Genomic DNA, 72,089 nt, shown 5'->3' on the forward strand with positions numbered 1-72,089 from the left:
CAACTGGGACCATATTACAATAAGTGCCCATGGACCCAAGGATTTAGGAGTTCTTATGGTGGCTCTGTGGGCTTTCAGGTCTATAGGCCAACATATCCTGAGGGGTTGCATGGAATCAGTCTGGCACCATCTCAAGTTTTATGTTGTCCAATGAATGGACAGTTCCTACTGAAAAGTGGAAATCGTATGACATGCACCTGCTGTGTGCCGCCCGGGACACTTTGGTATTACAGAAGGGGCCGCTCCACTTAAGTGGCCCCTTCTGTAATACTGATATCACTGGTGAACATGTAGCCCCTGTGCTATCTCGAAAGGGTATTCCTTCATTAGCATGGGGGCATGGCCCCATGTAAATGAGGGAATCTATTTACCTCTATACGCAGATTGTATCTATTTTGTAGGAAGGACCAGACTGAGGAGGGAACTGAACTTTTAAGCTTTAGACAGAATGTCTGCCTGGCCTTATTGGCCTCAACAATGGCATCATGGGCATTAAATTGCTCAGGGTGCCTAGAAGGCTGCACGTTCCTGACAAACATGGAATTTCCAAAATTACTCCAATATCTCCAGCCTAATTAAAATTACTCCAGGCCTCCAATATATATAATAATTTGTAAGTAGATGATCTTCATCTAGTTGATCTTTGTTATTTGTCTGAAGAATAGGCAGCAGTAAGGTGAGTTAAATGCGCACCATTCATCGTTTATCCGCTGCAATAATATCTTAATGAGGTGCAAACATATTGCCATCTATGCACCTTCTAAACATGCTGTAGAACTGGATCGCTAGAAAGGGGAGTTAGAGTGCTGGCAAATGAGACAGACAGAGAGGTTAGCAAAATAAGGGCCTGATCAAGATCTTGGCGGACGGGTTACTCTGTCATAAAGGTTACGGATATCCCATTGGCCAAAATATAAATCCCCTTATATCCTATGTCTCTATGGGATTTATATTTCAGCGGATGGGATATCCGTCACTGTTGTGATGGAGTAACCTGTCCACTAAGATCTAAATCAGGCCCAAAGCTACTTGTTAGAGCAAATTCAAGGGAACAGTACATAGAAGGAAATTGGAGAAAAGAGAGAAGGAAGGAAGAAGTGTCTGTGGTAATGAGCCAGGGAATGAAGGAAACAAGACACATTATTTGTAGGAGCTTAAAATATTTTCTAGGAGCTCAAAAGCACCAACCTCATGGTTTTTTACAGAGCAAAAAAGAGTAAACACTGATAGGCACTATTTTGTACAATTCTTGAAAATATTGGAAAACCCCAATCAAACCCCACAGGAATTCACAACAAAAAGAAAACAAAATAGGAAAGCCTAGACATGCCTTATAAAATGTTGTTCTGAGTCAGGGTATATGTGCCAGATCTTCAGCAAGGGAGAATCAAGATGATTGATCATGTCTTGGTCTGTTACAGGATTTGCAATTTACCTGGAAAAGTCTGAGCGAGGCTGCCGCCACCTGCTGTGATTGGTTGGTTACAAAAGGACAGAGAACTAGTGGCAGAGGGATTGGGAAAGTAGGAAGAGTTTAGGCTTGCCGATTGGGAACCTGTTCCAATACTAGCAACAATGGGAACATGAACACTGTCATCTGGGAAAAGAAAGAAGCAACAGGTTAATTCAGTAACACCATATTATGTGGCTCATCTTGCATAACTGACTAGTGCAAATCTCCCTTTCACAAAGAACAACTATAAAAATTAGTACTGCCATAATCAACATACTGATAAGGATGGTGGTTCCATACTATTACTGAGAATACTGCTTCATTTCCATGTGGAAGAGCAAATCCAAATTTGTTTCCAAATTCCAATATTTTAGACCTTCATCAATGTGTAGGCTTGACCCTGACACTTATTCCTATTTTAAAAAAGTATACAAATCTTACCCTTCTGTTTTTATAGGCTCAAAGGGCCATATTTGCACAGATAAATATTCACATGTATATTTAATTACATATACATTTACTCCTGCACCTAGGTGTAACTGCCCATTTTTGTGCTGTTCACCTGACATCCTCTCTCAAATGAGGAGTAACATTTCAGCTATTAAAGGAGATTTCCCTATGGGAAAGTACGGGAAAATTGTAAAAAGTTAACAATTTGTTTTAAAAAAAATATTCAAAATATGTAATTAAACATGTAAATGTAAAATAGCTACAATTAAGTATTATTAACATGAAGCACATTCACTCATCAAAATACATTTAAATACATATTTATTTAATTTGTAGTAAATATGTTTACATGTTGTTCATTTAATCAATTTGAATATGTTTTAACTTGTTAAAGTTTTTTTATTTAATTGTCTTATAGTTATAATATTATTACATTTAAAATAATATATATTTTTACATAATTAACAATGACACATTTCAATCCGACAAGGGTCTTGGCCATAGACTACATGCTGTAGTAGCCTAAATTGGTCCAAAATCTGTATAATTCATTAATTCTATTTCAAAATGGCAACAAATTTAACCCAACAATAATTTTAAGGAACATGATTTGTAGAGACACCTTCCCATACATAGCTCATATCTTTGATGGACAACACAAGCCTGTGCAGTTCAAAATTCATCAATCCATCAATCTTGTATCTTAAGCCACTCTACAAGTGAATACAAAACAGCAGTTCCTTATGTCTGCTCATGTAGACAACTCTAAAGAGTGGAAGGAAGGATGTAGATCAAAGTTACAGGTGCACAAAAAGTTTCTCAACTCTATTCATACCCTTTGGGGATAAACAGTTCAAATTAATTATGTAACAGGATTAAATTTTTCCTCCTCAGGTTTCTACTGACACATTCAATTCCAAAATATCTAATTGCTATCCTGTCACTAGTATGCATTTTCATGAAATGTTCACCCATTGGGGTCTTTGTTAGTGATTCCCCTTGTATGTTCTAATATTCCTTTCTTAATAGCAAAGATAATGCTGCCAATCAGCGCTTCTTTCATGGACATTCAATCGCATACACAACAAATCCTGTTTTACATATTAGTCACCTTTTGATTTTATGTGGGTAGTAAATCCCCGGTACATCATACTCCATAAGATTCATACTATTTTTACAACTTTTACAGTGGCCACATTTGTAGAATTCTGACAGTGAAATGAGCCATAATGTGATCCTATCATTTTGTAAATGCCTCTGAAACTATTTATTCTAAAGAGATGAACTTTTTCTATATGTGATCAGAGGTCCCAATCCTATTACTGAACAAGAAGTTTCTTTCATTTCTCAAATGTACAAATATTTGGAGAGTATCTTTCTTACTGAGCCAGATTGTGTACTGCGTGTCGTGATTAATCTAATGTTATTTGTTCTGTCAGAATCAGATAAAATTGCATTACTGATTTTGTTTCTATAAAGCATTTTCTTTTGGATTGTTTTTCAGATTTTATCTATGCCTGTTTTAATGCTTTATTTGAATACCATGTTGTTTGAATTGCTCTATCATGTCATCTAAAATCAAGCTACATGTCAATACAGAACTGCAATTCCTTTTTCCACATAAAAACTCACTCTAAGGCATGCTCCATTTAAAGCTAGGAGGAGGACAACTCTGAGCAGTGTTCTTCATTTGTCAATAACTTTAGCAACGTTCGAAGAATCTTCATGACATTTTCATGAAATTTTCCAAACTATCGGGGCAGTCACTTCAGCTGCTGTCTTAAAAATTTCGGGGTGATCCGTCAAGTGGGGGACGAGAAAAAGGGGGGGTCCCAAAATGCTTTTTCTCCATGTTAATTTCCATAGGAAACTTTAGACATGGCTACAGCCCGAACTGCTGAACAGAATTACACCAAATTTGGTAGGAATGCAGCTCTTTATCCAGGAAGTATTCTTTTTGTTAAATGGTGTAAATCCATTCAGTAGTTTCTGAGAAATTTCAAGATTTCTCAGAAATACAGCTAAGGCTGTGGTGGATCCGCGACCCCTCCCGATCTCCTCCACCCGCCATGCCATAGCAAACAGTTTGCTCCACTTTGAGCAAGCAAGAGCATTTTGCTCTCACTTGCTCAAAGTGGAGCACACTTTGCTTTTTACACACAGGGAGCTGCATGTCAGCAGCTCCCTTTGTGTGAAAAGCAATGCCATTTCCCGCAGGAGGCGGGAGCCACCAGGACCGCAGGGGCCTTCCGGCTTTCCCCACGGTCCCCAAAAAGGTGGCCATGGAGGGGGGCCACTTGCCCCAGCATTTAGAAAAAAAATATATATATAAAGGCCAGACCCCGGGAGATGGGGTCCCAGGGGCCAAAATTGGCCTCAAGAGAGGGCTCGCATGGCCCCACTCCTGTGTTAAAAAACATATAAAACAAAGGGCAGGCCCATTCCCCAGGGCAGTAATCAGCCCGGGAGGGGGGAGTCACAGCCCTTCTTTGTCGTTTATTTAATAAAAAAATGAAGGGTAGGCCCTGTGGGATGGGTGCTTGGGGCTAAAATGTGCCTATAGAATGGGGTCACACAGTCCTCCTCACCCCAATAATATTTTTTTTTCCGCATTTGGTGGGAGTCACGATCCCATTGTGGGGCTCAGTGTGGGGCTCACTCCAAAAAAACATTTTTGATGACTATGGTTTAAAAAAAATATACTTTTTTGTGTTGGGTTATAGGGTGGCTCTGAGAAGAGCCCTTGTGTTCATTTTGAGCTTATTGCAGCTACATGTAAGTGCGGATGCACAGTTTGAGGTTGCTTAGAAACACTCTGTTGCCTTCCTCTGTAAAGTGAACTCCATCACTTCTGTAGATTCCATTCATGTCAAAACACAGGTTGTTGTTATAGATTGTGCCCATGTTATGGGCTCTAAGGGATGCAGAAACAGTTTTATTAACATGCTTTCTGACTTTGTCAATCTGTGGACAGAACTGATTTGACCACTTCCATTTCTGTCTTTGGCATATATTAGAGTACAAAAAGACAGTCTGAGCGAAAAGTTAAATCAGTTGTGCAAAGGTATCCTTCAATAAGATTTCCACTCCTACCCCAGTTAGTGTGCCTAGGTCATTGCCATCACAGTGCACAATCATGGAAATTCAAAATGCTTTTAACCATAGGCAGCAGTTGGTGCCACTTTAATCCTCTCTGCACATACCATTTAATATCTACATTATGCAAACCCAAGTCTTTGTCAATGCGTCTGTCTCCAGCATACTTTTTGCCCCAGAAAGCATAGCTGTGACCTACAATCCATACTGTAACCATTTTGAAGGCAGGTGTGCAAGGAATCAAAAGAGACATCTGTAGCTGAGTAGGACAGTTAGTATAATTAAAGGTATCTAAAATGGTGGACAGAATGTGGATTAACAAAAAGCAGATAAGTGATTGGGTGTTCATACACATTGCATACCTAAAAATAGGTTGCATATTAGTTTGCAAAATAAGTATCTTTCTGATTGGTTAAGGAGAAAACTTTGAGAGGTACAATATAATGGATAAGATTAGATTTTGCAGCAGTCAACCACACCTGTTATTGTGGATTTGGAAGCTAGTGTGAGGCATTTAAAAATATGGTGAACTTTCTACTTACTAGTACAGTTGAATGTTGCAGAAACTGTTACTATGGAAACTAAGGTGAAGCACTGTGGGGGAAGGGTTTAAGGTAAAGTGTGCTTTTAAAATATACTATTTATAAAATACTCAATTTTATATGTTTGAAAAATATTTTTTCCAAATCAGTAGTATGTTTAGAAGTGACATATTGTTAAAAATAATAGTACTATTATTGGGAATGGGTTTTTGAACTCCCGTAAGGGTTCACGACTCCATTGAGATTGTGCTGGGCGAAGCGGTGGAATCACGACTCCAGCAAGTTACATAATCTTTTAAAAGACACTAATGAAGGGTTAATATGACTATCCATTTGAAAGTGGTTTTATATTTTGAAAAAAGGAAGGGAGTAGTTTGATTTGTTATTTACATTGATTTCTGTGGAAAATGAGAGTGAATATTTGCCATTACTGGTTTTTCCTTATTGAGAGTGGTGCATCACATGTATTGTATGGAAAAGAAAATAAATTAAGAATTTCAGATATTTTCATAATCTACAGCAGGATTTCACAGGTAAGTTACAAGTGTGTAAAGAGTGTGATGTATGGTTTGGGAGTGCTTCATTGATTTTAATTAATGTTTTAACTGTGAGACGAGGTATTTATAAAAGTTGTTAAGCATTAGAGAAATCTGAGGTTTAAAACGTGATATTTGTGCTTGAAACTTAAAGCGTATTCGCTCAAATTATAATGTGTGAGTGCTACCATGTCTGAAATCTGTTTGTACTTCTCCGTCCCAGAAGTGCAGATCAGTTAGCTAGACAGGTGTCATGGAAGCATTTGAACACACAGCTTCATCTCCGTCTACCAAGTATAGTAAGCAAAAAATGATCAATGCAAATTATTTTACATATATTTACAGAGGATGCGATGTGAAACAGAGGAAGTGTTGTACCTATAGACTACTTTATATGTGTTATCTAACTTCTAAAGGTCACTGACACAGTTATTGAGGTCTCTAGAAAGATAGTGACAGTCACAAAAGTGGTATGATAGAAGTCAACCTTTCATTTTGACTTAGGCCTGGCATTGTGAACTGTGCCTCTGCAATGAAACTGGTAGAGAAAAGTGAGTTTTAAAACATGTTGCCAAGTGTATTAACCTATATTCTACTCCATATAAGTCTCTGCATAGGTACACTGCAAATAGGCTGCAGATATTAAGGTGCGTGCTTTAAACTGAAAGTGTACTGTGTCTGCTGTTGTATGTGTAGTCTGACATATGTGATGCAGCTAATGACTAACTCAAAGACTATACAGTCTATCCTACCCCTGCATAACTCTTGTCATAGGTACTTCAGCATTCAGGCCCAGAAGCCCAGATCTCTGAGCTTGGCACGCCTCATAAAAGCATTTGAATATACAGCTTCATCCCCAGCTATCCTGTATAGTAAGCAAAATGTGATCCATGCAGCTTCTTTTACACATATTTACAGAGGATATGATATGAAATACAAGTAGTGTTGTATCTATAGCTTCCTCTACATGTGTTATCTCATGCCTATAAGGCACTGACACAGTCATTGAGGTCTCTAGAAAAATACTGACACTCGCAAGAGTGGGATAAAAGGAGTTGGCCTTTGATATTGGTTTAGGCCTGGCATTGCAAGTTGTGTCTCTCTAGTGAAACTGGTAGAGAAAAGTGAGCGCTAAAACATGTTGGCAGATGTATTCACCTCTTTCCTAGTCCAGATAAGTCTCTGAAAGGTACACTACAAGCAGACTGTATATAGTTATGTGTGTGCTTTAAACTGAAAATATACCCTGTCAAGTTTGAATGTCTGAAAATGTAGCACAAATGTGTTAGCTAGGTAGGCTTGAAGGAAGCACTTCAACAAATAGCTTTATACCTTGCTGCCCTAATAATGAGCAGAAACTGATCCATGCAGCTTCTTCTACACACATTTAGAGAGCATGATGTGTGGAACAGATGTAGTGTAGTACCTATAGGCTTCTTTACCTGTATCATCTTACCCCTAAAAAGGCACTGGCACACTCATTGAGGTCTATAGAAAGATGTTGACACTCACAAGCATGGCTTGAGAGGAGTCGGCCTTTCATTTTGGCTTAGGCCTCATATTGCAAGCTGTGCCTCTCTAATGAAAGTGGTAGAGAAATGTGGGGTTTAAAACATGATGCCAAATGTATTAACCTCTATTCTAGTTTATATAAGTGTCTCCAAAGGTACACTGCAAGTAGGCCATAGATAGTGAGGTGTGTGCTTTAAACTGAAAGCGTACTCTGTCAAGTTTGAATGTCTGACTGATACCATCTCTTAGGTATTTCTGTATTTCTACTTATAGTCTGACACGTGTGGTGCAGCTGATGACCCTGACTTGAAAACTTTAGAGTCTATCATACCCTGTTGTGTGTAGATTTAGATTCCGTGTATAGGTTTCCCGATTTATGCCCTTATATAGGTACAATTCATTTTGCCCTTATTTAGTCATAGAAAATCCAGCCCTTATTTAGGCATTGTCCATGTTAACAAAATACAGGCATGGTCTCCTACATCCGTCCATCCACGTCACAATGAGTTCTTGGAAAACCAGACTCTTAAGCCTTTAGGAATTTCCCTTGCTTGGATATTGATTTCTCCAAGAACTCATTTAGTATGAATGAACGTCTATTCCTTAGGGGTTCAATCATGACATTCCGATGCCCGACTTTTACGTCAATACAGGCATTCCTAAACACCTTCAAGGTATAAATATACCTGCACTTGCCCTGGCAAACCCCGGTTCCGGTACGGTCCAGTTCGACTGCCTACTTGCTGTTCGCCACAGCAAGTTCGGAAGGAGATCGAGTTCCCGCCTGATGCACTGACCAGAAGCTGTCATCCTCCTCGCAGAGAATCCTGCTCCAGTGTTTCTGACTCCTCTTGCGGGGTGTTAGATATCGAGTCCCGGAAAGTGATTCCAACCTCACACATTCTAAGGTATGGAGCCGACTAGAACTTAGAGAAACTTTTGGCAACTCTTGGCAAAACTAAAACTATAGCTAGCTATACTTTAGAAAACAGCACCTACTTCTTACCTTATACTACACTTAGGTTAGGTACACTGGGGTATTTATGTATGTATGTGTTATTTATGTATGTACTTTATGAATATATGTCGTAGCTACAAACCATGCTATTGCAGTATTATTTCATCTTACTGCTAACCCTGTACGTACTGTACTTCGCATCCTGTCTCACGATTGTAGCAGTTCATACCTCTTGCATGAGAAATAAGACTGTTCAATCAACCCTTTTTATTGAAACGCCCGTCTCTCTATTTCTGTGCAACTCTGTAGAATCGAAGCATGCACGATTGACTGAGTGAAACTGTTATCTATTGTTTCCACGGTTCTGAGATTGTTTCGACTCTAAGGGAAACAAAGTTGTCATGTTTATGCGGTTGTCAGAAACTAATCCCTTCTTGTTTATTCGAGAAGTTTCTAGTGAGCTCTGAGTTAGCTGGCACACACAAGTAATTAAGTTTAATGTACTCGATAGAGATATACTGACATACTGACCTCAGTCCTATGTCAAAACTATAGTGTATATTATTCCAATGCGCAGAGCCTATCAGGGATATAGGAACTACGCTACAACCCCAGGGCAAATATTGTCAGAGCTACTTCGGTATTTAGTCCCAGAAATACAGATCTCTTAGTTAGTCAGACCTCATGAAAGCACTTGAACACACAGTTGCATACCCTGCTGCCCTGTATAATAAGCAGAAAGTCATCCATGCAGCTTATTCTAAACACATTTACAGATGACACAGTCTGAAAGAGAGGTAGTGTCATCTTACCCTTAACTTCATACTCTTTGAGATCTCTGGAGAGATGCTGACCCTAATAATACGAGCATGGCAGGAGTCAGCCTTTCATTTTGGGTTAAGCCTGGTTCTATCATTTCTGTCTCTCTTATCAAAGTGTTAGAGACATGTGAGGTTTAAAACATGTTCAGAAGTGTATTAACCACTATCCGAGTCGATATAAGTCTCCGAAAATGTACACTGAACGTAGTTTGTTGATACTGATGTGTGTGTACTTTAAAATGAAAACTTATTCTGTAAAGTTTCAATGTCTGACCTCTTTCCAATTTAAGCTATGTCTGTACTTGTACATGTAGTCTGAGACTTGTGGTGCAGCTGATGATCCTAATTTGAAAACTAAGCAGTCTACATACCCCTGAGCAAATATTGACGTAGATACTTCACCTTTCAATCCCAGAACCACTCATCTGTTTTCTAAGCAGGCCTCATGAAACCAATAAAACGCAAAGCTTTATACCCTGCTGCCCTGCATAATAAGCAGAAAGTGATCCATGCAGCTTGCTCTGCTCACATTTACTGAGCATGCAGTCTGAAACAGAGGTAGTCTAGTGGTTATAGTGGTTATTGGTTGCTTTACATGTGTCATCTCACCCACATCTCACCCACATAAGGCACTGACACACTCATTGAGATCTCTGGAGAGATGCTCACACTAATAAGAGTGGCATGACAGGAGTTGGTCTTTCATTTTGGGTTAGGCCTGGCACTGTCACCTCTGTCTGTCTCACTATTCAATCTGGTAGGGAAATGTGAGGTTTAAAACATGTTACCAAGTGTATTACCCATTATCCTGTATAAGAAGCAGAAAGTCATCCATGCAGCTTCTTCTACAAACATTACAGAGCATACGGTCTGAAACAGAGATAGTCCAGTGCCTATAAACTACTTGACACATGTTATGTCACGCCTAAAAGACACTGACACACTCTTTAAGATCTCTGGAGAGATGCTGACCCTAATAAGACTAGCATGACAAGAGTCAGCCTTTCATTTTGGGTTAGGCCTGGCACTGTCAGCTCTGTGTGTCTAATAAAACTAGTAGACAAATGTGAGGGTTAAAACATGTTCCGAAGTGTATTAACCACTATCCTAGTCCATATAAGTCTCTGCAAAAGTACACTTCAAGTAGGTTGTTGGTACTGATGTGTGTACTTTAAACTAAAAGCATATTCTGTCAAGTTTCAATATGTGACTTCTTCCATTTTTCAGCCATGTCTGTATTTGTGCATGTAGTCTGACACATGTGGTGCAGCTGATGATCTTAACTTTAAAACACTCATGCCATCAGACAGGCACTACTCAGGCATTGATCTAATTACCCAGGCACTACTCATTCACTCATCTAGTCACCCAGGCAATACTCACGCATTTATATAATCAATCATTTCCTACTCATATACTCATGCATTTGTATAGCACTCTTTATACACTTATCTAATCACTGAGACAGTACTCAACCACTAATCCAACCACACGGGCACTACTCATATACTCACCTGATCTAACAGGCACTACTCATGCACTCATCCTGTGATTCAAGCAGTACTCATGCACTTATTCAATCACTAAGACAATACTTATTAAACTATCCACACACTACTCACACACTCATCTATTCAGTCAGACACTACTCATGCACTCATGCAATCACCCAGGAAATACTCATACACTCATCAAATCACCCAGACACTACCTATCCACACAGGGACTGCATATGCACTCACCCAATCCCCCAGGCAGTACTTATATACTCATCCATACACACACACTACTCATGCGATCACAAGCTACTACTCAGACACTTATCCAATCTCCATGCATTACTCAGGCACTCATACAATCACTCAGGCAGTACCCATACACTCAATCACCAAAGCTGTACTCATGCATTGATCCAATTAGCCACAAACGTTGCATGAGCTCATCCAACCATCCAGATACTATTCATGAACTCATTCAAGCACCCATGCACTACTTTACCACTTATACAATCACCCAGACACTACTCAGGTAGTCATGCAATCTTCCATGCATTACTGTTCCACTCATTTAATCACACAATTACTACTAATGCACACATACATTCACACAGGAACAACCTCTGAACTCATGTAATCATCCAGGTACTAGAAATGCACTCATCCAAATACTACTAAAGCACTTATCCAATCACTACCTATGCACTCTTCTATACACCTAGGCAATAGACACTCACCCATACATATACTAATGAACCCTTTCACACATATATACGCAGAATCATCCACCCATTCAAACACGCATACACAGAACCACCCACCTATACACTCAGTAGAGCATGTAGTCAAGCACTCATTCACTCACCCATACATGCACACATGCACCCATTCACTAACATATACATGCAATCATCCACACCTTCAAACTGAGAAACACAAAATCATCTACTTAACACTTACAGATACATACAGTCACACATCTATTAACTAAGCCATACATACACAGTTACACCCATTCGCTTGTACGTATACACAATGATCCACTAATTCAAACACACATATACACAACAATCCACCCATTCATTTACTTATGCACCAACTCTCAAACAAATACATGCACTGATGCACCTATTCAGTCACACATACATGCAAGTATCCATCCTTTTAAAAACATACATGCAAGCATACATCCATTAACGTAAACATACATACACAAACATATGCACTCTCTCATACATACATGCAATTATACAGCCATCCAGTCTTGTATACATGTACTGAAGCTGTCAATGACTCTCCCATATACACATTCATCCAGTCACTCACTCAACCAAGCATGCACTGATGCACCCACTCACCGATACACAGAATCATATACCCATTCAGAAATCCATACATGCACTTATCCATACGCCCAATTACTTACCTATAATTGCATTCCTCAATCAGTCACTGATACATACCCATACAAACAGCGATGTACCAATTCACTCATACATACATGCACAATGCACAAATCGGTTACCCATACATCCACTATTCCATTTAATCATATACAGAACATATAATTTATTTATTTTTTAAACCAGAATAGGTGGTTCCCTAAGAACCATTTTTAAATCTATTTAAAAAAAATCTAACTAATTTGAAGCTTTTTTGTTTTTTGTTTTTCTTCAGAAATGAAATAAAAAACAAGCACAAAAAAGTGTGCTTTTTATTGAGAAAAAAACAGTGATGAGTATTAATTGTATTCCAACAAAAAAGGGGACACTGTTCCAAAGCAGGGTCAAGAAAGATACCCCAAAGAGCCTAACAGTACTAAGAAAAAAAGAATCATAAAAAGAAGAAGTCCTAAGTAGGGTGGGCCCATAAAATGAGGGAAGGAACATGTCTTGCCTCTTGTTGCCCTCACACACCCCGAGAGGTGTCATGCTTCATCATCGGGCATGTGCTCCTCGTTGGGCCGGCGCTGCAATTCCCAACGGGTCCCCCGAAGGGTCACTTTATCGGAGATCTTTTGAGGCATGCCGGATGGTGCATGAGGGTGTGCGGGGTGGGTCCTATGTAGCGGTAACAAAAATTATTACGTGCAAAGTGAGTTAAAACTGGCAAGGGGTAACCTTCTAGAGGTTAAAATGATTGAATGACCCTCTTGGCAGTATAAAAACTCTAAATAAGAGTATCATCCCAAATGGCATCATATGCCTAAGTATCAAAAAACGGCCAACATGTTTCGCGCCTCTGCGCCGCTAAGGTCATTGGCGCTTCTTCAGGACCAGGATATAGGAAAAATAGTGAAGTGCACGTGATATTAAAAAAATCAAAGATAAATACCCAGAATGCATTTCAGGGCGGGCCTTTGTGCTGCTCCTGATCAATACCTAGGACAAAGAAATGAAAGAAATGATAAAAAGAATACATAGGACGAGCATTAGACTTGCTTAATGCAACGTAGTGTGCCACAATCGTGTGCACAACCTGCCAATGTCAAAAGAAAAGAGGAAATAGAGAGACACAATAAGGAATAGGGAACTACCTCTATACATTCCACCCCAGCAGAGGTATAGTGGCGGATCTACTAATAATAAAAGTTATATTATAGAAAGGTGTAGGACACTCCTATAGGTAAAACTACTACACAACCACGTGTGAGGACACCCTGTACTTACTATAAATCAGAAGGATCAGGGTCCAGCGTGTGCCACGTGATGGTAGAAATCCAGCAAAGTGTTCTTGCCTCCCGTAAAAACGAGAGGAGCTCCAATGGTGATAAATATTAAACGCCCGCACCTTTTCGGGCTAATAATACAAAACAAGGACATTGCCAAAATGAACGCAAGTAAAGGACTGGAAACAGTCATTACAAAATATACAGGAAAAGTCCCATTTCCTGCCACCCAATATCTGTAAAAATGCTCACTTTTAACAAGACAGCTGACAAGGCCATACCGTCCGCCGTGTCCAACTGCCAGGCCAAGACTGAACTCGAGGCAGCGGGACGGCGGCTTAAAAAATGCTGATAGGTGCCAGAGACAATCCTCCATCAAGGGCGTGCCAAAGGATACAATACAAGCGCGCATGCGTGCAAGAAATGGCCGCAAATGCGCAAGCGCCAACAAGGGACAACTGATCCCCAGCGCATGGGCGTCCCGTTTAGAGGTAGAGCCTCATAGAGTGAAACAGAGCCAAATCCCAGATTGGCGTTCACAGTCTACAAAGGGATGACATGTTCTATTGTGAAGACGAGATCGCTGATCTTCGTCAGGAAATCCCGCTGTAACCATCTACACTACAACTACCAATGTCAAGCAACAGAAGCAGCGCATGTGTGACTGTAGAATCACAAAAGAGGTGAGATGCCTCTGTCAGCACGTATATACTGCAATAAGCCTGTGTCAACACCTATATAATGCATTAAAAATTACTATGTTCTAATATACAAACAGACAGAGGGTAGGAAATAAGGGACAAAGGACAGAGGGGCCGCCACCACCTTCGATCCAAGCACAGGGGGAGACAGAGGAAAGAGGAGGTGAATAACCCTGGTATATGTCCCTAAAGAAACTTCCATGATGGATAAGTTCAGGTCTCATGAAAAGGAGAGAAAGAAAGAAAATGAGGAATAGAAGGGATAGGAAAGACTAAGGGTCCCTCGGCTGTGCCGCCGTGCTACTACTATATCAAAAACAGGAGAAAGGGGACCAGAGAGCTGATTAATGGTCCAGTGTCCATGCTCCCAAAATTACATACCAACAAAAAAGGGGACACTGTTCCAAAGCAGGGTCAAGAAAGATACCCAAAAGAGCCTAACAGTACTAAGAAAAAAAGAATCATAAAAAGAAGAAGTCCTAAGTAGGGTGGGCCCATAAAATGAGGGAAGGAACATGTCTTGCCTCTTGTTGCCCTCACACACCCCGAGAGGTGTCATGCTTCATCATCGGGCATGTGCTCCTCGTTGGGCCGGCGCTGCAATTCCCAACGGGTCCCCCGAAGGGTCACTTTATCGGAGATCTTTTGAGGCATGCCGGATGGTGCATGAGGGTGTGCGGGGTGGGTCCTATGTAGGGGTAACAAAAATTATTACGTGCAAAGTGAGTTAAAACTGGCAAGGGGTAACCTTCTAGAGGTTAAAATGATTGAATGACCCTCTTGGCAGTATAAAAACTCTAAATAAGAGTATCATCCCAAATGGCATCATATGCCTAAGTATCAAAAAACGGCCAACATGTTTCGCGCCTCTGTCGCCGCTAAGGTCATTGGCGCTTCTTCAGGACCAGGATATAGGAAAAATAGTGAAGTGCACGTGATATTAAAAAAATCAAAGATAAATACCCAGAATGCATTTCAGGGCGGGCCTTTGTGCTGCTCCTGATCAATACCTAGGACAAAGAAATGAAATAAATGATAAAAAGAATACATAGGACGAGCATTAGACTTGCTTAATGCAACGTAGTGTGCCACAATCGTGTGCACAACCTGCCAATGTCAAAAGAAAAGAGGAAATAGAGAGACACAATAAGGAATAGGGAACTACCTCTATACATTCCACCCCAGCAGAGGTATAGTGGCGGATCTACTAATAATAAAAGTTATATTATAGAAAGGTGTAGGACACTCCTATAGGTAAAACTACTACACAACCACGTGTGAGGACACCCTGTACTTACTATAAATCAGAAGGATCAGGGTCCAGCGTGTGCCACGTGATGGTAGAAATCCAGCAAAGTGTTCTTGCCTCCCGTAAAAACGAGAGGAGCTCCAATGGTGATAAATATTAAACGCCCGCACCTTTTCGGGCTAATAATACAAAACAAGGACATTGCCAAAATGAACGCAAGTAAAGGACTGGAAACAGTCATTACAAAATATACAGGAAAAGTCCCATTTCCTGCCACCCAATATCTGTAAAAATGCTCACTTTTAACAAGACAGCTGACAAGGCCATACCGTCCGCCGTGTCCAACTGCCAGGCCAAGACTGAACTCGAGGCAGCGGGACGGCGGCTTAAAAAATGCTGATAGGTGCCAGAGACAATCCTCCATCAAGGGCGTGCCAAAGGATACAATACAAGCGCGCATGCGTGCAAGAAATGGCCGCAAATATCTCCGATAAAGTGACCCTTCGGGGGACCCGTTGGGAATTGCAGCGCCGGCCCAACGAGGAGCACATGCCCGATGATGAAGCATGACACCTCTCGGGGTGTGTGAGGGCAACAAGAGGCAAGACATGTTCCTTCCCTCATTTTATGGGCCCACCCTACTTAGGACTTCTTCTTTTTATGATTCTTTTTTTCTTAGTACTTTTAGGCTCTTTTGGGTATCTTTCTTGACCCTGCTTTGGAACAGTGTCCCCTTTTTTGTTGGTATGTAATTTTGGGAGCATGGACACTGGACCATTAATCAGCTCTCTGGTCCCCTTTCTCCTGTTTTTGATATAGTAGTAGCACGGCGGCACAGCCGAGGGACCCTTAGTCTTTCCTATCCCTTCTATTCCTCATTTTCTTTCTTTCTCTCCTTTTCATGAGACCTGAACTTATCCATCATGGAAGTTTCTTTAGGGACATATACCAGGGTTATTCACCTCCTCTTTCCTCTGTCTCCCCCTGTGCTTGGATCGAAGGTGGTGGCGGCCCCTCTGTCCTTTGTCCCTTATTTCCTACCCTCTGTCTGTTTGTATATTAGAACATAGTAATTTTTAATGCATTATATAGGTGTTGACACAGGCTTATTGCAGTATATACGTGCTGACAGAGGCATCTCACCTCTTTTGTGATTCTACAGTCACACATGCGCTGCTTCTGTTGCTTGACATTGGTAGTTGTAGTGTAGATGGTTACAGCGGGATTTCCTGACGAAGATCAGCGATCTCGTCTTCACAATAGAACATGTCATCCCTTTGTAGACTGTGAACGCCAATCTGGGCTTTGGCTCTGTTTCACTCTATGAGGCTCCACCTCTAAACGGGACGCCCATGCGCTGGGGATCAGTTGTCCCTTGTTGGCGCTTGCGCATTTGCGGCCATTTCTTGCACGCATGCGCGCTTGTATTGTATCCTTTGGCACGCCCTTGATGGAGGATTGTCTCTGGCACCTATCAGCATTTTTTAAGCCGCCGTCCCGCTGCCTCGAGTTCAGTCTTGGCCTGGCAGTTGGACACGGCGGACGGTATGGCCTTGTCAGCTGTCTTGTTAAAAGTGAGCATTTTTACAGATATTGGGTGGCAGGAAATGGGACTTTTCCTGTATATTTTGTAATGACTGTTTCCAGTCCTTTACTTGCGTTCATTTTGGCAATGTCCTTGTTTTGTATTATTAGCCCGAAAAGGTGGGGGCGTTTAATATTTATCACCATTGGAGCTCCTCTCGTTTTTACGGGAGGCAAGAACACTTTGCTGGATTTCTACCATCACGTGGCACACGCTGGACCCTGATCCTTCTGATTTATAGTAAGTACAGGGTGTCCTCACACGTGGTTGTGTAGTAGTTTTACCTATAGGAGTGTCCTACACCTTTCTATAATATAACTTTTATTATTAGTAGATCCGCCACTATACCTCTGCTGGGGTGGAATGTATAGAGGTAGTTCCCTATTCCTTATTGTGTCTCTCTATTTCCTCTTTTCTTTTGACATTGGCAGGTTGTGCACACGATTGTGGCACACTACGTTGCATTAAGCAAGTCTAATGCTCGTCCTATGTATTCTTTTTATCATTTATTTCATTTCTTTGTCCTAGGTATTGATCAGGAGCAGCACAAAGGCCCGCCCTGAAATGCATTCTGGGTATTTATCTTTGATTTTTTTAATATCACGTGCACTTCACTATTTTTCCTATATCCTGGTCCTGAAGAAGCGCCAATGACCTTAGCGGCGACAGAGGCGCGAAACATGTTGGCCGTTTTTTGATACTTAGGCATATGATGCCATTTGGGATGATACTCTTATTTAGAGTTTTTATACTGCCAAGAGGGTCATTCAATCATTTTAACCTCTAGAAGGTTACCCCTTGCCAGTTTTAACTCACTTTGCACGTAATAATTTTTGTTACCCCTACATAGGACCCACCCCGCACACCCTCATGCACCATCCGGCATGCCTCAAAAGATCTCCGATAAAGTGACCCTTCGGGGGACCCGTTGGGAATTGCAGCGCCGGCCCAACGAGGAGCACATGCCCGATGATGAAGCATGACACCTCTCGGGGTGTGTGAGGGCAACAAGAGGCAAGACATGTTCCTTCCCTCATTTTATGGGCCCACCCTACTTAGGACTTCTTCTTTTTATGATTCTTTTTTTCTTAGTACTGTTAGGCTCTTTTGGGTATCTTTCTTGACCCTGCTTTGGAACAGTGTCCCCTTTTTTGTTGGTATGTAATTTTGGGAGCATGGACACTGGACCATTAATCAGCTCTCTGGTCCCCTTTCTCCTGTTTTTGATATAGTAGTAGCACGGCGGCACAGCCGAGGGACCCTTAGTCTTTCCTATCCCTTCTATTCCTCATTTTCTTTCTTTCTCTCCTTTTCATGAGACCTGAACTTATCCATCATGGAAGTTTCTTTAGGGACATATACCAGGGTTATTCACCTCCTCTTTCCTCTGTCTCCCCCTGTGCTTGGATCGAAGGTGGTGGCGGCCCCTCTGTCCTTTGTCCCTTATTTCCTACCCTCTGTCTGTTTGTATATTAGAACATAGTAATTTTTAATGCATTATATAGGTGTTGACACAGGCTTATTGCAGTATATACGTGCTGACAGAGGCATCTCACCTCTTTTGTGATTCTACAGTCACACATGCGCTGCTTCTGTTGCTTGACATTGATAGTTGTAGTGTAGATGGTTACAGCGGGATTTCCTGACGAAGATCAGCGATCTCGTCTTCACAATAGAACATGTCATCCCTTTGTAGACTGTGAACGCCAATCTGGGCTTTGGCTCTGTTTCACTCTATGAGGCTCCACCTCTAAACGGGACGCCCATGCGCTGGGGATCAGTTGTCCCTTGTTGGCGCTTGCGCATTTGCGGCCATTTCTTGCACGCATGCGCGCTTGTATTGTATCCTTTGGCACGCCCTTGATGGAGGATTGTCTCTGGCACCTATCAGCATTTTTTAAGCCGCCGTCCCGCTGCCTCGAGTTCAGTCTTGGCCTGGCAGTTGGACACGGCGGACGGTATGGCCTTGTCAGCTGTCTTGTTAAAAGTGAGCATTTTTACAGATATTGGGTGGCAGGAAATGGGACTTTTCCTGTATATTTTGTAATGACTGTTTCCAGTCCTTTACTTGCGTTCATTTTGGCAATGTCCTTGTTTTGTATTATTAGCCCGAAAAGGTGCGGGCGTTTAATATTTATCACCATTGGAGCTCCTCTCGTTTTTACGGGAGGCAAGTACACTTTGCTGGATTTCTACCATCACGTGGCACACGCTGGACCCTGACCCTTCTGATTTATAGTAAGTACAGGGTGTCCTCACACGTGGTTGTGTAGTAGTTTTACCTATAGGAGTGTCCTACACCTTTCTATAATATAACTTTTATTATTAGTAGATCCGCCACTATACCTCTGCTGGGGTGGAATGTATAGAGGTAGTTCCCTATTCCTTATTGTGTCTCTCTATTTCCTCTTTTCTTTTGACATTGGCAGGTTGTGCACACGATTGTGGCACACTACGTTGCATTAAGCAAGTCTAATGCTCGTCCTATGTATTCTTTTTATCATTTATTTCATTTCTTTGTCCTAGGTATTGATCAGGAGCAGCACAAAGGCCCGCCCTGAAATGCATTCTGGGTATTTATCTTTGATTTTTTTAATATCACGTGCACTTCACTATTTTTCCTATATCCTGGTCCTGAAGAAGCGCCAATGACCTTAGCGGCGACAGAGGCGCGAAACATGTTGGCCGTTTTTTGATACTTAGGCATATGATGCCATTTGGGATGATACTCTTATTTAGAGTTTTTATACTGCCAAGAGGGTCATTCAATCATTTTAACCTCTAGAAGGTTACCCCTTGCCAGTTTTAACTCACTCTGCACGTAATACTTTTTGTTACCCCTACATAGGACCCACCCCGCACACCCTCATGCACCATCCGGCATGCCTCAAAAGATCTCCGATAAAGTGACCCTTCGGGGGACCCGTTGGGAATTGCAGCGCCGGCCCAACGAGGAGCACATGCCCGATGATGAAGCATGACACCTCTCGGGGTGTGTGAGGGCAACAAGAGGCAAGACATGTTCCTTCCCTCATTTTATGGGCCCACCCTACTTAGGACTTCTTCTTTTTATGATTCTTTTTTTCTTAGTACTGTTAGGCTCTTTTGGGTATCTTTCTTGACCCTGCTTTGGAACAGTGTCCCCTTTTTTGTTGGTATGTAATTTTGGGAGCATGGACACTGGACCATTAATCAGCTCTCTGGTCCCCTTTCTCCTGTTTTTGATATATTAATTGTATTCAACATTTTAGCTACAACTTGTTCTCCCATACTTAAGACAGTCTGACACTTTAGACAAATCAATCTAGCCTTTGCAAGATCAGGTAAGGTTACAGGCATGTTCTTAAGTCTTTCTCTTTGAGTTGATGTACAAGGCTGTGTATCTCCAGAACCTTGTGCACCTCCTTGCTACTGATAAACTCTGCTCTTGCAAGCCGGGTACTGTGCATCGTATTCAAGTGATTATACATGGAAGATGTTCCACATGAGTATTTTCTGTCCAACCCACATGACAGCACTTTCTTGCACAGCAGACAAGTAATTTTCTGGGCATTTACTTTCTTTTGTCCCTCAGGAATGCTGAAAAATTTCCATACTACAAATTCTTTCTTTTTTTAGGTGGCTCTTTATCTTCCTGAAGCAAATTCTCTTCCTCCTGCTCTTTAAACTCTCTTGACGCTGCCATCTCTTTTTTGAAGAAAAACTAAGATACGGCAAAACACTTCCAAATAGCTTCTGCTCTAATAAATGTGACTGTTGCCAGCTACACCCTGATGTAGATGAAAGAGGATGGGATCTGTCTTGGTTTATGATGGAAAACATGTTTAACCAATCATATCCTTTTATTTTTTTGTCACTGGGTGTGCACAACTCCTATGTGGTAGAGTCATGTACCCAACGCGGTCCCGTAAAATGTTTATGTTTTAAATTTAAACTAACTTTGGCTGCATATCATGGTATTTCACTGACCTATAACAATACATCTTCATTCAAACTAAACTAAATAAATCTTTAAGTACATATATTAATAACGTAAAATAAATTGTAGAGTTGCATCCCATGCGTGAACCCGAAAATACGTGCCGGCCACGTACGCGGACATATTTCAGCTCCTTAAAATAACATAAAATAACCTTTTTAATATTTTTGATTTAATACTATATAACTTTCTTTAGTATCCGTATAGTAAACGTAACCATGCAAATGTACTAATATATATGTTTTGAATACTACAAAAAATACATCAGAGTCGCGTCTCTTCCACGACTCCGTAATTACATTCTGCAATGAAACGAGGAGGCGGCACATATTTTGATCAAAACTGTTAAAGTAACACAAATTTTAATTATGCACAACCATAATTAATACCTTAAGAAATCAAGCTGAAGCCACGACCCCTGCGTGGCCCTGGAAATATGTGCTGCCAGGGTGTGCCACAGCGTTGCGGCCCCACAAAATACCTAAAATAATTCTTTTAATTAACTTTTACATAACTTCATATATCATTTCAGTACTCCAGTTGTAATTCACTACCATTAAAATGGATATAAAAACACACTTTACAGTATTTGACACTTGTAAACATATAACGGGTTCTGTGCAGGAAACATGGAGGACCCCGTTAAAATTACAAACAAATAACATTACCAACATATTCTCATCTATCTTTTCATTTTTGTTTAAACTAATTCTAAAAAAGCTGTAAAGTTTTTAAAATGTATACACAAAAAAATCTAAATTGATAAATAATAGCAAGATTTCACCTATGTTTAAATCAGTAAATACTAATAATAATATCGTAATATAAATCATACGGACAGCTACCACAAATAGGGGAAATAAACTTACACAAAATCTTTTTAAAAACCTTAGAAATTCACTGAAAAAAACAAAGGTCAAAGGAATGTCATAGTTAGGAATTAGCATTTAAAAACATTAGAAATTCACTGAAAAAACCCAAAGGTTAAAGGGACGTTATAGTTAGGGATTAACATTTAAAAAACCTTCAAAATTCCGAGAAAACAAATACATTTACAGGGATATTACAGTTAGCAAATAGAATTTAAAAAACCTTTGAAATTCACAGAAAAAAACAAAGCTTACTGGGATTTTATAGTCAGGATTTTATATATGAAGAACTCTAATTAGAGCGAAACACTGTGTCAGGGGTTGCTTTTACTCATTTCAGGTTGGCTTGATTGGTATTTTACCAATTCAAAGCTGTAATACTGTGCCTGGAGTGGTTATTGGCTTTTGTCATTTTACAGCTCGGCAAAGATAGCACTGTGCTAGTCCTATGCTTAAAGACTTTGCTGTACAAATGGCAAAAGACTTTGTCCTTTTCTATCTCGGCATGGATGGCACTGTGCAAATCCTATGCTTAATGATTTTGATAGAAAAACAGACATTTGAGGTGAGCAGATCTAGAGTGTCGCTGGTGTTGAGAGTGCTCCATACATGAGCTGCTTTCCACCTAAACTTGAGAACTACCCAGAGTTCTCTGCTTCTTTATTGCATAATTTATTTGTCACTCTATGCCTGAAAGGGTATTTCTTTGACTTATACTGGGTGCTCCCTTGTGTCTGGACAAAGCTATACCTCTCTGAAGAGCTCTAATTAGAGCGAAACACTGTGTCAGGGGTTGCTTTTACTCATTTCAGGTTGGCTTGATTGGTATTTTACCAATTCAAAGCTGTAATACTGTGCCTGGAGTGGTAATTGGCTTTTGTCATTTTACAGCTCGGCAAGGACAGCTCTGTGCTAGTCCTATGCTTAAAGACTTTTCTGTACAAATGGCAAAAGACTTTGTCCTTTTCTGTCTCGGCGTGGCTGGCACTGTGCTAATCCTATGCTTAAAGATTTTGATAGAAAAACAGACATTTGAGGTGAGCAGATCTAGAGTGTCGCTGGTGCTGGGAGTGCTCCATACATGAGCTGCTTTCCACCTAAACTTGAGAACTACCCAGAGTTCTCTGCTTCTTTTTTGCATAATTTATTCGTCACTCTATGCCTGAAAGGGTATTTCTTTGACTTATACTGGGTGCTCCCTTGTGTCTGGACAAAGCTATACCTCTCTGAAGAGCTCTAATTAGAGCGAAACACTGTGTCAGGGGTTGCTTTTACTCATTTCAGGTTGGCTTGATTGGTATTTTACCAATTCATAGCTGTAATACTGTGCCTGGAGTGGTAATTGGCTTTTGTCATTTTACAGCTCGGCAAGGACAGCACTGTCCTAGTCCTATGCTTAAAGACTTTGCTGTACAAATGGCAAAAGACTTTGTCCTTTTCTATCTCGGCGTGGATGGCACTGTGCTAATCCTATGCTTAAAGATTTTGATAGAAAAACAGACATTTGAGGTGAGCAGATCTAGAGTGTCGCTGGTGTTGGGAGTGCTCCATACATGAGCTGCTTTCCACCTAAACTTGAGAACTACCCAGAGTTCTCTGCTTCTTTTTTGCATATATATATATATATATATATATATATATATATATATATATTATCTACTGGCGGTCGCCAGTAGATAGTTATAGTTAGGACCCTGTTTCCATAGGAAATCCGCAACATTCTATTTGGAATAACTTTGGCGCCGGTCGATGAATCCTCGCGAAATTTTCAAAATAGGTGGGGCGCTACGCTCCGCTCCTACCCTGAAAGTCTCGGGGGGATTCGTCAAGCGGGGGCTGAGAAAAAAGGGGGGTCCCAAAACGCGTTTTTCCCATGCATTTTTCCATAGGACCTTTAGACACAGCTACAGCCCAAACGGCTGAACAGAGTTACTTGAAATTTGGCAGAGAGGTAGTCCTCAGGTCAAGGAAGTGCCTTTTGTAGGTCTGGTGTAAATCTGTTCAGTAGTTCCTGAGAAAATAGCATTTAAATCAATATATATATGTGGGCGGAGCCTAACCAAACATCTCATCCTGAGATCTGATTGGCTGTCAGCACTTCATCCAAGAAGTGTTGGCAGCCATCTTGGGACCAATATACATGATAGCACCTCATTAAAAAGCATTGCAGTTAATAGAAGATTTTAAGACTTTAGTTACATTATAAATCATTTGTTGATGGTACCATACTCATTTTAGGAATTGTGGTATGTTCTAAGGTGATTTCACCATGTGAAAAAGCCTTCTGCTGGGATATCATGATTGAGAGAAAAATATTTTCTCATGCTTTTACCACAGAGGTTTGGAAGGTGATCTATAAGCTAAACTGAGAGCTTATTTTCTGTAAATTCACATTATCTTTCTCAGTCATGTGAGAATGAAGTCTGACATTCTCAGTAAAACATGTACATCCAACAAGGGCAGAGACTGTCAGTTGATTCCTTTGTGTTCTACTGCAGCTTTCCAGAGTGTTCCAAAGAACTACTAGAGCGCTAACCGTCCTACTTATGATAAATGTATGGCACACCTGAAGCCATCTTGCTTGGATTAAAGTGGTAACTCTTAAAACATTTAATTTAAAAAGGAACAAAATGAGGTGGTTCATTTTTCCATAAAAAGTATGATTAGTGCTGCATAAAGAAAAATTAGGGCACATTTTGAGTGACTTCTCAAATCCTGGCATGCAGACTGAAACATGCACTTTCAATACCAGCAGCAGTTTTCCCTGGTGAGCAGTAGCTTTACTACAGTGATCTAATGAGCAAAAAGAGTGCTAACATTCTGATTTTATGGCAAATGTGTGACACATTTGAATGCCTTCTTGATGGAATCAAAGTAAAAAACTGAAAGTATTTCCTACTGAGGAGACTGCAGTAAATGAGGAAATTAGGAAACTTCATAACAAATAAGTCTCCCAAGATGGCCACCAGAGACAAAAGAGCCCAAATGTAGCCCAAATATCACCCAGATGTAGCCCAAGTATAGCCCAATGACAGAATGTCCAAGAATGTTCTTAAAAACAACTAGAGCACTTACTGTCTTCATTATGACAAAAGTATGGCACACCTGAAGCCATCTTGATTGGAATAAACTGGTAACACTTAAAACATTTAATTTAAAAAGGAACACAATGAGGGGGTTCATTTTGCCATAGAAATTATGATTAATGCTGAAGAAAGAAAATGAGGGCACATTTTGAGTGACTTCTCAAATCCTCTTCTATTTCATTAAAAAATTCTGACATGCAGACTGAAACATGCACTTTTAATACCAGGAGCAGACTTCCATGGTGAGCAGTAGTTTTACTACAGTGATCTAATGAGCAACTAGAGTGCTAACATTCAGAATTCATGGCAAATGTGTGACATATCTGAATACCTTCATGATGGAATCAAAGTAAAAAACTGAAAGCATTTCCGACTGAGGAGACTGCAGTACATGAGGAAATTAGGAAACTTCATAACAAATAAATCTCCCAAGATGGCCACCGGAGACAAAAGAGCCCAAATGTAGCCCAAAATCACCCAGATATAGCCCAAATATAGCCCAATGACAGAAGTGTGCAAAACACTTACTATTTTGTGTTTTTGCAGTGTTATATAGTGCAGACTTGTCAGGTATTGGAGTGCTTTACATGAGCATTGGTTACATCACACAAGAACAAATTCATTTTGGTTGTAGACATGGGGAGACTAAGTGATTTGACCAGAATCACAGAATGTCGAGCTGAAGCAGAAACTTCAACCTGGTTCCCCAGTTGCAAAGTCTGCAGTTCTGGAAGTAACACCACATCCTCTCCCCTAAGTGCAACATTTAATCAAGTTGTCAACTAGATAAAAAAACATAAAGATAACAAATAATTTAAAAGTGCTTTGTCGCTATTTGAAAACTCAGAAAATATGTCCTTATTTTAGTCTTTTAGAGCACTAACCATAATTTTGATGCCAATAAGACCCTCTCATATATGTAATTTCTAAAGGAATGCTCTAGGTATTACAGTTTTGATTACATCAAGATGATGTCAGGCGCTCCACACTTTTGTAATAAATATAGAATGTTAGCAATCTAGTTGTTCATTAGGATACTGTTGAGAGGCAGAGGCCAGGGGCACGGATTCTGAAAATTGAAGGCAGGTAGGAGGGTGCAAAGGCAACAATTTAACCACACTGAGCAGGCAGGAAGGGCCGTGGAAGCACAACAGACTATGGAGGGCAGTGGAAAGGGGGGCAGGGGCAACAAACCAACAATACAGGACTTGCAAGAGAGGCTGTTGGAGGGAAGATCTATTACGGGTCAAGGAAGCTAGGGGCGGTCCCCAGAGCCCCGGGAGCCACCACAGAACTGAGCAGGAGAGTGAGTCAGGGACAAAAGGGGCACCTTAATTTGAGCCGGGGTGCCTAGGAACGCTTGCTCCAAAAATGAAGAAAACAGACATATGAGACATGGAATTGGAGGCAGAATACAATGGCAGTTTAATGAGAAGATGCAACTTCAAAGAAACCGCAGAATAGAGACCTAAAGTACAAAATACAGAATCCAGATAATCATACAGCTGTCATGATATTCTCTGTATCTCAATTAATGGACTGACAGAGAGAGAGAGAAAACACATCTATAAATGCATCATGAGAAACAAGTTACACCAAGGAAAATGTTACCTAGGGACACTCACATTTACTCTTAGAGCAAGCATTCCTGCAATTACAATACAACATCTTTTAAATGCAAAAGTAAAGAGAACAATGGTTAAACATAACATGACATTTCATATAGGTAAAATAGAATAAGATACTTCAAGCAAAGCCGAGCAAGACATTTTAAGCAAAGGAAGACAAGAGCTCCCAGTTCTTGGGGAAAACCTGCACAGCCTGTTAACCTACATACAGACGGCGAGGTTGTCCGTCGATATCTGTGGGTGCTTCCTTTTTATATCATTTTGTGGGCTCCTTTGCACGCTACATCTACCTACGTATGCTACCCAAAAGCTTCGTCTGCAGATTTTACCAGACATTTCGTCATTTACCCACTTAATGCTGACAATGGACTGGGTGAAAAGGTCAGTCTCTCAGGCCAATCGCTTATCGTAAGTTCCATAGAGCAAGCAGAAAATAATGGGTATTGTACAGGAATTCAATATATTCATGTATAAAATCTCCTCAGTTCTCCTAACTTGACGCTCTGCGGTTGCCACTTCCTTAAAAGCGGGAAACCTGCCCAGGAAGCAAGTACCAGTCCAGGATGCAGCCTACTGTATGTCGACAGCTTCAGGGGGATGTTGAACTTTGATACCGAGCACGGAGCACTCGGGTAGGGTGGGGGCTACTAGTTTGGAGCAGAAGGCCTCGCAGACCTGCCTTCAGACTGCTATACACTAAAATTGCAGAGCTATGGTCAATTTAACAAAGAGGCCTACATATTGAACAGAAGGGCCTACACAGGGGTTTTATGCTGGCTGAGTGGTAAGGATGTCTCAGGATAATTATATAGCAACACAGGACCCGCTGGTCAATTTAATACGGCCTACAAATGCGGCTGGCAGGGCAAGGACAAGGGTCTCATACTTCAGGTGTGGACAGAACGGGCCAGGGGCCCCCTGTGATACAAAATCTACCCTCCTTCAAGGCTGTGGCAATGTAATAGACCATTGTGGGCAGAAGGAAGAGGCAATGGTAGTACAACCATACATGCCAACAGACCCGATTCAGCCAGGAAACGTCCAATGTTTTTAAGCTCAAATGGGCTTTATTTGATCTGTCTCCTGTCTACAATATCCTCTTTTTCAATGTAACTCAAAGGGGAAAATCAATACCCCAGTTTTTTTTCAAAATCTCCCTCTTACCAAGTTCAAAATGTTCGCAAGTATGGTACATTGGATCATGGAAGGAAATGGGATAGGGACATGGACTTGGATAACAGAGGACAGGAGAGACATGGAGAGGTGCACCAAACTGACCCTGCAGGGCAGGCATCAGGGTTTGCAGCAGCACAATACACCACACAGGGCATGCAGGACGGGAGTGCAGCACAACAATCCATAGAAAGCAAGAGGGAGGGGACAGGACCATGCACATGGACAACAGAGAACAGAGGGGCAAGAGGCAATGGTAGCTAGCTGACCATAATGGACAGACAGGAGAGAAGGCTGCAGCATAACAGACCATAAAGGGCAGGAGGGACGGATCAGGGGCATTACAATGGAACAGACAAGCCAGGAGGGAGGGAGTAGGGGTCTGCACATGTAAACAGAGGGCTGGGGGCAAGGGGGCAGGGCAGGAGCAGCAAGATGGCCATGGAGGTCAGGCAGGATGGGCACTAGAAGCAAGACACAACATGAAGAGCAACAGTGAGACTGTGATGGCATACACACAGACCATGGAGGGAAGGTGGGAGGGGGTCAGGGGCAGCTAACTGACCACACAGGGAAGGTGGGAGGGGCCATGGCAGCACAGAAGACCATGCATGGCAAGTGGGAGGGTTAGTGGCAGCACAATGGCTATGATGGGCAAGAAGGAGGGTGCAGGGGCATGCACAAAGGACGATGGAGGATAGAAGGGAGGGTCAGGACCTGTGCACAGACAAGAAAGTTCAGGGGAAGGGGCCTCACAACAGACCACACGGGGCAGGCAGGAGGAGCAGTTGCAGCACAACAGACCAGGGAGGGCAGAAGGGTGTGGCAGTACAATGGACCATGTAGGACAGGAGGAAGAGGATAGAGGCATGGCATGTGGACAGGCAGGGTGGAGGTGGCAGGGACAGGTTACAGTCATCTGACAATGCTAGGCAGGTGGGAGGGGAGTGGCAGCTCAACAGAACACTCAGAGTAGATAGGAGTGGCAGGTCCATGGGACATGGTGGGCAAAAAGGATGGAGCAGGGGCATGCACAAAGACATCGGAGGGCAGGGGGAAGGAGAATAGGGGCAGCAAGCTAAGCACAGAGTTTAAGCAGGAGGTCAATGATGGGGCATAGAATTGGGCAATGGAGGGCAGGAGGAGTGGACTGGTACATCATACTAAATTGAGGGCAGTGGCAGCACATCAGACCATGCATGGCAGGAGGGAGGAGGCTAGTCCATGGATTCACACAACAGAGGATAGGGAGGAGGGGGATGGGGCAGCAAGCTAACTGTTCAGAGAAGGCGGGTATTAGAAACTTTATTGTTTTTAAAACATTTTGTCTGTGCAAACTACTTAAAATATGAACAAGTATGCAGCATAATCTCACTTTTATTCAGGAAGAAGAAGACGTTAGTGACTGTGACTCCGGGCTCACTTGGCAAAAACACCCCCTGACCCTCCACCCCCTATCGCAAAATGTAATGCCCGTGAAAAGGGTAGGTGAACACAGTGTTATATAGAACATAGTCCTGAGAGCACGATTGAAAATGAAAACTAGATATAGTGTATGGTATAAACTATGCACCAAAAAGTGTGATATAAGAGGAACCAGGCGTGAAATATAATATGCAATACATTGTGCGCAATGACAGATTCATTGGAGAGCGCGAGATAGCACAGGCACTAGCGTGTGCTATGCGATATGCGCCTTGGAGTGTAATATGCACAGGGCAGTGTTGTGTAACCTAACTAGTCTCTAAAGTTGTAATATAAAATATGTGCTGGGGAGTGTAACGTTGCATATGCACTGTGACAAAGATATGGATCCCAAATTGTAATATGTATGGCATAGCACTGTGCATTATAACATAGGCATCGAGGAAGGCACGTTAGATGGGGCAATATAACCCGTGCGAAGACAAGTGTGGCATGACATTTTCACGGGGTGGTGTTACAGTGCACATGGGCTAGAGAGTGTCATAGCATATGCACTAGCTAGTGGAATACAATACAGAGGTGTGTGGCACTCGGCAGGCAATGGTGGGTGTAACACAGCATTGGGCTCTGTCAGGAGCGCGCTGTGACTCGCAAGTGATGTTCGTCCCCTTTCCAGAGAGTAAAATAAAAAGTATTACACATCCGGCAGTGGATGTGTGTTTTATTAACTGTGAGGGGGGTTTCTTGCATAGTTTTGGTCGAATTTTTGTCGAATCCCCTTTGAATGGCTTGGTGTGCATGTGTATTAAATGTGCCCGTCAATAGCTACCCATGTTTGTATAAATAAACGACAAGGCTGTCTACCGGGATTAGGCACGGTAGAGCATCAGACATGTCAGAGCTTCACTAGTGGTGTAAATACATTCCACGTGGATTAATTGCATGCATAGTCGCCTTTTAATGAATATCACGCAAATCGTCATGGTGATAGGTACGTACGGTTTGTCCAGCATGTCCTAGGTGTGTCTATAAATATATATTTTTTAAAAATAATAAAAAACAGTGGCCGGCCCTGGGGATTGGGGTCAAAAAAATATAATTAGGAGACAGGCCCTGGGGGATGGGGTCATCAGGGCCAATAAATTAGAATAAGAAGGGGAACCACACAGCCCCCCTTCTTAAAAAAATAAAATAAATAAAAGACTGGCATCGTGCCGGAGGCCATGCCCCCTCCATGCAGCACTCTGCAAACGGGCCCCCAACAGGCATCTCCAGTATGCGCCAGGGAGCTGCGCTGCAGACAGGTGTTCTGAGGCCAAGCCCCTTTTTACACCTCTCTGCAACGCAGCTCTGTGGCGCTTACTGGAGGTACCTAGTGGTCTAGTGTGACCCTAGGGACCCTTAGGATTCAAGGGGACTTAATCTCTCAACTTAGAACAGCCACAGGGCGCGTTTACACAGTGGTGAAGGGAGGGGACGGGGCCTGAGGTGACGTGTGCAAACACGCACCATGGCACGTTTTAAATTGGGGATATAATTTCCCTTCAATACTGAGGGCCCCTGGCGGCTAACTAGCCCACCAAGTGCTTCCAGTAAGCGCCACTGAGCTGCATTGCAGAGAGGTGTTCCAGGCCGTGCCACTTTTTACACCTCTCTGCAACGCAGCTCTGTGGCACTTACTGGAGGTACCTAGTGGGCTAGTTGGACCCTAGGGACCCTCAGGACTCAAATGAACTTAATCTCCCAACTAAAAACGGACACAGGGCGTGTTTACACAATGGTGAAAGGAGGGGACGGGTCCTGAGTTAACGTGTGCAAAAACGCCCTGTGGCCTGTTTTAAGAGGTAGTTTTAATCCCCATGCCCTATTATATACTAGGGGCTTATAGAGGAGGTAAGGCTAATCACAGGGGGACCCCAACGCATAATGTTCCCTAGTGTATGTAGGTGTTTTCACTGTATTCTAAGTGTCTTTTAACATAGCACTGGCTCTAGGACTGGTTAGTCAGACTCAGTTACCACCAGTATCCGTCTGAAAAAGTTGAGGGTACAGGATGATTTTGCAACAAGGCTTCTTTCTGCTCTTCTTTTTGTTCTTTCTGCACGTTATCCTTCTTCCTGCACTTATCTTCGTATTTGAGGACTTCTGTTGCTTCTTTCTGCACTTCTTTTGTTTCTTTCTGTGCATTTTTTCTTCTTTCTTCACATGTCCTATCTCTGTAGGCATAGTTAAAAATTAGCATTTAAAAAACCTTTGAAATTAACAGAAAAAACCATAGGTTTCAGGCACGTTATAGTTAGGAATTAGCATTTAAAAAACCTCAGAAATTCACTGAAAAAACCATAGGTTTCAGGGGTGTTATAGTTCGCTGGACTTTTCACTTGTACAAAACCATTGAAATTCCCCCGTTATAGTTAGTTCAGCTAACTATAACTCGCGCGCCCGCAATGCACTGCTGATGACGTCACATATTACATCACTCATGACATGGTCAGTGACATCACTCATGACATCACTGATGACATCTCAAATGACATCACTGATGACATCACTGATGACATCATCCTTGTGATAGAGTGGCAGACCTCCTCTCACCCTAATATAACCTTTGATACACACATTCAAAAATAGAGACTAAAATTTTCAAAACAATGGACATACCAATACCAGTTACAACAACCTCTTCAGTAATTCTAAGATCCACATACACATCCACTCATTCACCAACAGTCCAATACAGTCACTCATACATGTACTCACTCATCATATGTACTCATACACCTATACATCCTGTTACACAATGCCACTCATCCATAGTTACTCACACACATAGTCACTCATGCTAATAAAGAATCAAACATACATTTACTTGCATATACAGTTATACACACACCACCACACTTACTTCTACGGAAACTTACACATACTTAGTCTTTTAAACAATCACTTATAGAAACACATACTTATTCATACAGGAACTCTTTCAATCTCTCACTCTCACATATACTCACATATATACACCAATAGTCACATATACTAGTTTAAAACATATGTAGTTACTCATAAAGACACTATTGAGACAGTCATTCACTCACTAACACACCCATACACACACTCATCCACCCATACAGTCCTGCACACATACTGTGTTCAACACATACAAACAGTGAGTCACTCATTCATGCACCTATGCACTACGTAATACCCCCACCGAACCATGCAGACACTCAGACTGATACTCAAAAAACCAACTAATAACCTATATAGACACCCATGTAGCTACTCACCAACCCATGCAGCCACTTATACACAAAGTGAGAGACTGATACAGATATTTACATATTTAAACATTACTCACTCAGCCATGTATTCACTATGATACACTTAATCAGTCAGTTACACAATCAATTTTTCAAAAACAAATCATCCATTTAGACACTTATATACCCATTTATTCTTCCATCGACCTTGAGATATACATATATAAAACAAATTTAATTTTCAGAATAACACACATTCACTGGATGATGTCATCAGTGATGTCATCAGTGATGTCATTTGAGATGTCATCAGTGATGTCATGAGTGATGTCACTGACCATGTCATGAGTGATGTAATATGTGACGTCATCAGCAGTGCATTGCGGGCGCGCGAGTTATAGTTAGCTGAACTAACTATAACGGGGGAATTTCAATGGTTTTGTACAAGTGAAAAGTCCAGCTAACTATAACACCCCTGAAACCTATGGTTTTTTCCAGTGAATATATATATATATATATATATATATATATATATATATATATATATATATATCCCAACCTTGCTCTCTCCTCATGACGAAAAGAGTGTGACGCTGCCCCGGGGGTCATTAAAAACGGCTTTATTTCTGTTAAAACATTGGCATTAAAAGTCTTTGGAAACGCAGGGCAGACGCGTTTCCGCCTTCAATTGCTTCATCAGTGCCCATTCCAGATATTCTCTTGTTGTTCCTGGGGGTCTTTTCAAATGTTGTTTGCACCATGACTACTCCCAATCATGTGATCATAGGCCCCTCCTTCACCTTGCAGGTGCAGGCATCTCACGTTCCTTTTACCACACTACTGCATTCTGGTAAGTGAAGTCCTCCATAGGAGCCCATACAGTGATGGACTTGCCTTAAACATCGGTTGATGCTCCAAACCTTGTATATATTTATTTATGTATTTATTTATTTATTTTCACTGAAAAAACCATAGGTTTCAGGCACGTTATAGTTAGGAATTAGCATTTAAGAAACCTTAAAAATTCACTGAAATAACATCGGTTTCAGGGGCGTTATAGTTAGCTGGACATTTGACTCGTACAAAACCATTAAAATTCTCCCGTTATAGTTAGTTCAGCTAACTATAACTCGTGCGCCCGCAATGCACTGCTGATGACGTCACATATTACATCACTCATGACATGGTCAGTGACATCACTCATGACATCACTGATGACATCTCAAATGACATCACTGATGACATCATCCAGTGAATGTGTGTTTTTTTGAAAATTACACATGTTTTATATATGTATATCTCAAGGTCGATGGAAGAATAAATGGGTATATAAGTGTCTAAATGGATGATTTGTTTTTGAAAAATTGATTGTATAACTGACTGATTAAGTGTATCTTAGTGATTACATGGCTTAGTGAGTAATGTTTAAATATGTAAATATCTGTATCAGTCTCTCACTTTGTGTATAAGTGGCTGCATGGGTTGGTGAGTAGCTACATGGGTGTCTATATAGGTTATTAGTTGGTTTATTGAGTATCAGTATAAGTGTCTGAGTGTCTGTATGGTTCGGTGGGGGTAATTATGTAGTGCATAGGTGCATGAATGAGTGACTCACTGTTTGTATGTGTTGAAGACAGCATGTGTGCAGGACTGTATGGGTGGATGAGTGTGTGCATGGATGTGTTAGTGAGTGAATGACTGTCTCAATAGTGTCTTTATGAGTAACTACATATGTTTTAAACTAGTATATGTGACTATTGGTGTATATAAGTGAGTATATGTGAGAGTGAGAGATTGGAAGAGTTCTTGTATGAATAAGTATGTGTTTCCATAAGTGATTGTTTAATAGACTAAGTATGTGTAAGTTTCTGTAGAAGTAAGTGTGGTGGTGTGTGTATAACTGCATATGCAACTAAATGGATGTTTGATTCTTTATTAGCATGAGTGACTATGTGTGTGAGTAACTCTATGGATGAGTGGCGTTGTGTAACAGGATGTATAGGTGTATGAGTACATATGATGAGTGAGTACATGTATGAGTGTCTTTATAGGACTGTTGGTGAATGAGTGGATGTGTATGTGGAACTTAGAATTACTGAATAGGTTGTTGTGTAACTGGTATTGGTATGTCCATTGTTTTGAAAATTTTAGTTTCTATTTTTGAGTGTGTGTATCAAAGGTTATATTAGGGTGAGAGGAGGTCTGCCACTCGATCACAAGGATGATGTCATCAGTGATGTCATTTGAGATGTCATCAGTGATGTCATGAGTGATGTCACCGACCATGTCATGAGTGATGTAATGTGTGACGTCATCAGCAGTGCATTGCGGGCGCGCGAGTTATAGTTAGTTGAACTAACTATAACGGGGGAATTTCAATGGTTTTGTACGAGTGAAAAGTCCAGCTAACTATAACGCCCCTGAAACCTATGGTTTTTTTCAGTGAATTTTTAAGGTTTTTTAAATGCTAATTCCTAACTATAACATGCCTGAAACCTATGGTTTTTTCAGTGAATTTCAAAGGTTTTTTAAATGCTAATTTCTAACTATGCCTACAGAGATAGAACATGTGAAGAAAGAAGAATAAACGCACAGAAGGAAAAAAAAGAAATGCAGAAAGAAGCAACAGAAGTCCTCAAAGACGAAGAAAAGTGCAGGAAGAAGGATAACGTGCAGAAAGAACAAACAGAAGAGCAGAAAGAAGCCTTGTTGCAAAATCATCCTGTACCCTCAACTTTTTCAGACGGATACTGGTGGTAACTGAGTCTGACTAACCAGTCCTAGAGCCAGTGCTATGTTAAAAGACACTCAGAATACAGTGAAAACAGCTACATACACTAGGGAACACTATGCATTGGGGTCCCCCTGTGATTAGCATGACCTCCTCTGTAAGCCCCTAGTATATAATAGGGCAGGGGATTAAAATACCTCTTAAAACGCGCCACAGGGCGTGTTTGCACATGTCACCTCAGGCCCTGTCCCCTCCCTTTCCCACTGTGTAAACACACCCTGTGGCCGTTTTAAGTTGGGAGATTAAGTCCCCTTGAATCCTGAGGGTTCCTAGGCTCCAACTAGACCACTAGGTACCTCCATTAAGCACCACAGAGCTGCGTTGCAGAGAGATATAAAAAGTGGCACGGCCTAGACCACCTTTCTGCAACGCAGCGCAGTGGCGCTTACTGGAAGCACCTGGTGGGCTAGTTGGCCCCCAGGGTCCCTCAGGATTGAAGGGGAATTATTTCCCCAACTTAAAACGCGCCACAAGGCGTGTTTGCACACGTTAACTCAGGACCCGTCCCCTCCCTTCACCACTGTGTAAACACGCCCTGTGGGCATTTTTAGTTGGGAGATTAAGTTCATTTGAATCCTGAGGGTCCCTAGGGTCCAACTAGCCCACTAGGGACCTCCAGTAAGCGCCACAGAGCTGCGTTGCAGAGAGGTGTAAAAAGTGGCACGGCCTGGACCACCTCTCTGCAACGCAGTTCAGTGGAGCTTACTGGAAGCACCTGGTGGGCTAGTTAGCCCCTGGGGCCCTCAGGATTGAAGTGGAATTATTTCCCCAACTTAAAACGAGCCATAGGGCGTGTTTGCACACGTCACCTCAGGCCCCGTCCTCTCCCTTCCCCACAGTGTAAACACGCCCTGTGGCAATTTTAAGTTGGGAGATTAAGTCCCCTTGAATCCTGAGGATCCCTAGGGGCAAAATAGCCCACTAGGTACGTCCAGTAAGCGCCATTGCAGAGAGGTGTACAAAGGGGCACGGCCTGCACCACCTCTCTGCAACGCAGAGCAGTGGCACTTACTGGAAGCACCTGGTGGGCTAGTTGGCCCCAGGGTCCCTCAGGATTGAAAGAGAATTATTTCCCCAACATAAAACGCACCACAGGGCGTGTTTGCACACATCACCTCAGGCCCCGTCCCCTCCCTTCACCACTGTGTAAACGCGCCCTGTGGCCGTTCTAAGTTGAGAGATTAAATCCCCTTGAATCCTAAGGGTCCCTAGGGTCAAACTAGCCCACTAGGTACCTCCAGTAAGCGCCACAGAGCTGTGTTGCATAGAGGTGTAAAAAGGGGCGTGGCCTCAGAACACCTGTCTGCAACGCAGCTCCCTGGCGGATACTGGAAATACCTGTTGGGCTAGTTGGCCCTCAGGGACCCTCAGTATTGAAGGGGAATTAATTCTCCAACTTACAAGTGGCCAGGGGGTGCGTTTGCAGAGTGCTGCAAGGAGGGGGCATGGGCTCCGGCGCGATGCCGGTCTTTTATTTATTTTATTTTTTAAGAAGGAGGGCTGTGTGGCCCCCCTTCTTTTTCTAATTTATTGGCCCTGGGGACCCCAGGGCCTGCACCCTAATTGTTTTTGTTGAAAAAAATAAATTTGGAAGGGGGCCGCGTGGCCCTCCCCAAAGCCTTAATCGGCCCCGGGGACCCCAACCCCCGGGTCATGGCCTTTTTTTTTTCCATTCTTTAGGAGGGGGGCTGCGTTGCCCCCCTCCTCAGGCCACTTATGGCTCCAGGGACCCCATCCCCCGCGGCCAGCCTTTGTTTTTTATTATTTAAAAAAATATATATATTTATAGAAACACCTAGGACATGCTGGACAAACTGTATGTACCTATCACCATAACGATTTGTGTGATATTCATTAAAAGGCGACTATGCATACAATGAATCCACGTGGAATGTATTTACACCGCTAGTGAAGCTCTGACGTGTCTGACGCCCTACCGTGCCTAATCCCGGCACCCCCGCCGGTGGGTACTCTCCAAGTAGACACCCTTGTCGTTTATTTATACAAACATGGGTAGCTATTGACGGGTACATTTAATACACACGCACACCAAGCCATTCAAAGGGGATTCGACAAAAATTCGACTATGCAAGAAACCCCCCTCACGGTTAATAAAACACACATCCACTGCCGGACGTGTAATACTTTTTATTTTACTCTCTGGAAAGGAGACGAACCTCTCTTGAGAGTCACAGCGTGCTCCTGGCTGAGCCCAATGCTGTGTTACGCCCACCAGTGCCCGCCGAGTGCCACACACCTCTGTGTTCTATTCCACCAGCTAGTGCGTATGCTATGACACTCTCTAGCCCATGTGCACTGTAACACCACCCCGTGAATATTTCATGCCACACTTGCCTTTGCACGGGTTATAGTGCCCCATCTAACGTGCCTTCCTCGATGCCTATGTTATAACGCATAGCGCTATGCCATACATATTACAATCTGGGATCCATATCTTTGTCACAGTGCATATGCAACGTTACACTCCCCAGCACATATTTTATATTACAACTTTAGAGACTAGTTAGGTTACACAACACTGCCCTGTGCATATTACACTCCAAGGCGCATATCGCATAGCACGCGCTAGTGCCTGTGCTCTCTCGCGCTCTCCAATGAATCTGTCATTGCGCAAAATGTATTGCATATTATATTTCACGCCACGGTTCATCTTATATCACACTTTTTGGTGCATAGTTATACCATATACTATATCTAGTTTTCATTTTCAATCATGCTCTCAGGACTATGTTCTATATAACACTGTGTCCACCTACCCTTTTCACGGGCATTACATTTTGCGATGAGGGGGTGGAGGGTCAGGGGGTGTTTCTGCCAAGTGAGCCCGGAGTCACAAACGTCCTCTTCTTCCTGAATAAAAGTGAGAATATGCTGCATACTTGTTCATATTTTAAGTAGTTCGCATAGACACACATTTTAAAAACAATAAAGTTCCTAATACCCACCTTCTCTGAACAGTTAGCTTGCTGCCCCATCCACCTCCTCCCTATACTCTGTTGTCTGAATCCATGGACTAACCTCCTCCCTCCTGCCATGCATGGTCTGACGTGCTGCCACTGCCCTCCATTTAGCATGATGTACCAGTCCACTCCTCCTGCCCTCCATTGACCAATTCTATGGCCCATCATTGACCTCCTGCTTAGCCTCTGTGCTTAGCTTACTGCCCCTATTCTCCTTCCCCCTGCTCTCCGATGTCTTTGTGCATGCCCCTGCTCCATCCTTTTTGACCCACCATGTTCCATGGACCTGCCACTCCTATCTACTCTGAGTGTTCTGTTGAGCTGCCACTCCCCTCCCACCTGCCTAGCATTGTCAGATGACTGTAACCTGTCCCTGCCACCTCCACCCTGCCTGTCCACATGACATGCCCCTATCCCCTTCCTCCTGTCCTCCATGGTCCACTTTACTGCCACACCCTTCTGCCCTCCCTGGTCTGTTGTGCTGCAACTGCTCCTCCTGCCTGCCCCGCGCGGTCTGTTGTGAGGCCTCTTCCCCTGAACTCTCTTGTCTGTGCCCAGGTCCTGACCCTCCCTTCTATCCTCCATGGTCCTTTGTGCATGCCCCTGCACCCTCCTTCTTGCCCATCATAGCCATTGTGCTGCCACTAACCCTCCCGCTTGCCATGCATGCTCTTCTGTGCTGCCATGGCCCCTCCCACCTTCCCTGTGTGGTCAGTTAGCTGCCCCTGACCCCCTCCCACCTTCCCTCCATGGTCTGTGTGTATGTCATCATAGTCTCACTATTGCTCTCCATGGTTTGTCTTGTTTCTAGTGCCCATCCTGCTTGACCTCCATGGTCATCTTGCTGCTCCTGCCCTGCCCCCTTGCCCTAGCCCTCTGTTTCCATGTGCAGACCCCTATTCCCTCCCTCCTGGCTTGTCTGTTCCATTGTAATGCCCCTGATCCGTCCCTCCTGCCCTTTATGGTCTGTTATGTTGCAGCTTTCTCTCCTGTCTGTCCATTATGGTCAGCTAGCTACCATTGCCTCTTTCCCCTCTGTTCTCTGTTGTCCATGTGCATGGTCCTGCCCCCTCCCTATTGCTTTCTATGGATTGTTGTGCTGCACTCCCGCGTTCCACATGCCCTGTGTGGTGTATTGTGCTGCTGCAAACCCTGATGCCTGCCCTGTAGGGTCAGTTCGGTGCACCTCTCCATGTCCCTCCTGTCCTCTGTTATCCGAGTCCATGTCCCTACCCCAATTCCTCCTGCCTACCATGATCCAATGTACCATACTTGCGAACATTTTGAACTTGGTAAGAGGGAGATTTTGAAAAAAAACTGGGGTATTGATTTTCCCCTTTCAGTTACATTGAAAAAGAGGAGATTGTAGACAGGAGACTAAAGTCCATTTGAGCTTAAAAACATTGGACGTTTCCTGGCTGAAACGGGTCTGTTGGCATGTATGGTTGTACCACCACTGCCTCTTCCTTCTGCCCACAATGGTCTATTATATTTCCGCAGCCTCTCTTGCCAGTCCTGTATTGTTGGTTGGTTGCCCCTGCCCCCCTTTCCACTGCCCTCCATAGTCTGTTGTGCTGCCACTGCCCTTACTGCCTGCTCAGTGTGGTAAAATTGTTGCCTCTGCGCTCTCCTACCTGCCTTCAAATTTCAGAGTCCGTGCTCCTGGCCTCTGCCTCTGCCTCTCAACAGTATCCCAATGAACAACTAGATTGCTAACATTCTATATTTATTACAAAAGTGTGGAACGCCTGACGTCATGTTGATGTAATCAAAACTGTAATACCTAGAGCATTTCCTTTAGAAATTACATATATGAGAGGGTCTTATATGCATCAAAATTATGGTTAGTGCTCTAAAAAACTAAAATGAGTACATATTTTCTGAGTTTTCAAATAGCGACAAAGAATTATTTGTAATCTTTATGTTTTTTTATCCAGTTGACCACTCGATTAAATGTTGCACTTAGGGGAGAGGATGTGGTGTTACTTCCAGAGCTGCAGACTTTGCAACTGGGTAACCAGGTTGGAGTTTCTGCTTCAGCTCAACATTCTGTGATTCTGGTCAAATCACTTAATCTCCCCATGTCTACAACCAAAATGATTTTGATCTTGTGTGATGTAACCAATGCGCATGTAAAGCACTCCAATACCTGACAAGTCTGCACTATATACAACTGTAAATATACAAAAAATAAGTGTTTTGCACACTTCTGTCATTGTGCTAAATGTGGGCTACATCTGGGTGATATTTGTGCTGCATTTGGGCTCTTTTGTCTCTGGTGGCCATCTTGGGAGATTTATTTGTTATGAAGTTTCCTAATTTCCTCATTTACTGCAGTCTCCTCAGTAGGAAATGCTTTCAGTTTTTTACTTTGATTCCGTCAAGAAGGTATTCAGATATGTCACACATTTGGCATAAATTCTGAATGTTAGCACTCTAGTTGCTCATTAGATCACTGTAGTAAAGCTACTGCTCACCACGGAAGTCTGCTGCTGGTATTAAAAGTGCATGTTTCAGTCTGCATATCAGTTTTATTTAATGAAATAGAAGAGGATTTGAGAAGTCACTCAAAATGTGCCCTAATTTTTCTTTCTTCAGCACTAATCATAATTTCTATGGCAAAATAAACCCCCTCATTGTGTTCCTTTTTAAATTAAATGTTTTAAGTGTTACCAGTTTATTCCAATCAAGATGGCTTCAGGTGTGCCATACTTTTGTCATAAGTAAGACAGTAAGCGCTCTAGTTGTTCTTAAGAACACTCTGGGACATTCTGTCATTGGGCTATACTTGGGCTACATCTGGGTGATATTTGAGCTACATTTGGTCTCTTTTGTCTCTGGTGGCCACCTTGGGAGATTTATTTGTTATGAAGTTTCCAAATTTGCTCATTTACTGCAGTCTCCTCAGTTGGAAATACTTTCAGTTTTTTACTTTGGTTTCATCAAGAAGGCATTCAGATGTGTCACACATTTGCCATAAATTCTGAATGTTAGCACTCTAGTTGCTCATTAGATCACTATAGTAAAGCTACTGCTCACCAGGGAAGTCTGCTGCTGGTATTCAAAGTGCATGTTTCAGTCTGCATGTCAGATTTTTTTTCTATGAAATAGAAGAGGATTTGAGAAGTCAAAATGTGCCCTAATTTTTCTCTCTGCAGCACTAATCATAATTTATATGGCAAAATGAACCCCCTCATTTTGTTCCTTTGTAAATTGAATGTTTTAAGTGTTACCACTTTATTCCAATCAAGATGGCTTCAGGTGTGCCATACTTTTGTCATAAGTAAGACTGTTAGCGCTCTAGTTGTTCGTTAGAACACTCTGGGACATTCTGTCATTGGGCTATACTTGGGCTACATCTGGGTGATATTTGTGCTACATTTGGGCGCTTTTGGGAGACTTATTTGTTATGAAGTTTCCTAATTTCCTCATTTACTACAGTCTCCTCAGTAGGAAATATTTTCAGTTTTTTACTTTGATTCCATCAAGATTCAAGAAGGCATTCAGATGTGTCACACATTTGCCATAAATTCAGAATGTTAGCACTCTAGTTGCTTATTAGATCACGGTAGTAAAGCTACTGCTCACCAGGGAAGTCTGCTGCTGGTATTGAAAGTGCATGTTTCAGTCTGCATGTCAGAACTTTTTAATGAAATAGAAGAGGATTTGAGAAGTCACTCAAAATGTGCCCTAATTTTTCTTTCTGCAGCACAAATCATACTTTCTATGGCAAAACGAAACCCCTCATTTTGTTACTTTTTAGATTAAATGTTTTAAGAGTTACCACTTTATTCCAATCAAGATGGCTTCAGGTGTGCAATACGTTTGTCATAAGTAGGACTGTTAGCACTCTAGATGTTCTTTAGAATACTCTGGGAAGCTGCAGTAGAACACAAAGGAATCAACTGACAGTCTCTGCCCTTGTTGGATGTACCTGTTTTACTGAGAATGTCAGACTTCATTCTCACATGACTGAGAAAGATAATGTGAATTTACAGAAAATATGCTCAGTTTAGCTTATAGATTACCTTCCAAACCTCTATGGGAAAAGCATGAGAAAATAGTTTTCTCTCAAACATGATTCATGATATCACAGCAGAAGGTTTTTTCACATGGTAAAATCACCTTAGAACACACCACAATTCCTAAAATGAATATGGTACCATCGACAAATGATTTATAATGTAACTAAAGTCTTAAAACCTTCTACTATCTGCAATGCTTTTTAATGAGGTGCTATCATGTATATTGGTCCCAAGATGGCTGCCAACACTTCTTGGATGAAGTACTGACAGCCAATCAGATCTCACGATGAGATGTGTGGTTAGGCTCCGCCCAGATATATCTATCTTTTTAACTCTAATTTTCTCTTGAACTACTGAACGGATTTACACCATTTAAGCAAAAGGCACGAGTCTGAACTGAGGACTACCTCTTTGCCAAATTTGGTGTAATTCCGTTCAGCAGTTCGGGCTGTAGCTGCGTCAGCAGGTCCTATGGGGAAAACGTGTTTTGAGACCCCCCTTTTTTCTCGGCCCCCGCTTGACGAATCACAGTGAAATTTTCACGATAGGAGCGGACCGGAGCTGGCCAATAGTTTGGAAAATTTAGCGGAGATTCGTGAATCGGCGCCAACGTTATTCCAAATAGAATGTTGCGGATTTCCTATGGAAAATAGGTCCTAACTATAACTACCTACTGGCGACTGCCAGTAGGTAATATATATATATATATGGGGTTTTTTTTAACCAAAGGACGCGGCACTCAAGACTTGGCTTTTTAGCTTTTTTTAATGCAGTTTTCAACACTCAGACCAACGCGTTTCAGCCTGCTCTCGGCTTTGTTCACGGTAAGTGAGTAATCTTTTGTTTCTACTATATATATCCCATGTTTGCCACAATGTGGCATTATGGGAGTTGTAGTATGCATTTTTTTATAATTATTTAAATAAAATTAACTACAAGAAAAATTACAGTTATTGCATGTTTAAATATTTTCCACATGTTTCCAAAGTTTTTTGACATATTGCCATTAGCTTTATGGAAGTTTGGCGTGGCATTGTCCGTGTTACAACTTAATGGCATAGTGCCTAAGTTTTTTTTACGTGTTTACCAGTGCTCTTCAATGTGCACTTTAAGTCGCTTGCAATTAAATGATACAATGTTAAACCAATGCGGAGGCCACTGAGTGCATATCTTAATCTTGTTACATTCATGATTCTTCTCTGTATACATGAGCAATCACCGGGTATAGTACCCTAATTGAATCATCAACACTATTAATGCATATCATGGTTCCAAGCAAATAGTTCTAGTACAGGTATCCATGTTCATCAATAGGAACAGTCTTTCTACTTAATCCAGATGTGCAAAAAGTTCCTCATCATAGTTCATCCCTCTTGGGATTTTTGTTTTAAGTCTAATGATTAGCCGTGATTCTATTTGTCGCATTTTTTTCATCCTGTTGCCACCCTGTTCTTCTTGGGGTATCTTCCGTATTCCATAATAGTTCATGGCTCTCCTATTGCTTTTTTGGCAATACGCCATATGCTTGGCTGTTGCATATGACATGTCTTTGTTTTTAACAGCTCTTATGTGCTCTAGAATCGGTTTTTTCAACATGCACACTGTGCTTCCGACATACAGCATCCCGCATTTGCATTCGATAATATATACCACATGAGTAGACGTACAAAGAATTTTTTGTTCAATTTTGATGACTTGTCCGTTTGGGTCATTGATAGTACTCTTTTTTTCCAATTTTTCAGGCTTTGCAAACACTACATTTTTTAAAGCCTTTTTGTTGGCTACTTAGCCAGACGCGTTGGTCTGAGTGTTGAAAACGGCATTAAAAGAAGCTAAAAAGCCAAGTCTTGAGTGCTGAGTCCTTTGTTTCAAAATTGATGGAATTTGGGCCAGGATCTGGCCCCAAAGCTGAGCACCCGTGATCGAGCACGTGGGAGAAAAGGATCACATTGCTGAGAAAAAAGGGGGGTCCCAAAACACGTTTTCACCATGTTAATTTCCATAGGAACTTTTGCGACAAGCTACAGCCTGAAATGCTGAACGGAATTACCCCAAATTTGGCAGAAAGGTAGAGCTTGGTTCAGAAATGGTGTTAATTTGTTCAGTAGTTGCTGAGAAATTAGAAAAATAAAAGTTTTGATATCTGGGTGGAGCCTAAGTGCCGTGCACGAGCTTCACTGTGATTTGCTGCGAACACTCCAAACCAGGAAGTGTTGGCAGCCATCTTGTTTGTCGGTAGAAGCCAGTTGCCAGAAAACAGAGAAACAAAGGAAAAAACAAGAGAAGGGGCAGGGTAGAAACACCCTGAGCCCCTAGGCCTGCTCAGGGGGTCCCAGGGCCCAGGGCCCAGGTCCCCCAAAAATTTTTGTTTAAAAAAAAAAAAGAAATCGGCGCAATTCGCGCTGGGATCGCGGGTTCCTGCGTTTTAGTTTAAGGCTTGAGGCTAGGTCTCAGGGGAATTTTTTTCGAAAAACATAGCGGGGCTCGCTGGGGCTGCGGTGGCCCACTGGTGTCTGTGCAGTCCCGGGGCTCGCTGGGGTCCCTGCAGTCCCGGGGCTTTACTCATGTTGGGAGGGGTGTTGCGTGGCTCCTCTCCTGGAGCCCTCCATGTGCTTATAACTTTTCGCGGGTTCCTGCATTTTATTTTCATGAGATCCCGGGGTGGGCTAGGTCTCGGGGGAATTAACAATAAAAAATTGCTGGGGCTTGCTGGGGCTACGGGGGCCCACTGGAGTCCCTGCAGACTCTGGGATTTACTCATGTTGGGAGGGGTGTTGCGCGGGCCCTCTCGTGGAGCCCTCCATGTGCTTATAACTTTGGCGTTGTTTGATGAATGTTTACGAAATTTTCCAAAAAGTTTCTCTTTTTTGATCAGCTCCTATCTTGAAAGTTTAGGGGTGATTGATCAAGGGGGGGTTGAGAAAAAAGGGGGGGTCCCAAAACGTGTTTTCTCAATGCATTTTCCATACGAAAGTTTAGACAAGGCTACAGGTGAAACTGCTGAACAGAATTACGCCAAATTTGGCAGGGGGAAAGTTCTTGGTCCGGAAAGCGCTCTTTTGTAGAAATGGTGCAAATCCGTTCAGTAGTATTTTGAGATATTAAAGGAAAAAATATATATATCTGGACGGTGCCTAACTGCTGAGCACGAGCTTGTGTCTGATTGGCTGCTGACACTTCAAACCAGGAAGTGTTAGTAGCCATCTTGTGCCTCGCATCTAGTAAAAATATAAAAGAAAGGTTCCGGGGGCAATTTAATATAGTGGAGCTCTGTATAATGATGATTTGGACGCAGTTAAGGTTTAAGATTTATTAACAATAAAGGAGAAATAGGTGAACGCCAGGTAGTACGACTTCCCCTCCAGGACAGCAGTAGGAAGATAACCCTTTCACGCTTCTTGTGCCCAACATCACCACTTCACAGCTATGCCGTTAGAAGCCAGTCCTTCGGCTCACAGCTCTCTACCTTTGCAAGCTGGTATGCTGCTGTGCCTGTATCTCTACGAGCTACTACTCTGCTGTTCCTTTGGGAGCGGACGGCTCGTAGTTCTGCATCTGTGAGTCGAGCGGATGGGCCGCAGTTGTCCCTCTGCGAGCCTGGGTGCAAACTGTTCATAAGTCACACTACATAAGCATTGAAAAGCCATTTTGTGATTCAGTCCGTCAGCTGGCATCTGTCTGAGGCATTTCTGAAAACATACCAGAGTTCTTTCTGTGGTAGAGATACCCCTTTCATGCTACCGCTCCCCACATTAGCAGGTAACGCACCCTCTTCCCTCATTACCAACATACCCCCAACAACCTTCTTGGGCCCGGAAGTGTGCCTGTGCGGTTGGACAAACATGAATCTTAGTCATGCATAGATTTACATATAAAACATTTTATTTAAACAAAACAACAGCAAATAAAACTGAAGGGAGTCTGGTGCAGTGGTCTCTGCCACGAAGTTGGGGTCACTGCCATTCAGGACTCAGGACACAGTTCCACATGTGGCATCGGCTTGTGTGGAACAGGGTTAGTGGCACCACGTGTCACGCCATGTGTTGTACAGGATTAATGGCACCAAGTGTTGGTGGCCTGGCATGTGGAAATATGCCTAACTGATCAAAGGGAGTCTGGTGCTGTTGTCGCTGCCACGGACTTGGTGTCACTGCCATTCAGGACTCAGGACACAGTTCCACATGTGGGACCGGCTTGTGTTGAACAGGGTTAGTGGCACCACGTGTCGCCGGCTTCTGTTGAACAGGGTTAGTGGCACCACGTGTTGCGGCTTGTGTTGAACAGGGTTAGTGGCACCACGTGCCGCGGCTTGTGTTGAACAGGGTTAGTGGCACCACGTGTCGCCGGCTTGTGTTGAACAGGGTTAGTGGCACCATGTGTTGCGGCTTGTGTTGGATTCTGCCTCAATAAGGCCACGTGGCGATGACTTGTGGTGCAGTGAGTTAGAAGTACCGATGGCACTGAGCGTGTACATACCCTGTAATGATGCGTGGTCCGGGGGAGGCACACTCGGACCAGTATCTTTTGTCTATTGAATTCTGCCTCAATAAAGCCACGTGGCGTTGACTTGTTGTGCACTGAGTTAGTGGCACCTGAAGCACTCAGCGTGTGTGCACCCTGCGATGACGCATCGTCCGAGCAGGCTGCACTGGGAGAAATGTCTTTTGCTTACTGAATTCTGCCTTAATAAGTCCACGTGGCGATGACTTGTGGTGTAGTGAGTTAGTGGCACCTGAAGCATTCAGCGTGTGCGCACCCTGCGATGATGCGTGGTCTGGGTAGGCTGCGCTGGTAGCAATGTCTTTACATGCATTGAAAGAATCTTCATAGCAGTCAAAATCCCCAAGTAATTCCATTTCAGTCCGCCAAGGTTTGAAGAGTTGCAGAAGAGCTAAATAGAAAAACTCTCTCTTATCTGGAGTATCACAAGTTAATTTCCTGTTATTAATCAAATTTCCTTTGGAATTCTTAACGAAACATCCATCAGATCCAATTACAGCATATTTCCCTTCATTTATTTTTTTTGTAACATTTTTTCAAAAACTATAATGTTGCAGTATTTCATACAGACATATGTTTTCCAGGTATGGACTTCTATTTGGATAGTATGCGAGGAACAGCAATTGAGTTATCTGCAACATATTGTATGTCCATATTTGCATTCCACATCTTCAAAATTACTGGATTGTAATCATTAATGTACTTCGAATCTTCTGTTCTTTTTATATTATAAGTATTTTTGGGTGATTTTCGAGTGATAGTATGCCTCACTGCTGACATAAAACTGTTCGCTCTTCCTTTTGATGACTTATGGTGTACTGAGTTAGTAGTACCTGTGGCGCTCAGCGTGTACGTACCCTGCGATGATGCGTGGTCCGGGAGGGCCGCACTCAGACCATTGTCTTTTTTCTATTGAATTCTGCCTCAGTAAGGCCACGTGTCGATGACTTGTGGTGCACTGAGTTAGTGGTACCTTTGGCGCTCAGCGTGTGCGCACCCTGCGATGGTGCGTGGTCCGAGAGGGCCGCACTGGGAGCAATGTATCTTGCGTACTGGACTGCGCCACGTGCAATCGCTACTCCATGTGAATTGTGAGGCCCGCTGTCCGCAGTGTAGATCGCAGGCAGTAGTCTGTTCATACATAAGTCTGCGGTGCTGTGCCGCTGGGTTCGCAGGGGTCCTGTGTCGAGGAGACCTGCGGTCATGGCGGCAGCCTCGTGGTAGGGTGAGGCCCGCTGTTCTGGCACAGTCGTTGGTCTTCACAATTTACAAGTGAAACACGCCCAGAGGCCCGGCCTATTTATTCACACTCCTACGCTAAAGTGGCGTATGTCAGACCAGCCAACTCTGGTTATGCTTATGCTTACGGGGGGGACAATACAGCTACATGACTGAGATCTTCTCTAGTGTTTGACGTAACATGGTTGGGTCCACTGTCCACAACACTACAAGCACCAGTAGTATTTGTGCCCATGGAGAGGTGTGGCGTTCTGCATACTGAGATGTGTCCAGCACATCACCGCTACACTTTGCATTGTGTGCATTGTTATTCATGGGTGAATTGCTTCCTTCACATATAGTTTGTTCACACCTGTCCCAATATTCAGCTATTGTGTGGCTGAGGGGCCATGCCATTTTCGGAAAGTTCGCTGTCTTGTTCTGCGCTGCCTTGGTGGTAGAGGGGGGTCCTGGGGGTGGTGGTGGGTGTTGTGGTGTTCTTGTGTGTCGGAGCTGCTTGATCAGTAGGTCTATGACATGTGTTGGCCTTCAGATGTGGCTCTGAGCTGGGCTCCCTTTCATACTGTATGTAGTTGTTTAATATTTAAACAACAAGAAGACATTATATAGTTTGAATAACAAATAAAAAAATTACAAAAACTATTTTTAGAAAATTAAAGTTACAAAATATCACATTTTTTTTCAAAATTACTGAGAAAAACAGGTTTTATTAACATTATAATTAGGAATTAGTATTTAAATAACCTTTGAAATTCACAAAAAAACATAGGGCTCAGGAACATTAAAGTTAGAAATTAGTATTTAAACAAAGCATTCAAATTTACAGAAAAAACGATTGCCACATTTCCCAACATTGAGCTATTATATGGCTAAGGGACCATGCCGTTTTGGGAGGGTTCGTGTCCTGTTCTGCACTGCCTTGGTGGTAGTAGGGAGAGGGGTTGTACGGGGGGGTCCTGAGGGTTGTGGCAGTGGGTGTTGTGTCCTTCTTGGGTGTCGGAAAAAACTATCGATTAAATGAACATTATAATTAGAAGTTAGGATTAAAAAAAACATTGAAATTTACTGAAAAAAACATAGGTTTCAAGCATGTTATAGTTAGAAATTAGCATTTAAAAAACCTTAGAAATTCACTGAAAAAAACATAGGTTTCAGGGACGTTATACTTAGTTGGACATTTCACTCGTACGAAACCATAGAAATTCTCCTGTTATAGTTAGTTCAGCTAACTATAACTCCCGCCCCAGCAATGCACTGCTGACATGGTCAGTGACATCACTGATGACATCACTGATGACATCTCAAATGACATCACTGATGAAATCATCCACGTGAAAATCTGATGCACCTCCTCACACTATAATGTAACCTTTGATACATCCACTCTAAAATATAGAGTTTCAAAACCATCAACACACCAATACCAGTTACTACATACACACTCACTGATTCCTAAGTCTAGATACACATCCACTCATTCGCCCATACATTCCCTCATACATGCATTCACTCATGAATACAACACTATCATATGCACTCATACACCTATACAGACACTCACACAGCGCCAATCATTCATGGAGCTACTCACACACCTAGTCAGTCATGCAAAGAATCAATCATACTTCCATTTACTGACATATAGAGGGATACACACAACAGATCACTTATTCAAACAGAAACAAACACATAATTACTCTCTTATACAATCACTGATACAAGTAAACACTCATCTATACAGCCACTCTCACAATCACTGACTCTCACATATAGTCATTTATGTACTCCAACACTCACATACACTGCCCTTTACATATGTAGTTACTTGGACATGTACCACTGAGACATTCATTCACTCAGTAACACACCCATACACACACTGACCCACCCATACAGATGTTTCCACATGCACTATTGAACCCATACAGCCAGTGAATCAATCACTCAAACATGTAGGCACAGAGTCACACACCTCCCACGCACCCACACACACACTCAGGCACCCATAGGTCTCATAGGCCACTAATCTCATAGGAACTGACGTTTTGCTCTGCACACAGGCCTTGCACTTACCACATGGGAAGAAACCCGGTAGCTGCTGTAAACTCATCTGTAACCTAGTTGGCAATAAGTAGCTCTCCACTAGTTGATCTTTTATAGATCTTGCCCTTCTTAAAGTTAATGAAGGATGGGACGGTAAGTCATGTCCTATCACTGATTCAGACTTGAGAATACCCCAGTTTCTCTGCATGATTTTGTAGTACATGAACAGTACTACTACTTTAAATATTAGAAAATACAGAATGTAAATTCTGCCCTACTAGCTTTTTGGGATGAATATAGTGAACAGGGATTTGTGGTTTGGGATAAAGCAAAACAGTTACTACTTAGGAGCCGATTCCGATCTCGCTGGGAGAAGTCTCGGATCCAGAGGGCTTTCCGACCGACTCGTGCTCCGGGGCTCCGAGTGCCCGAGTACGATGCTAACAAGCGCTGACGGATACAGGTCGCTCGGAGCCCCATTGAAGTCAATGTGAGCCTGTTGTACGATGCATACTTCGGCTCTCATTGATTAAAAAGTTATATTGCACACAAGGGCACCCCCTGCAGTGGGGACGCATCTGTGCCACCCGCAGGATACATGCATGTGTAGGGGGGACCCTTGGGTCCCACCCTGTGATCGACTCATACGGTAACGGGCAAAGAGGGGTCCGGCGCGGACCCCCAAAGTCCGCTTCCCAGAGCATTTACGTGTCGGAGGTTCCGACTCAATCCGGCTGTCCGAATCGTGCATCGTACTGGCTCGGTGGGAAATCGCCTCCATTGCACGGCATGGTTTGCTTATGGAAGAGACGAACAGAGCGGTTCGGACCCGGAAACGATTCGGTCGTCGATTTCGCGTTTTCGCATCGTACTTGCTCGCTTGTGCAGCTGTACGAGTCGGTCGGAAAACGCGCGTACGTCTCATGCTTTTTTCTGCCGGATCCCGTTCGGAGCCCTTCCGAGTGATATCGGAATCGGCCCTTAAGTGTGGACTTACATGTCTCTATCCCCTCCAAACAAGGGGTAGAGTCTCCTGATTACTTCTTGTAACTTTTCACATGTAGGCAGAGCTCTCCACCACCGGGGTGAATGCCTCCATGTGTAAATTTTGGGCAAAAATAATAATGTTTAATAATTATAAAAGCTATTAAAGATTTAATGTAAAATACAAATGTGAAAAAAAATATTATTATTAACCTGGAACTAAAATAAAATGTTACAAACATTAACCCAGCAAATTAAATGCTTGATAAATAATTAAATAAATAAAATATATTAAATTCATTTAAATTATCATTATTTACAATAATGTTTAAAAAACCAAACCTTTACTTTCATTGTTCGGTTGAGCCTACCAGACACCATAAAAGACCTGTTTTCCGCTTAGCAGTATCTTGCAGTGGACTTAAAGCCCACCCATTGGTTACCTTTGGTTGGTTTTTTTGTCACTCTCATTTGCTTGCTTCTTATTTGTTGGCTTCCTTGTACATTTTGTTTTTAGCCCTCCTCTTGAGCATATCTTCTTTACTTGTGTCCTTCTATTGCTCACTATTAGGGGATTCTTTTTTTATTTCTGCTTAAGCACTCCACAAAAGGGCATGTGTTTTCCAGCTGTCTCTCTTGTATGCTTCTCTCCACCCTCCTGCTCAATGTTGCACGCTTTCATCTGTGAGCTCATACTACAAACACCGGATACCTGGCTGTATCTATGCACATTAATGAAAGATGTGCTTCTAATTCATGTTGTCTAAAAAAGTAAACTGTACCTTTCAGCAATGGGTCATCATAAGTCTGACAGCTGGTACCATCTCTTTATATGGGTTTTAGAGTCCAGACTGTATGGGGCTTCATGCAAATGTAGGGGATTCATTGTCAGGGTAAGATGATCTTTTCCACATGGGTTTCTACAATCTGCATTTTATACAAGTTAATAGTGGCTGACGCTATCTTTTGTTAGAGGTTGCTACAGATTAAGTGTCTGTAGTAGGTTAAAATGTCAATGCATTAAACTTTTTACTGTCATTAATTGTGGCCTTATGTACAGTACAATCAACATGGGAGTTCTGCATGGTTAAAGCTGTACTACCAAGCAGTTGAAGTTTTTTTTATTTTCAGTTAATATCAAATGTGCACCATTAGTCACCCTTGTCACAAATCACATGCACTGGGTTATTGGGGAACATGGCGGCGGGCTGACGCCGGTCGCGGGAGCTCCCGAATTGAGGAGAGAGATGCGGGGTGGAACAAGGATAAACTTACCGGCCTAGGCCTTACCAGTGTTGTTGTTTTGGTGTCTTGAGTGTGGCGGCTTTGGGGAAACTTTCGCCCTGTCTTTGTTCCTTCGCTGCGGTCGCGGATGGGACCTGACGTGAGACAGCATCAGGTCTCGTGGAGCTGGGCGTCGGCTTTCTGGCAGAGGTCTCGGGCTGCGTCAGCGCTTGCTGGCTTCTGGGTGGGGTCCAGTAGAATCAGCACTGCACAGCATCCTGCCGGCAGGCAGCAGCGCTTCAGGGAAGAGGCACAGAGGCTCGTCAATAGCCTCTTGCAGGCTGAAAAATCTGGCGCATGGAGACAGAAGAAAGTGAGGGAGAAGGGTGTTGGCATCAGTGCACAATTTCTGCAGGTACAGCAGGTATCGATGAAAAAGAATGCTCCACCACAGCTACTTTTTACATCTAAGGGACTTCTGGAGGTGGTGGAAGGTGAAAGTACAGGTACCGGAGCGAGTAGGGGTATAGGTAAGAGAGATACTCCAGCTAATACAGCTCAGGTACTGTGGTGATGTGTGCTTGGAATGCTGCTCTGTCGTGGAGTCTTGTGAGACGCCGAGATTCCACGACAGGCAGTTATCTCTGGGCCCCTGTTAAGATGAACTTGTCTCGTCATCCTCGAATACAATAAATCCCACTTATTTACAAAAGGTCTGCTTCGACCCTTCTTCAATTTGGCGACGACCGGGATCGACGCGTCTGCTTCGACCCTTCTTCAGGTACCCCAAGCAAGAAATAGATATCAGATAAGATCTGATCCAGAGAGGAAAGCTAAGGGTGTGAGAGCAAGGGAGCGGACGGCTTACGAGGCAATTACCGTGTCACCCATCAGAAAATCAGGGAAGTGTGAAGAGAGACCTAAAAGATGTGGGTTGAAAGAAGGGCACTCATTTACTAAACCCTCACCTTCGCTCAAATTTTATTTTTAAAATCATGGATCAGACAAAAACTGCAGCACTTGTTCAGGAGAGTGGTGGTGGAGTGAGCCAAACACAGGCCGCCTTGAGGGTGGAGAGACCATCGGCAGTCCACCGTAGCAATCGATTTTCTCCATTAGAGAACCTGGCGGATGGAGGACAGGATGGGGCTGGCCCAAGACAAGACCACGATACCACAGGGATATCTACTGAGGGAAGCCAGTGTCAGCAGGAGGCTAGTCCCCGGGTTGAGGAGAGAGCTGAAAATCACCTGGAAAATATATACTGAGTCTGCGATCAGACATCCTCAAGAAATTTGAGATCTCAGAGGTCAACCAAAGAGGTATACAGGAAAAATGTGTGGTACTAGAGGAAAAGCTGGACAGTATCGCACAACGCACTGAAACTCTTGAAGAAGAGGTGAAAGTTTTGTCAGCAGGAATGAGTCAGAATTCCCAGGACATTGGGTTTTGAAATTACACAACAAAACCTTACAAGAAGATTTGGAACGACTGGAAACTCAATCTAGGCGGAACAATCTGAGGGTCCTCAATATTCTGGAAGGTGCAGAAAAAGGGGACTAAAAGGGCTTTTTATGTAAACTATTAAGAGAAGGGATATTATTGGATAGCCTGTATCTCAATCTCGAGAATGAAAGCCAAAGAGCGCATAGAGATCCATTTAAATTAAACCCTAACAGAAAGACTCCCAGGAAAATCCTGATTAACATTTTCACCTATGCGGTTAAAGAGCTGGTTTTAGGGGGGCGTGTTGAAGAGATCCTTGAAGTTTTGGGACTTTAACTATCATGTGAGGTCTGATATAGGAAAGAGAACGACACAGAGACAATGGGAGTTAGGCACCAAGATGATCGATTTGCGTGGGAAAGGTGCTCAGGTCCAGATGAAGTTCCTGGCTATGTTAAAATCATGTGAAGGAATAAAATGCATAACATCTGTAACCCTGAGGAGGTGGATTCCATATTAGCTCAGATGGAGGGAACCACAGCTGCCACATCCAGCTCGTAATGGTCCACTACTAGCCTTGGTAATTAAGAAATATTAAATGAAGGTTTTTACAGATGAAACCAGCCCGATTCAGGTTTCACTTTTATTTAGTTCACTTTGAACATCTCTCTTTGGGGGGCTGGGGGGGGGGTTCGCGAAGGGTAGATTCTATCGCCTAGGGATAGGAAGGGGGGTTCCCCATGGGGGGTGGGTGAAGGGGTTCAAAGGGTGGTGGGAGCCTGGGGCAAAAAAGGAAAAATGTGTCCTCTTCTTGCTAATTTGTAGTCAATCTAAGATCGTCCCCGGGACTCATCAGTTCAATATGCCTAAACAGGAACACCTGCAGAGAGTGCTAAATTGGTGCACGATATGGAGAATTAACTATGAATAAAATTCAGTTCATAACCTGGAATGATAATGGTTAGAGATCCAGGAAGAAGTTAACTTTGGTGGCGGAATCCCTTAAGAATAGTGGGGGGCATATCATAATGCTCCAGGAGACTCACTTAGAATGGAAGGAGTGTAGGTCTTGTTTCATTAAACTACGCTGGATACAGGATGTAGTGTGCTCAGAACAGAGAGGCAGCACTAGAAGAGTAGCCTTAGTTATCAGAAAAAACTCAGGAATACAGATATTAAAGTATGATTCTGATGCTTCTAGTAGATGGCTGGTGGCTAGCATAGCGATTTAGGGTAGGTTGGTATTGTGTGCAACGTACTACGGTCCATATAATGACACTCCAGATGCATTAATAAAGTTGGAATCGGAGGAGCCAAGATGGCGACCGGGACGGCAGCGTAGACTCCCGGCTCCGTAAACCTCCGCATCCCGCACGGATATCCTGCAAGAGATCCTCAGTCTGCGCTATGCAATCGTGTTTGTGAATGAGAGTGGCACCCGATCGTGTGACTCCGAGGTTTCTGGCTGTGGTACCGCCGGAGAAATGTGCATTTGAACTTTGCGGCCCGTGCAGCCCTGGAGCCTGGACCTCGAGTGGACGCCTTGGCCGGGTGGCAGTTCAACAACAGCGGCCTGTGGTGACTGGGTGGAGTCGGTCCGCCGGAGCGGTGCTAACCTCGGCCTGCATTTCGCCGTGGTCGCTCCCACTGCTAAGCGTAGCGGACCGAGGGCATGCCCGGGGGTGCAATTCTCAGATTCTCCGGTGATTGCCCCTGCCTTTGACGGTGAGCTGCCCGGACGCCGCCCGTAGCTCGCCCTGATCCCTGCGGGCTGCTCCCGGATTTTCACGGGAGCTGGTCCGTGGTGGGGACGACTGTTGCCCGTGACCACGCAACGGATAATTTTTGCCTGCCCCCGGAACCCTGTCTCCAGCGACGTGGACCTCGAGGCGCTGGTCCCTGGGTCCCGGCCCCAATACGGGTCGGGCCTCCCCGGCGGCCATCTTGTTGCGATGCAGCCTACCATCCTGTCCACTGGGTCGCAGCGGGATTGGGAGTGTGGGACTTTTGGGAGTGTGGCGGAGCGCTCGCGGAGAGCTGTGCTGGGGTACGGCGACCTCCTAGAGGCCCTTGGTGCCCTTCATTTCTCCTTGGTTCGTGGCGTCGGGGTCTTGGGGAGTAAGCTCGATGGTGTGGCATCAGTGTTGGGACAGTGGCGGCCTGCCTGTCCTCAGGTACACAGGGACTTCCCACACTGCGCACAGGAGGACAATGTCGCGGCCACCCCTGCGATTAGTGCACAGCTGGACACTCCGGACAGTATGCTACCGTGTGATCTGCTGGCTGAGGGTTTGATCTGTTCCGGAGGTATTGGACCTGAGTGGGAGGTGGTGGCCTCGTCCCGTGCACGGCCTCCGGCGACCCAGGGACAATTCCAGCATCAGTTGTCTACTTTGGCTGATTCCGCCTTCCTGGAGCTTGTGTGCAGTGCAGATCCTGGGGCAGCACTGGGAAAGACGTCCCTCCATGATGCGGACTGTGTTGGTACTCAGAGACTTCCACCCCACCTGTGTGCGTCGCTTCCCGGTCGTTTTTGGACACTTCTATACCTGGGAACATCAGACATGGCGCTGGGTCGACGGGTAGGCATGGGCAGAATTGCAAAGAGAGGTCAAGGATAAGGCTGATCCTTCGGGGGTGGTCATCTAGTAGACGGGCGGACTCAGGGGTTGCGTACTCTCATGACATAGCTATTAGCATATTAGGTGCATATATGCTCCCCATCTCTCTTTGATATGGTCGCTTTTGTGCTGCTTATTGTTTGCTGTGGGGAGACCTCACCGTGCGGGTGGGAGAAGCCGGGGGTATGTTTTGAAGGCCCTCCTCCAGTTTATTATACTTTCTCTACCCCCCCGTCTGGTGGGGTTCTTTTCTTACTCCTTTTTCCCTGTTTCTTCTATATTTCGGGTCTAGTTCCAGGGCGACAGGCACACTGCTGGGGGGGGGGGCCGTACTCATTTGCAGAGGTGCAGGGTGGGGGGTTGGGGGAGGGGATTCTTTAGCCTTTCATCTCTTTTTCCATGGCCTCCTTTTTCTTCTCCGCTTCTTCTTGTTTTTTTTTTCTTTTCTGGGATCAGCGTGGTACACCTCCTTTGTTGTGAATCGTTGCCTTCTCCTGTGTGCCACAGTTTCCGGGGTGTTCTCTGGGCGTTAGGGCAGGGGCCTGCAGGCGCAACTGTTTATGATATTCTTCCCCATCCTGAATTTCCTGTGTCTGCGCCATTGATCCAATAGATTGCTGTTTATTGCTTACGTCTATTATTCTGCCTGCCTCTTATCGCTGTTGGGAAATTGTTTGGCACCTGATCCTACTGTCTCGTTCCATTATAAAATGAAAAACCCTTTTTCTCCTGGTGTCCTACCTGGGCTGCTCACTGGCTGGACTATGCTAGCATGAAGATTCTGCTCTCCGAGGTGCCGCCTGTGTTCACATTTGATTTTTATTGTTCTGATTGCTTAGCGGCCGGCCCCGGGGGGTTGTAGGCCCATACTTGTTATTGATTGAAATGTCAATAAAGGTTTTTCAAAAAAAAAAAAAAGTTGGAATCCTGCCTCTGGAGGCCACGTCCCGATGATACTTGGAGGAGATTTTAACATAGTTCTAAATAAAGATCTGGATAGAACATCAAAAGTAAAATATGTCAGCTCCCCTAAGACACTCTCCAGTTTAAAAAACACGATGATTTAACTTAATCTGGTTGATATTTGGTGAAGGAGGATGGGGCAGCCAGAGGTTTTACATTTTATGGCAAAAAGTATGGCCATCACTCCTGTATCGATTATTTCTTGGTGGATCAGGAATTGAATGGTGAGGTTGAGGCTCAACAACTGGGGCAATGATGGTAGACCCAGGATAGGACTATCTTGTTAGATGAGGGGGTGGGACTTGACTTGGGAAATATGATAGCTGATTTTTTTCATTTAACAGGGACTCTACAAAGCCACAAACAGATGCTCGTCTCTTACCCATCATGGTAGTGCTTACTATTGCCCTTAAGTATGCTTTAAATGCATTTAAAGCATACTTAAGGGCAATAATAAGCATTACCATAAGGGACACACAGCAGAGGGATGAGGAGGCAATTGCAGAAATTAAGGTTAAAGAAAGCGAACTTCAGAAGGCCTCACTTGAGGGATCCACTAGGGTGCTAGCGCTCTGCAGGGAATAGGAAGACTTGCAGGCATAATACGAAGCTCAGTTGGGTAAAAGAATACAGGATAGATGGAAAGTTAGTAAGCTCCAGCATTTCTCTTATGGCGAAAGGTGTAGCTCGCTTTTAGCATGGAAGGCTAAGACGGATATAGCCAGGGACTCAATACTGAATTTGATGAATGCAGGGACAAGGGTGCTCTTAAAAATAAATGCAGATATTAGGGGGGAATCTTGGAGCTATATGAGTAGCTTATATAGAGAAGACCTACATCCAAAAAAGGAATGTATAGTGGCCTGGTTACGGGAGACAGAGGTTTCAAAACCAACAAGTGTGCAAAAGGAGAGTTTAGAGGCAGATATCACTGAGGAGGAGATCAGGGCACAATGTAAGAAAATGAGCGCTGGGAAAGTGGCTGGCCCAGATGGCCTCCCAGTAGAGCCCTGTACCTGAATTATAGATACATTAATCCCCTCTCTGAAAGATGTATTTAATGCAATATATGTAGAGGGTGAGGGAGCGCCTCTATCCTGGTCAGAGGCAATGGTGGTCCTCATTTTAAAACTGGATAAAGATCCGGCAAGAGCAGATTCTTATAGACCAATATCACTCCTGAATACTGATTATAAGATCTTCTCAGGAATAGTAGCTTCAAGAGTAGCGTAGGTCATCAAGGGCATTGTACACTATGATCAGAGTGGTTTTATTCCAGGTAGGCAGCTAAATGGGCTTACATATCTGATGATGGGGGTCATTGACATGGTGGAGGCTCTCAACTTGCCTCTAACTGTAGTGGCCATAGACGTGGCTAAAGCTTTTGATCGAGAACACTGGGTGTAACTCTGGAAAACCCTTAAAAGCTTTCGATTCCCACAGAACGTAGTGACGGCCGTGCAGAACCTCTATTGCCTGCCTGCCCAAAGCTAGGGTGCTGGTTAATGGAGAGCTCTCTCATTGGTTCCACATCACCAGGGGTACAAGACAGGGTTGCTCCCCGTATTCTCTGCTTTTTAACCTATATATTGAGCCCCATGCACATCAGATAAGAGTGGACCCCACTATAATCCTCTTTAAGTCAACTGGGTTAGTGTCAAAACTAGCTTTGTATACAGATGACTTGGTGCTATATACCACCAACCTGCAGGTTGCAATTCCCAACCTGATGGCAAGGGCACAGAATTTTTGCAAGGTATCGGGTTATAAGGTGAATGTGGATAAAATTGAAGTCATGGATTGGAACCAGGGAAATAGCAGTCGGGGGGAAAAATCCCAAATGAGATACCTTGGTATCTTAATAACTCAGAAGCTCAATGAAATTCCTAGAGTTAACTGGAAAAAAGTGAGTCAGCAGGTGGGGAGACTTCTAGTAAAATGGGCCAATTTACCATTATATATCTATGGTAGAGTTAATCCTATTAAGATGATTATTCTTTTCAAAATCCCTTTCCTTTTCAATTCCATACCATTAACATTTCAGAGGGAGGATATAGCTAAGCTCCAGGGAAAAATTGGTAGTTTTATTTGGGCATCAAAGAGACCCAGAATTGCTTAGAAAAAACTGAGGAGAAGGCTAGAGGTGGAGCGAATTGTTCTCCTGGATCTATTCATATATTTTCACGCTTTCCACTTTAAGAACTTGCGTACGTTAACGAATAAGCTAGATAGTTCACCAATGGGGAGACTTTTTGAGGCAATGCTCGGAGATTTGGGTCAGTGTCATTTTCTATTTAAATATGGGGACACGAAATATTTAAAAAAGGTGAGGTTGAAGGTTTTGAAAACTGCCTTAAGAACATGGATATATTTTCAGAGGAGGTTGGGTATACCATTCTATTCATCCTCGGCAGAAATTTGGGATTGTTTGATAGACCAGCTTAGTCAGCCCCTAAAATCCGCGGGTTTAAGCTACTGGGCAGATTTCAGAATAGGATCAAGTTTAGTGGGCTGGGAGGCCTTAAGAAACTGTAGCAAGAGTCAACTAACGAGATTTAAATACTATCAGTTATGTTCATGGTGGGCCGCCCAAGAGTGGGCTGAAGAGGAAGATGAGCCATGGCTAGAACTGGCGATGAGAACTGGTTCAATAAAAAAGGAAGTTTCAATTTGGTACTGTGCCTTTTTGGAGGCAGATGATAAGAGTTTGTGAGAGATTACCAACATGTGGGAAGAGGGATACATGGAAGGAAGCCTAAACAAATATGGCAAGTATCCTTCTCCATTCTACGTGCAGTGGTGAATCCGGCCTCACTCAAGCAAAATCACCGTTTTACCACCTACAGGGTATACTGGTCTCCGGCCAAGCTTTCGAGAGTAACCGGGAAAGCATATGGGTGTCCGAAGTGTTTGTCTTCATCAGCAGACAATCTGCATATGTTCATGCAGTGTCTGAAGATTGCTCATTTCTGGATATCGGTATGTAACTTCATAAGGGAAGTGATTGGGCAACAGATAGAGGTAAGCCCTTGACTTATATTTTTTCGCTGCATCCAGAAGCATGCGTTCGAGCAAACTCCATCATAACAACATTTGTCTTCTATGTGATTCTGTTGGTGAGGTGGGAGATATGCAGGCTTAGGAAATTGGAAAATCCCCAACTCATTGCTGATTGTCTTAGAAGAATCAAATATACGAGCCAGGCTGATATTGCTTGTGACGCCAAAGGTTTGGAGAGGGTCTGGACACAGTATGTAAATTGGAGATAACAAATAAGTGAGTCCAATGATTAAGCCATATATGCTGGAGGTCCCAGCTCTCCTCCAGCTCTGTTTCTAAAGGAGAGGGATGAATGTGGAAACAGCAGTATTCTTTGTGGGGACATTCTTATCTACTCCCTTTTGGGGGATGAGGGCTATACCAGCAAGAAAGATGGCGGAATAAGGACAATTAAAAAAAAAAGAATAAAAACAAATAAACAATTTTTGGAAAAAAACAATTCACCTGCACTGCACCGTTTTTTTGGAACACCTATATGTCATTTATTCTTGTATCGTAGTAAAAGATATAAAGTAAAAATATAAATGTGTGTATATTTAATCCCTCAAATTTGTTTTGTTCTGCCAGAAGGAGCTTAGGTCTAAGGCTCTCTCTGAGGGAACCATTGTTTCATGTTATAAAGTAAATGAGCATCAAAATATAATAAGAAAACATGATTCAACTTACAGTTTAATCTCTATGCAGGAGTTTGAAATGTCAGCATTTATTACATATGAAAAAACATGTATCGTCTCTATAGAGGTCAACAGGCCAATTCTCTGAGTCAACTCCTTTAACCATAGTTTGACAACTGTCAAACTGTCCAATAACCAGGTGAGATAGGCTTCAACCCATTTAGGGAACAAGCCAACAATTACAAGAATGTATTTATGGCCATTGTAGACTGACATTTCAATAAAATCTGCAAGAAGTCTTGAAAATAGGCCCTCTGATTTGCCAATATGGTTCATAAGGACCATATTGCCTTGATTATTTTGCTGACAAATCTAACAACGGTTACACAAGTCTTCTGCAATATTTCTAAATTTTGTAGTGTCCAATATTCACACCATTGAATATCTCCCTGCATCAGACTGATTCTGACAATGTCTGTCCATGCAATTCAACATTGCATCTGGCAGTACATATTTATACTCAGGAGTAATATAGATGTTGTGGTAATTCTTTTTGTAACCCAACATTTCCCATTTTCTTTTGTCATCCTCTTGGGCTTCCTTCTAGAGGTCTCTTAATCCCTTCTGTGCCCATGACGAGCTGGACTCGTCATGGGCCGCGGTTGCGCTGTGCCCATGACGAGTCCAGCTCGTCATGAACCCCGCCCGCTAATGGAACGCCCGGCACAGGGCGGGGATAGGGCGTGGCACACAAGGGGTTAATTCACTTAAAGGTGTCTGAATTGGAATTAATAGCAAATAAACCATAGCTTCTGTGTTTATCACAGGATTTTCTCTTGATCCATCTAGTTCTGTTTCTTGAATCACAGTTCTTTTCTCAAGTGCACAGTATCTGGACACCTGGTCTGTATGTTTATTATCAAGCATGACCACATTGTTTCTAGCCTCATGGGCCACACACGACCACAGCAATCAGTTGTGCTTGTTTTATTGCTTTCAATATATCAAGAATATAGAGACTGTTCCTGATGGGAGTTCCAGAGGATGTCATAAAACCCCTTTGAGACCACCTTTGACCAGGACCACTCCAAACCACACCGCTGTCTGTATCAATTGTCACATTAAAAAACTATGAAAGGCAACATGCTTTTGTCAATGCAACAAACTCTGCCACTTGTGCTGAAGTTACATTCAGCAGGAATGATGCAGGACTTCAGAAATGGAACATACTGCATAAGCAGACTTCAGTGCTCCATACTGATCTCTTCTATAGAAACTATCAGTCAGATCAGCCATTTCAAGAGGAATGTATTTCATATCTGGTCTTGGTTTGGTACATAACTCAGCAACACTGATGCAGTCATGTTCGGTTTATTAGCATCATCATAATCACGCTTGTCTCTGTTTTCACAATTGTTGCTTGCAACGGGAAGTAATTTTGCACAATTTAAGAAATTACACTTTTTAATTGAAGTATTCTGAAATGTGACTTGTTCATATCTGGTCAGTTTACTGGTTGTCATGTGCTGAGTACAAGTCAGCAAAATCTCAATAGAATGTAGAACAAACACACTCAATGAATGTCCTATCATAATCCCTTCACTTTGCTCAATTGCAATCCAAACAGCTGCAACCACTTTCAAACAACGAGGGAGACTTACAGAAACTCATTCCAGCTGATGGATAGGCCACTGGTCTCATGATTTCTCCATGTTTCTGGTCATGTACAGAAAGTGCATACCCGCCTATCTCACTGCAACAGAGAATGAACTCAAGATTATAATCAAGCATTCCAAGAATGGATGCATTACACAAATGTTTCTTCAACACCCATAAGGCCTCTAAACATTCATAATTGAATGGTACTGGATCGTTGATATCACTGTGGGTCAATCCTACAAAATACTTTGCAATCAAGGAAAAGTTTGGAATCCACTGGCAACAGCAGCCAACAATTCAGCCAACAATTCCGCCAACAATTCAGCCAAGATGGCCGACAGGTGAAGAGCTCCAGCCGGGAGCTCCCGGCCAGGGATTGACTTTTTGGCTTAAATCCCCAGATTTCTACTATCCTCCTGGGACCTTCTTACTGACCTGAGGTCTTTTTTATCTGCAGTCCTCATTGCTCTAATCTCCTGCTTGTGGGGTCGAGATTCTTGAAAAAAAAAATGGGATCAATGCTTTCTCCCGTGGAGACTGAGCAATCATGACCGATGCCTGGTGGAGCTGCCCAGACAGCTATAGGGGAGATTGACTCTGGTTTCTCGCCACGGCTGTCACTTACCAAGCCGGACATGGGGTACAGCTCTCCTCACAACTCTGCTGCTTGTCTTCTTCCTCCCCCACCTTCCTACGAATCTTTGATGACCTGCGGTCGACGGAGCCAATCTCAGCGATGCTGATGCCTGGTTGATTTCTCCGGATGGCGGTCGATGACCTGGGCTGAGGTTCTTCCCTCCTGATCGTTTCCCCTGCCTCCGGACTGCTGCACCGGTACCCGCGCTCGACTTCTGGGGCTACTGCATGGACACCCAAATCGCTTTTTCTCCAACTAAGCCGTTTGTGAATACTGCAAGGCTGCTATCCCTGTGTTCCCCAAAAGTATTTTCCTAGAAGATCCGAGTGAGAACGGCTGTATCCTGTTTGTCCGCTTTCCTTACCCCATGACTGCTGCCCCCTTCAGGGGCTGCTGCTTTGTGCCTGAGTCGCTTTCCCGTGACAAAGCAGCAGGAGAATACCATGATGCTGTGGCCCTGTGTGTCCCGAGTGATTGCCCTGACGAGCCGAGTGAGTCCGGTGATTTTCCAGTCCTGCTCCCTCACTGCCCTGTGGCTGCCTCCTCCTTCCAGTCCAACTCCCAGGGGTTGCTCCGATTTTTTGCTTGGGATTTATGTTAGATTAGTGTTTCCTCCATTTTGTGCCAGAGGTATTGTGGGACCACCACCTTGATGGCACCGACTGGTTTCTGAGTTCGCCGCATGCTGTCTTGTGTCACCAGCCTGACTCCTGAATCTTCTTCAACCCCTCCAGGACGGCTACACCCTTTTGGCAGGGTGGGTGACAGTGAGGCATCCTTTCTCCCCTTCCTTCGGGCCCTCTCTACAGTCAAGGTGCTCCGGCACTGAGAGTCCGGCCCCGGTTTGCTTTGGAATCCGTTACCCCAAATGGCCTCCGGGCTCTGTGACTTTGGACTTTTGGTGGGACCCCGGATATATTACCTTCTCCGTTGCCGGTAGGCCTGACTTGGACCCTTTTTCCAGCTTCTAGCTCATCTCCCCTCCTCTACCTCGCTCCATGCTCCATGGGACCTATTTTTATTTTATTTGTTTCCCTGTGTAACCGATGTAATTAAGTTTAACTGTAACTGATGTAATAAGTTCAAATGTTTTATTTCTTAATTTCCATGTAAAGCGCTTTGATACCTCCAGGTCTACCCAGCGCTATATAAAACTGGTCAAATAAATAAATAAATTCCCAGGAACTTGGTAGCAGGATTCATTTTTAGAGTTCCAGAGCCACTTTCTTTTGAGACTTTCCCTGCTCCTTTTTCAATGTGATTATCAAGATAAACAACTCATTTTTTACAAAACTGAACTTTTGAAAGGAAAGCTTTGTAACCATTGTCAACTAAATGATTTAACGGTGCATCTGTGTCAAGTTTACAATCTTCTTTCACCTTTGATGTGAGCAGTAGATCATCTATAATATTGCACCAAGACTAAGTTACAGGGCTGCTGTGTACATTTTCTAGTTATTTCTTTAGAATTTGACAAAAAATCTAAAGACTTTCACTATACTCTTGTAGGATTCGGCACCAAATGATAACTTTATTTTGGAATTGAAATGCAAATAAGTACTGACTATCTTCATGTAAAGGAATGGAGAAGAATTCTTGGCATAAGTCAATGAGTGTATACCATTCTGCATGTGATGGAATCTTGAATTAGATTACTGTAGGATTCGGTACCATCGGACAACATGGAATTACTATTTTATTTATTTTACTTAGGTCCTGCATTATTATTCTTTTACCACTGTTCTTTTTTAACTCTCATCAAGGTAGAGTTGCAAGGACTGGCAAGCACTTCCCAAAGAACTCCCTGCTAAATAATTTTTTCAAAGACAGGTTTCATTTCTTCTTCTCCTTCTCTTAAAAGCTTTTATTTTTAGTTTTGTAGAAAACTGCAGTATTCAGATTCATGTTTAAACTAGCAGGGTTTGCACTTTTTATTAATCCCATATCTCTTCTTTGACAGTATGTCTTAAATCCAGAAGCAAATCATCTTTGGTCAGGACTGGGAACAGCTGAACTCTTGAGTCATGTTATTTAATTTTAAACACAGAATCGCCATCTTGGGTTTCAATTATGACAGCGTCCGGTACACAGTAAATCACACAGCTCAAATTGCAAAGCAAGTCTCTGTCCAACAAACGTACAGGACTCAAATCACACAGAAAGAACTGATGATTTTTTTCCATTGATCCTATTTTAACAGGGGCATCTGCTGTTAATCTGATTAACAACCAGTTTATTGCTGATGCCTACAACTTGAACTTCTGGTCCAAAGAGGGGTAGGTTCGGAACCTCCACAGAATGAACTACAGAGTGAGTAGCCCCATATCTATTAAGAAAGAAATGGGGGGGCAGTGACTTCACCATCATTGTTTGGGACACTCTGGTCTACCTCCAAGACTGCTCCAGGGCACCCACCAGGCACCGTCATTGAGAATTATTTTCTGGAGAAAACTGGAGAAATCATTACTCAGAATCAATGGATTCTGTTGATACCCTGGATTATATTGCATTTTGTTTTTCATATTTTACTGCAACACTGGAGCTATGGGCATATTCATGTGAAAGTGTCTCTGATCTTGTATACTCTGCACAGGAGCTGGTTGGGCTGTGACTAATGATTGGGTCTGCATCTGATTTACATTACTCTGTATCAAGGCAACAATAACATTCGCTTTTCTATCTAAAGTTTGTCAACAATCCCATTTCCAGCTCCCAATTTCACTGCAGAAATGGCAAGCAGTGCTCTTCTTTAGCATATCAATATTTGCCTTAATTCCAGGATTGTTTGTTACCTGTCTTCCAGCACCTTGCATGTGCATCATCCCATTTCTCATCTTCACACCTTGCATTGAAGACATCACATTCATTCCAACATTGTCAGATGGCTCGAAACTCAGATTGGAACCCATCACCTGATTCCTAACATTATGTCAAACTCCTCTGTCTGGGCAACCATCAGCTTCTCTTTGATGCTTTTCTGCTTTGCATCAAACCAATCACTATTGTACTTGGAAAATTAAGATTTCAACTATACTCTTTGTCTGCCAGCACATCACACTCTGCTAAATATGAGAACTGAGCTTAGGATGCAATGCTGTAACAAAAACAGAAACAAAACCACTAGCACCATCTCTCTCAGGATCTTTTACTCCACTGTGTTTCTTAAAAATCTGCCTGAGTCACTCATAATAGGCATTCACTGACTCTTTCTGCTCTTGTGAAGATCTTAAAATCTTTTTCCAGTTAATGTCTTTCTCTGGCACCCTACTTTTTTAAATGCTCTATCACTTCTTTGTATTTGTCAGCAACTATTTCCGAAAAAGCATTATTAGGCACAACCCTTGCTGGTTCTTCAGTTGTCCAAGCAACAGACACCTTACACCCAGAACCCAAGGGGCATATGTATCAACATCACCATTTGCGATTCTCAAATAGCGATTTTTAAAGAATCGCTATTTGAGAATTGCAAAACGGGATGTATTTAAAAAATTGCAAACTTTTTGCGATTTCTTAAAATTCCTTAATTGCGATTAGCAAATTGCGAAATCGCAATTAAGGAATACCTGTCCATTCATTTCTATGGGCCAGGAGACCCATAGGAATGAATGGTAAGTAATTCTCAAATAGCGAATCGCAATTTGCTAATCGCTATTTGAGAATAATTTCAAAGGTGCAAGGGTGTCATGATGACACCCTGATGCACCCCTGAAATTAGCATGTGTGTGCATATGGCGCACATACATGCCCTAAGGGCATGTATGAGCGCCACGTGGCGCTTTGTAAAATTAAAAAAAGTGCTTTTTGAAAGGAAATCGCAAATGACCACCAACTGGAAGTTGGTGGTAATTTGCGATTTCTTAAGGATAATTCGCACAACTTGGGTGCTTTTTACATGTCATTTAAGAAATCGCAATTTGCGATTTCTTAAATGCTTGCAAAAAGTTAGGAAATCGCAAAATTAGCGATTCCTTAAATTTGCGCTGAAAAATGGCTCATACATACCGTTTAGCGATTTTTTATTCGCAAACGCTGTTTTTTGCGAATCGCAGCGTTTGCGAGTAAAAAATCGCTTGATACATATTCCCCTAAGTCACTAGGGAATACCAATCAAAAATGGTGAATTCAAATCAGTCTAAAGTATTGTCAAAATCGCTGTCAGTCTCTGAACCTCTTTGTATCACTTCTTAGGTTCCTTTCGTAATTTTGGAAAATTTGTCATAAAAAATCACCTCTTGTCCAAAGTACACGCACTTAGGGGCCTATTATCAAGGGGCGACGATAATATAATCGCCGCTTTAGAGCCTGTTTTCGGGCGCAAAGCGGCGATAATATTATCACATTATCATCAAGGGCACGCTAGCGCGTGATTCCTTGATGTGTCGCCCCTTTTTCACACGCCTCGCCTCGCCTCGATAATGAGATGCAAAAGAGGCGTGGCTGTGAAAAGCAACATGGGATAATGTCGCGAAGGAAGCTTCGCGATATTATCAAGGAGGGTTAGCGATCAATAAAATCGCGTTAAGTATGCCTTAACTCAGGAATTTAACGTCTGTTAAATTCCTGACTAAGGCATACCTAACATGGGGGGTGGATTGTGTGGCTAAGACCACAGGCCCCATTATCTAGGATATCGCCGTTTTCCACCATGGAAAACAGCGATATCCCACCTATCTCTGGAATTTTATCGCCTCGGCGATGCGCGTTGTTGATAACGCGCTAACCGGGCAATAAATTCCAGAGACAGCCGGCGATAAATATGCAAGCGCTAAGTGCGCTTTGCGATATTTATCGCCGGCCCTTGTTAATATGCCCCATTATTCCCTCAATTTATTTCTCTTCAGGGAAATTCTGAAACTGTCCCCATTTCCCAAACACTAATTGAACCCTTTGTTTTCTTTCCTGTCTCTGAAGCTTTCTTTTTATTATTAACCATCTTTCTCTGCATTTCTTCAAATCTAATGGGAGATGTAGTTCAGCCTTCCCTTCCCTTGGCTGATGCGCAGTAGTTGCATTTAACGAGTGAGTCGCTCACCTCTGCCAGTTGCACTTACAGAAGCAGGCACCTCCTTGAGGGAACAACACTATCTCTGGAGCCCCCTCTGACGAAGCCCTGTGTCCCTCCCGGGGCGAAGAGCTGGCCTTTCCCAGAACGGTGAGTGCAATATCATGCTCCGGTGCACGGAGCTCACCTGTGGTTCAAACGACTCTCTCCTTTCCCAGTGCTATTAGGGATGGGGTAGGTTGTGTGTGTAATGCCTTTCACAATGAGAGCGCACGGCTCAGTTGAAAATGCCTTCTTGAATTTAAAGGAGGTTTCTCAAGTCACTCACTATGCAAGGCGAAGCACCTTGATCAGCATCGCAAATAACTTGCTTAGACTCATTACTGTATTTTGTGCTGGTAAAAAACACACAAAGAGCTGAATTATTTAAATGTGGCAGCACTTTTTGCAAATGTCTCTCGAGTTTTGCGTGTCTGCTCAGGAATTTGGTGATTGCATTTATCTTGTCAGCGGAGTCCTTCAATTTTTTGGGCCAGACTATAATTATTGCCAGCATCATCAATCCTCATAGTTAAACGATGTTTGCCCAGCGCATGCTGAATATTCAAGGAGGTCAGGGTCAGCTGGGGTAAGTATGCTAGCAGGCCATCAAGTGATTGCCTGTGAGTTACAAGCTTCCTACCTGTCCTTCAATTTGGACGGATTTGGGAAGCATACCAGGTCTGCCCTCCATCGTTACTTATTTCATATTGCCATTTGTTGTGTTTCTGGACATCAGCCGTGATTGCTGATCAGGTTTCTCTTTCAGAACCACAGGCCTTAATGTGTTTTAGGCTCTTTGCACGCTTCATTTGTCACCAGGGTGAGAGAACCACCATGCAGCATTATCCATATTTAACATTCTCCCTGGACAATGAGCATATCCACCTGCCCGCCTGAGATAACGGAGGACTGTACACAAAGGACCTCTCTGATGTGTGTGCATCGACACGGCTCAAGAGGCCTCTTATCTAACAACATCATATGGAATATCTATAATGTCGGCAATACAATGAGGGGATTATTTCTTACATGCGCTTTATCAATTGGGCTTGGAGCCAAACTTCGCGAGCTCCGCCCACCACTACTCTACAACCTTGTCTTTTCAAACAGATCCTTGATGTGAGCTCCTAAAGTTAATACACCAAATTCTTTTATTTCACCATTCATCATATCCATTTTGTAATTTCTCCTCACAGTTTTCATTTTGCTGAAGTCTACCTCACACTCATCAGCCAAATCCTCAAATTTGTCATGTGCTTTATTTTCACAAGTTGCTGCTTCTTTTACCTTATTTATTCAACATTAGACAATAATCTGTGTAGGTTAATTATTCCCTGTAAAATTTCCCCAAATACAATTTTTAAATGACCAACAAAAATAACTCTCTCTTTAGGATATTCTTCAATATGAACAATAGCAACAGTCAGCTCAATTGGACCTGGAACAACAAATATAGTATCTCCACTAGTACTCTGCAAAAATATCATTGCAATCTCAGGTGGGGCACTCACTGATACACCCACAATTGTAGGTGAAGTTGCAGTTGATTCCTGTGTATGTACACCTGTGGTAACTCCCGCTGCACCTGTATTGAGTACTACAGGACAGGGCTTCTGTATTCCATCTGTAAATGGATGAGATCTGGAATTCCAAAGGTCATTAAAACATTATCCTCCTCAACTGCATCTTGGGTTTGTTTCTTTCTGTCTCCCTCATTGGTTTTCTTTTTACCTCTCATCTCTTTGACTCTTGCAGGGAAAAGTCCTTCTCCCGCCATCATATTCTCCTTCCAATGGATCCCCTGGATCTAGGTCGACACCCAAACGCAGAGGAGAGAGGCAGGGAAGCTGGAACCTGCTGGGAGATAGCTGGTGGTTGTTGCGGCGGAGGGGAGACGTCCTCTTAGGCCTGCTGTTGTGGTCACAGTGCGGCCCACACACTGAGGCTCTCCGGCTGGAGCTGCAGCCCAGGGAAGTGAACACATGGGATCTGCAGGCTGCGGTGGCTTCATAAGGTGAGACATTGTGAGGTGAGGTTCAGGACTATGATGTGGACTGCAGAATAGACACATTGAGGCTGGGGAGGCCCTGCTGATTCAAGCTGCCTGATAATGGTCATATACTGAAGGGGTGAGTAGGCCCTGACAGAACATTGGAAAGCAGAATGTACGGCATTAGTTGATACCTTCTCTAAGTGGTAATTGTTTGGAAGCCGGACCGCTGGGCTGTAGCCTGAAAAAATGGGGATGGCCTAGGCTGGCTGTGGTCATATTTACGGTGAACGGTAGGAACTGAACTATTGCGACAAACCCCCCCATTCTTTGATGGTTCTCCTCCTCGTTCCAGTTCCAGCTTTTGCATGAACATGGTGCAAGGAGGGAAAAGAACACAAGAAAAAGCAGTTGTTGTGTGGCCAAGTGACCCGCACATCGGGACAGAGTTGAGAACCACTACCCTGATTGCTGCCTCTGGAGCAACTGTGAGGGGGCAGAGAAGATAGGATGGGACGCACGAGGGGGGCGGGACCCAGAGCCTCCTCATGAGCATCTTCTGTGACAGAGACAGATGAATGGGAGTCCCTGGTCTCACACAACATACCACAAGATGACAGGTTTGAGGCTATTCTTCAAGCTATTGAACGCTCTAGGCTATCCATGGAGTCAAAAATTAACAATGTGGTGACACAGCTGACGCTTCTTCATGCAGATCATCAAAAACTGTACGAACGCATCACTACTGTTGAACATACTTTGGCTGAGGTTCACGAACACTGTGACCCAGCAGATGAAGGATTATGAACAAAGACTCTGCTGCTTGGAGAGCAGGATGGAGGACGCGGAGAACCGCTCGCGCCACAAAAACGTCTGTCTGATAGGCCTTTCGGAATGGGTGGAGGATCAGGATGCTCTGACATTTATAGAGACCTGGCTGAAAGGTTTGGTGCCATAAGCATCTCTCCCCCCACTTTTCGATCAAGATGGCCCATTGTGCCCCCTTTAGGAGACCTGCGCCAGGTGCAAATCCCCGCCCGTTCCTGTTTAAGTTGCTGCCCTACCGGGACAGAGACTCAATTCTACGAGAAATGCAGATGTTAAAAGAAGTCCAAATAGAAAATGCAAAGGTGATGTTTTTTCCGGATTACACCATTGGGGTGCAACGTCAGCAGAGTTCCTTCCTAGCGGTGAAGAGACAGCTTAGTCAACTGAATATCCAGTACTCCCTTCTCTTTCCCGCGAAAATAGGTGTCATAGCTGACAGTAAAACATGTTTTTTTGACACACCGGAGGACACCTGGGACTAGCCGGAATCAACTGGTAAATTTTCTGGCCCCAGATCAACTGGCTGAGGTGAAGCACGAGGAGACGCAACACGCACAGCTGCGGAACGAAGACAACGGAAACGCACCCATAAACAGTTGGCAGTACCAAACCTGGAGCAAATAATTAGGGAGAGAGGATGTTGGACTTGGCCAAAGAGTCAGATAAAGAGAGACTGTCTATAAGGTCCTCGGATGATGAGGCCTTGCTGGGGTCTTGTATATCAGAAAGTGTTTATTTGTCGCTGCCAGAGGTCACTCCACAGACAGTGGATGGAATTATCTTAGATGTAATGTATTGATTGGTCACATTGTGGCTCCCCGGAAGTGGGTGGCGCTGGTGTGGGAGCAGCGGCTGGGGGTGTGTGGGAGAGGGGGTATGCAGGCTATCTTGGTGGTAAAAACTGGAATGAGGGCCGCCTATTAGCCACAAAACTGAGAGAACACGAGTGACTA

This window comes from Triturus cristatus, chromosome 6, assembly GCF_964204655.1.
Source record: "Triturus cristatus chromosome 6, aTriCri1.1, whole genome shotgun sequence".
NCBI classification, from domain to species: Eukaryota; Metazoa; Chordata; class Amphibia; order Caudata; family Salamandridae; genus Triturus; species Triturus cristatus.